Source organism: Lissotriton vulgaris, chromosome 1_1, assembly GCF_964263255.1.
Source record: "Lissotriton vulgaris chromosome 1_1, aLisVul1.2, whole genome shotgun sequence".
NCBI lineage: Eukaryota > Metazoa > Chordata > Amphibia > Caudata > Salamandridae > Lissotriton > Lissotriton vulgaris.
In genome coordinates this window covers 234232129-234302274 of record NC_141685.1, presented here as the reverse complement: position 1 = coordinate 234302274, position 70146 = coordinate 234232129, and the positions used below count along the sequence as shown (strand labels likewise).

The 70146-nt window shown below is 40.8% G+C and overlaps 25 non-coding genes across 25 annotated transcripts; all 25 read left to right on the top strand.

Annotated features, from left to right (window-relative positions):
• The first annotated feature begins 48 nt into the window (after nt 1-48).
• On the top strand, nt 49-121 carry TRNAA-AGC (transfer RNA alanine (anticodon AGC)). Its single transcript has one exon. It is a non-coding gene; the product is annotated as a tRNA-Ala (tRNA).
• A 4077-nt stretch (nt 122-4198) lies between these two features.
• On the top strand, nt 4199-4271 carry TRNAA-AGC (transfer RNA alanine (anticodon AGC)). Its single transcript has one exon. It is a non-coding gene; the product is annotated as a tRNA-Ala (tRNA).
• Nucleotides 4272-5897: 1626 nt separating this feature from the next.
• Nucleotides 5898-5970, top strand: TRNAK-CUU (transfer RNA lysine (anticodon CUU)). The gene has a single exon. It is a non-coding gene; the product is annotated as a tRNA-Lys (tRNA).
• Nucleotides 5971-6300: 330 nt separating this feature from the next.
• Nucleotides 6301-6373, top strand: TRNAA-AGC (transfer RNA alanine (anticodon AGC)). Its single transcript has one exon. It is a non-coding gene; the product is annotated as a tRNA-Ala (tRNA).
• Nucleotides 6374-10450: 4077 nt separating this feature from the next.
• TRNAA-AGC (transfer RNA alanine (anticodon AGC)) lies at nt 10451-10523 on the top strand. Its single transcript has one exon. It is a non-coding gene; the product is annotated as a tRNA-Ala (tRNA).
• A 1626-nt stretch (nt 10524-12149) lies between these two features.
• On the top strand, nt 12150-12222 carry TRNAK-CUU (transfer RNA lysine (anticodon CUU)). Its single transcript has one exon. It is a non-coding gene; the product is annotated as a tRNA-Lys (tRNA).
• A 330-nt stretch (nt 12223-12552) lies between these two features.
• TRNAA-AGC (transfer RNA alanine (anticodon AGC)) lies at nt 12553-12625 on the top strand. Its single transcript has one exon. It is a non-coding gene; the product is annotated as a tRNA-Ala (tRNA).
• Nucleotides 12626-14654: 2029 nt separating this feature from the next.
• TRNAA-AGC (transfer RNA alanine (anticodon AGC)) lies at nt 14655-14727 on the top strand. Its single transcript has one exon. It is a non-coding gene; the product is annotated as a tRNA-Ala (tRNA).
• A 16880-nt stretch (nt 14728-31607) lies between these two features.
• On the top strand, nt 31608-31680 carry TRNAA-AGC (transfer RNA alanine (anticodon AGC)). Its single transcript has one exon. It is a non-coding gene; the product is annotated as a tRNA-Ala (tRNA).
• A 978-nt stretch (nt 31681-32658) lies between these two features.
• On the top strand, nt 32659-32731 carry TRNAA-AGC (transfer RNA alanine (anticodon AGC)). Its single transcript has one exon. It is a non-coding gene; the product is annotated as a tRNA-Ala (tRNA).
• A 3090-nt stretch (nt 32732-35821) lies between these two features.
• TRNAA-AGC (transfer RNA alanine (anticodon AGC)) lies at nt 35822-35894 on the top strand. Its single transcript has one exon. It is a non-coding gene; the product is annotated as a tRNA-Ala (tRNA).
• A 3090-nt stretch (nt 35895-38984) lies between these two features.
• TRNAA-AGC (transfer RNA alanine (anticodon AGC)) lies at nt 38985-39057 on the top strand. Its single transcript has one exon. It is a non-coding gene; the product is annotated as a tRNA-Ala (tRNA).
• Nucleotides 39058-41097: 2040 nt separating this feature from the next.
• TRNAA-AGC (transfer RNA alanine (anticodon AGC)) lies at nt 41098-41170 on the top strand. Its single transcript has one exon. It is a non-coding gene; the product is annotated as a tRNA-Ala (tRNA).
• A 2040-nt stretch (nt 41171-43210) lies between these two features.
• TRNAA-AGC (transfer RNA alanine (anticodon AGC)) lies at nt 43211-43283 on the top strand. The gene has a single exon. It is a non-coding gene; the product is annotated as a tRNA-Ala (tRNA).
• A 977-nt stretch (nt 43284-44260) lies between these two features.
• TRNAA-AGC (transfer RNA alanine (anticodon AGC)) lies at nt 44261-44333 on the top strand. The gene has a single exon. It is a non-coding gene; the product is annotated as a tRNA-Ala (tRNA).
• Nucleotides 44334-47423: 3090 nt separating this feature from the next.
• TRNAA-AGC (transfer RNA alanine (anticodon AGC)) lies at nt 47424-47496 on the top strand. Its single transcript has one exon. It is a non-coding gene; the product is annotated as a tRNA-Ala (tRNA).
• Nucleotides 47497-48473: 977 nt separating this feature from the next.
• On the top strand, nt 48474-48546 carry TRNAA-AGC (transfer RNA alanine (anticodon AGC)). Its single transcript has one exon. It is a non-coding gene; the product is annotated as a tRNA-Ala (tRNA).
• Nucleotides 48547-49524: 978 nt separating this feature from the next.
• Nucleotides 49525-49597, top strand: TRNAA-AGC (transfer RNA alanine (anticodon AGC)). The gene has a single exon. It is a non-coding gene; the product is annotated as a tRNA-Ala (tRNA).
• A 3090-nt stretch (nt 49598-52687) lies between these two features.
• TRNAA-AGC (transfer RNA alanine (anticodon AGC)) lies at nt 52688-52760 on the top strand. The gene has a single exon. It is a non-coding gene; the product is annotated as a tRNA-Ala (tRNA).
• A 2041-nt stretch (nt 52761-54801) lies between these two features.
• On the top strand, nt 54802-54874 carry TRNAA-AGC (transfer RNA alanine (anticodon AGC)). Its single transcript has one exon. It is a non-coding gene; the product is annotated as a tRNA-Ala (tRNA).
• A 3079-nt stretch (nt 54875-57953) lies between these two features.
• TRNAA-AGC (transfer RNA alanine (anticodon AGC)) lies at nt 57954-58026 on the top strand. Its single transcript has one exon. It is a non-coding gene; the product is annotated as a tRNA-Ala (tRNA).
• Nucleotides 58027-58794: 768 nt separating this feature from the next.
• Nucleotides 58795-58867, top strand: TRNAA-AGC (transfer RNA alanine (anticodon AGC)). The gene has a single exon. It is a non-coding gene; the product is annotated as a tRNA-Ala (tRNA).
• Nucleotides 58868-60908: 2041 nt separating this feature from the next.
• On the top strand, nt 60909-60981 carry TRNAA-AGC (transfer RNA alanine (anticodon AGC)). The gene has a single exon. It is a non-coding gene; the product is annotated as a tRNA-Ala (tRNA).
• A 3079-nt stretch (nt 60982-64060) lies between these two features.
• Nucleotides 64061-64133, top strand: TRNAA-AGC (transfer RNA alanine (anticodon AGC)). The gene has a single exon. It is a non-coding gene; the product is annotated as a tRNA-Ala (tRNA).
• Nucleotides 64134-68992: 4859 nt separating this feature from the next.
• TRNAA-AGC (transfer RNA alanine (anticodon AGC)) lies at nt 68993-69065 on the top strand. Its single transcript has one exon. It is a non-coding gene; the product is annotated as a tRNA-Ala (tRNA).
• The last annotated feature ends 1081 nt before the right edge of the window (nt 69066-70146 follow it).

Sequence of the window (70146 nt, the reverse complement as noted above, 5' to 3'; positions counted from 1 at the left end):
GGAAGGCAGTGAGGTTACTTTTTTCATGTTATGCAGATTAAACACAAAGGGGAATTAGCTCAAATGGTAGAGCGCTCGCTTAGCATGCGAGAGGTAGCGGGATCGATGCCCGCATTCTCCATTATAAAATTTGCATACATTTTATTTTTAACTTGTCATTGCCCATGGTCATTGCAGAGTAAGAACAGAAAAATCACAGATGGCTTTCAAATATGGTCTCATTATAACAACTAAAGTGGTTTAATCAAAAGGGTTCAGGTATTCTTTAGCATGTGAGAGGAATTTGAATTCTTATGCAATCTCAAAATGAAGTTCTCACAACTTCCATTTTCATTTTCTCTTATTTTTTTTGACACTCTGTCCTCTGAAGGATGTATAAATCTGGCTTTCCTTGTAAAACAAGAGTAGAGGAATATCCAGGATTTGATTTTTTTCACAAAAAGGGATTGGTCTGCATACTGTCTTAAGGAGGGAGCCCGGCTAGCTCAGTCGGTAGAGCATGAGACTCTTAATCTCAGGGTCGTGGGTTCGAGCCCCACGTTGGGGGAAAACGAGTAATTTTTGCCTGAATATTGCATTGACTCTCATAAATTGGAGATTAATCTTGCATTAGACCTGCAATAACTCCCAAAAATTGTCCAGGAATGGATTTCCTTCATAAAAAATGATTAGTCTGCATACCATCTTGAAGTGGGAGCCCGGCTAGCTCAGTCGGTAGAGCATGAGACTCTTAATCTCAGGGTCGTGGGTTTGAGCCCCACGTTGGGCAAAAATGAGTAATTTTTGCTGGACTCTCATAATCTGGTGATTATTCTTGCATTAGACATGCAATAACTATCAAAAATGGTATCTCCCTTGCTTTCTCATTGGTGGGAAATTTAACTTCAAGATTAGGTAGGGTATGAGTCCAGATGAACACACCACAATATCACTCATATTCGAGTAGTAAACAGGCCAACCTGAACTGTAAAACATCCCATAAGTGGAGGTAAGGCATAAGTTAGGAGTGAACTGAACACTGTTATGGGCAATTGGACTGCAAATAAAGTGTGGAAGGCAGTGAGGTTACTTTTTTCATGTTATGCAGATTAAACACTCAGGGGAATTAGCTCAAATGGTAGAGCGCTCGCTTAGCATGCGAGAGGTAGCGGGGTTGATGCCCGCATTCTCCATTATAAAATTTGCATACATTTTATTTTTAACTTGTCATTGCCCATGGTCATTGCAGAGTAAGAACAGAAAAATCACAGATGGCTTTCAAATATGGTCTCATTATAACAACTAAAGTGGTTTAATCAAAAGGGTTCAGGTATTCTTTAGCATGTGAGAGGAATTTGAATTCTTATGCAATCTCAAAATGAAGTTCTCACAACTTCCGTTTTCATTTTCTCTTATTTTTTTTTGACACTCTGTCCTCTGAAGGATGTATAAATCAGGCTTTCCTTGCAAAACAAGAGTAGAGGAATATCCAGGATTTGATTTTCTTCACAAAAAGGGATTGGTCTGCATACTGTCTTAAGGAGGGAGCCCGGCTAGCTCAGTCGGTAGAGCATGAGACTCTTAATCTCAGGGTCGTGGGTTCGAGCCCCACGTTGGGCGAAAATGAGTAATTTTTGCCTGAATATTGCATTGACTCTCATAATATGGAGATTAATCTTGCATTAGACCTGCAATAACTCCCAAAAATTGTCCAGGAATGGATTTCCTTCATAAAAAATGATTAGTCTGCATACCATCTTGAAGTGGGAGCCCGGCTAGCTCAGTCGGTAGAGCATGAGACTCTTAATCTCAGGGTCGTGGGTTCGAGCCCCACGTTGGGTGAAAATGAGTAATTTTTGCTGGACTCTCATAATCTGGTGATTATTCTTGCATTAGACATGCAATAACTATCAAAAATGGTATCTCCCTTGGTTTCTCATTGGTGGGAAATTTAACTTCAAGATTAGGTAGGGTATGAGTCTAGATGAACACACCACAATATCACTCATATTCGAGTAGTAAACAGGCCAACCTGAACTGTAAAACATCCCATAAGTGGAGGTAAGGCATAAGTTAGGAGTGAACTGAACACTGTTATGGGCAATTGGACTGCAAATAAAGTGTGGAAGGCAGTGAGGTTACTTTTTTCATGTTATGCAGATTAAACACACAGGGGAATTAGCTCAAATGGTAGAGTGCTCGCTTAGCATGCGAGAGGTAGCGGGATCGATGCCCGCATTCTCCATTATAAAACAGAAAAATCACAGATGGCTTTCAAATATGGTCTCATTATAACAACTAAAGTGGTTTAATCAAAAGGGTTCAGGTATTCTTTAGCATGTGAGAGGAATTTGAATTCTTATGCAATCTCAAAATGAAGTTCTCACAACTTCCGTTTTCATTTTCTCTTATTTTTTTTTGACACTCTGTCCTCTGAAGGATGTATAAATCTGGCTTTCCTTGCAAAACAAGAGTAGAGGAATATCCAGGATTTGATTTTTTTCACAAAAAGGGATTGGTCTGCATACTGTCTTAAGGAGGGAGCCCGGCTAGCTCAGTCGGTAGAGCATGAGACTCTTAATCTCAGGGTCGTAGGTTCGAGCCCCACGTTGGGCGAAATCGAGTAATTTTTGCCTGAATATTGCATTGACTCTCATATTATGGAGATTAATCTTGCATTAGACCTGCAATAACTCCCAAAAATTGTCCAGGACTGGATTTCCTTCATAAAAAATGATTAGTCCGCATACCATCTTGAAGTGGGAGCCCGGCTAGCTCAGTCGGTAGAGCATGAGACTTTTAATCTCAGGGTCGTGGGTTCGAGCTCCACGTTGGGCGAAAATGAGTAATTTTTGCTGGATCCTCATAATCTGGTGATTATTCTTGCATTAGACATGCAATAACTATCAAAAATGGTATCTCCCTTGGTTTCTCATTGGTGGGAAATTTAACTTCAAGATTAGGTAGGGTATGAGTCTAGATGAACACACCACAATATCACTCATATTCGAGTAGTAAACAGGCCAACCTGAACTGTAAAACATCCCATAAGTGGAGGTAAGGCATAAGTTAGGAGTGAACTGAACACTTTTATGGGCAATTGGACTTCAAATAAAGTGTGGAAGGCAGTGAGGTTACTTTTTTCATGTTATGCAGATTAAACACATAGGGGAATTAGCTCAAATGGTAGAGCGCTCGCTTAGCATGCGAGAGGTAGCGGGATCGATGCCTGCATTCTCCATTATAAAATTTGCATACATTTTATTTTTAACTTGTCATTGCCCATGGTCATTGCAGAGTAAGAACAGAAAAATCACAGATGGCTTTCAAATATGGTCTCATTATAACAACTAAAGTGGTTTAATCAAAAGGGTTCAGGTATTCTTTAGCATGTGAGAGAAATTTGAATTCTTATGCAATCTCAAAAGGAAGTTCTCACAACTTCCATTTTCATTTTCTCTTATTTTTTTTGACACTCTGTCCTCTGAAGGATGTATAAATCTGGCTTTCCTTGCAAAACAAGAGTAGAGGAATATCCAGGATTTGATTTTTTTCACAAAAAGGGATAGGTCTGCATACTGTCTTAAGGAGGGAGCCCGGCTAGCTCAGTCGGTAGAGCATGAGACTCTTAATCTCAGGGTTGTGGGTTCGAGCCCCACGTTGGGCGAAAACGAGTAATTTTTGCCTGAATATTGCATTGACTCTCATAATATGGAGATTAATCTTGCATTAGACCTGCAATAACTCCCAAAAATTGTCCAGGAATGGATTTCCTTCATAAAAAATGATTAGTCTGCATACCATCTTGAAGTGGGAGCCCGGCTAGCTCAGTCGGTAGAGCATGAGACTCTTAATCTCAGGGTCGTGGGTTCGAGCCCCACGTTGGGCGAAAATGAGTAATTTTTGCTGGACTCTCATAATCTGGTGATTATTCTTGCATTAGACATGCAATAACTATCAAAAATGGTATCTCCCTTGGTTTCTCATTGGTGGGAAATTTAACTTCAAGATTAGGTAGAGTATGAGTCTAGATGAACACACCACAATATCACTCATATTCGAGTAGTAAACAGGCCAACCTGAACTGGAAAACATCCCATAAGTGGAGGTAAGGCATAAGTTAGGAGTGAACTGAACACTGTTATGGGCAATTGGACTTCAAATAAAGTGTGGAAGGCAGTGAGGTTACTTTTTTCATGTTATGCAGATTAAACACAAAGGGGAATTAGCTCAAATGGTAGAGCGCTCGCTTAGCATGCGAGAGGTAGCGGGATCGATGCCCGCATTCTCCATTATAAAATTTGCATACATTTTATTTTTAACTTGTCATTGCCCATGGTCATTGCAGAGTAAGAACAGAAAAATCACAGATGGCTTTCAAATATGGTCTCATTATAACAACTAAAGTGGTTTAATCAAAAGGGTTCAGGTATTCTTTAGCATGTGAGAGGAATTTGAATTCTTATGCAATCTCAAAATGAAGTTCTCACAACTTCCATTTTCATTTTCTCTTATTTTTTTTGACACTCTGTCCTCTGAAGGATGTATAAATCTGGCTTTCCTTGTAAAACAAGAGTAGAGGAATATCCAGGATTTGATTTTTTTCACAAAAAGGGATTGGTCTGCATACTGTCTTAAGGAGGGAGCCCGGCTAGCTCAGTCGGTAGAGCATGAGACTCTTAATCTCAGGGTCGTGGGTTCGAGCTCCACGTTGGGCGAAAACGAGTAATTTTTGCCTGAATATTGCATTGACTCTCATAATATGGAGATTAATCTTGCATTAGACCTGCAATAACTCCCAAAAATTGTCCAGGAATGGATTTCCTTCATAAAAAATGATTAGTCTGCATACCATCTTGAAGTGGGAGCCCGGCTAGCTCAGTCGGTAGAGCATGAGACTCTTAATCTCAGGGTCGTGGGTTTGAGCCCCACGTTGGGCGGAAATGAGTAATTTTTGCTGGACTCTCATAATCTGGTGATTATTCTTGCATTAGACATGCAATAACTATCAAAAATGGTATCTCCCTTGGTTTCTCATTGGTGGGAAATTTAACTTCAAGATTAGGTAGGGTATGAGTCTAGATGAACACACCACAATATCACTCATATTCGAGTAGTAAACAGGCCAACCTGAACTGTAAAACATCCCATAAGTGGAGGTAACGCATAAGTTAGGAGTGAACTGAACACTGTTATGGGCAATTGCACTGCAAATAAAGTGTGGAAGGCAGTGAGGTTACTTTTTTCATGTTATGCAGATTAAACACACAGGGGAATTAGCTCAAATGGTAGAGTGCTCGCTTAGCATGCGAGAGGTAGCGGGATCGATGCCCGCATTCTCCATTATAAAATTTGCATACATTTTATTTTTAACTTGTCATTGCCCATGGTCATTGCAGAGTAAGAACAGAAAAATCACAGATGGCTTTCAAATATGGTCTCATTATAACAACTAAAGTGGTTTAATCAAAAGGGTTCAGGTATTCTTTAGCATGTGAGAGAAATTTGAATTCTTATGCAATCTCAAAAGGAAGTTCTCACAACTTCCATTTTCATTTTCTCTTATTTTTTTTGACACTCTGTCCTCTGAAGGATGTATAAATCTGGCTTTCCTTGCAAAACAAGAGTAGAGGAATATCCAGGATTTGATTTTTTTCACAAAAAGGGATAGGTCTGCATACTGTCTTAAGGAGGGAGCCCGGCTAGCTCAGTCGGTAGAGCATGAGACTCTTAATCTCAGGGTCGTGGGTTCGAGCCCCACGTTGGGCGAAAACGAGTAATTTTTGCCTGAATATTGCATTGACTCTCATAATATGGAGATTAATCTTGCATTAGACCTGCAATAACTCCCAAAAATTGTCCAGGAATGGATTTCCTTCATAAAAAATGATTAGTCTGCATACCATCTTGAAGTGGGAGCCCGGCTAGCTCAGTCGGTAGAGCATGAGACTCTTAATCTCAGGGTCGTGGGTTCGAGCCCCACGTTGGGCAAAAATGAGTAATTTTTGCTGGACTCTCATAATCTGGTGATTATTCTTGCATTAGACATGCAATAACTATCAAAAATGGTATCTCCCTTGGTTTCTCATTGGTGGGAAATTTAACTTCAAGATTAGGTAGAGTATGAGTCTAGATGAACACACCACAATATCACTCATATTCGAGTAGTAAACAGGCCAACCTGAACTGGAAAACATCCCATAAGTGGAGGTAAGGCATAAGTTAGGAGTGAACTGAACACTGTTATGGGCAATTGGACTTCAAATAAAGTGTGGAAGGCAGTGAGGTTACTTTTTTCATGTTATGCAGATTAAACACAAAGGGGAATTAGCTCAAATGGTAGAGCGCTCGCTTAGCATGCGAGAGGTAGCGGGATCGATGCCCGCATTCTCCATTATAAAATTTGCATACATTTTATTTTTAACTTGTCATTGCCCATGGTCATTGCAGAGTAAGAACAGAAAAATCACAGATGGCTTTCAAATATGGTCTCATTATAACAACTAAAGTGGTTTAATCAAAAGGGTTCAGGTATTCTTTAGCATGTGAGAGGAATTTGAATTCTTATGCAATCTCAAAATGAAGTTCTCACAACTTCCATTTTCATTTTCTCTTATTTTTTTTGACACTCTGTCCTCTGAAGGATGTATAAATCTGGCTTTCCTTGTAAAACAAGAGTAGAGGAATATCCAGGATTTGATTTTTTTCACAAAAAGGGATTGGTCTGCATACTGTCTTAAGGAGGGAGCCCGGCTAGCTCAGTCGGTAGAGCATGAGACTCTTAATCTCAGGGTCGTGGGTTCGAGCCCCACGTTGGGGGAAAACGAGTAATTTTTGCCTGAATATTGCATTGACTCTCATAAATTGGAGATTAATCTTGCATTAGACCTGCAATAACTCCCAAAAATTGTCCAGGAATGGATTTCCTTCATAAAAAATGATTAGTCTGCATACCATCTTGAAGTGGGAGCCCGGCTAGCTCAGTCGGTAGAGCATGAGACTCTTAATCTCAGGGTCGTGGGTTTGAGCCCCACGTTGGGCAAAAATGAGTAATTTTTGCTGGACTCTCATAATCTGGTGATTATTCTTGCATTAGACATGCAATAACTATCAAAAATGGTATCTCCCTTGCTTTCTCATTGGTGGGAAATTTAACTTCAAGATTAGGTAGGGTATGAGTCCAGATGAACACACCACAATATCACTCATATTCGAGTAGTAAACAGGCCAACCTGAACTGTAAAACATCCCATAAGTGGAGGTAAGGCATAAGTTAGGAGTGAACTGAACACTGTTATGGGCAATTGGACTGCAAATAAAGTGTGGAAGGCAGTGAGGTTACTTTTTTCATGTTATGCAGATTAAACACTCAGGGGAATTAGCTCAAATGGTAGAGCGCTCGCTTAGCATGCGAGAGGTAGCGGGGTTGATGCCCGCATTCTCCATTATAAAATTTGCATACATTTTATTTTTAACTTGTCATTGCCCATGGTCATTGCAGAGTAAGAACAGAAAAATCACAGATGGCTTTCAAATATGGTCTCATTATAACAACTAAAGTGGTTTAATCAAAAGGGTTCAGGTATTCTTTAGCATGTGAGAGGAATTTGAATTCTTATGCAATCTCAAAATGAAGTTCTCACAACTTCCGTTTTCATTTTCTCTTATTTTTTTTTGACACTCTGTCCTCTGAAGGATGTATAAATCAGGCTTTCCTTGCAAAACAAGAGTAGAGGAATATCCAGGATTTGATTTTCTTCACAAAAAGGGATTGGTCTGCATACTGTCTTAAGGAGGGAGCCCGGCTAGCTCAGTCGGTAGAGCATGAGACTCTTAATCTCAGGGTCGTGGGTTCGAGCCCCACGTTGGGCGAAAATGAGTAATTTTTGCCTGAATATTGCATTGACTCTCATAATATGGAGATTAATCTTGCATTAGACCTGCAATAACTCCCAAAAATTGTCCAGGAATGGATTTCCTTCATAAAAAATGATTAGTCTGCATACCATCTTGAAGTGGGAGCCCGGCTAGCTCAGTCGGTAGAGCATGAGACTCTTAATCTCAGGGTCGTGGGTTCGAGCCCCACGTTGGGTGAAAATGAGTAATTTTTGCTGGACTCTCATAATCTGGTGATTATTCTTGCATTAGACATGCAATAACTATCAAAAATGGTATCTCCCTTGGTTTCTCATTGGTGGGAAATTTAACTTCAAGATTAGGTAGGGTATGAGTCTAGATGAACACACCACAATATCACTCATATTCGAGTAGTAAACAGGCCAACCTGAACTGTAAAACATCCCATAAGTGGAGGTAAGGCATAAGTTAGGAGTGAACTGAACACTGTTATGGGCAATTGGACTGCAAATAAAGTGTGGAAGGCAGTGAGGTTACTTTTTTCATGTTATGCAGATTAAACACACAGGGGAATTAGCTCAAATGGTAGAGTGCTCGCTTAGCATGCGAGAGGTAGCGGGATCGATGCCCGCATTCTCCATTATAAAACAGAAAAATCACAGATGGCTTTCAAATATGGTCTCATTATAACAACTAAAGTGGTTTAATCAAAAGGGTTCAGGTATTCTTTAGCATGTGAGAGGAATTTGAATTCTTATGCAATCTCAAAATGAAGTTCTCACAACTTCCGTTTTCATTTTCTCTTATTTTTTTTTGACACTCTGTCCTCTGAAGGATGTATAAATCTGGCTTTCCTTGCAAAACAAGAGTAGAGGAATATCCAGGATTTGATTTTTTTCACAAAAAGGGATTGGTCTGCATACTGTCTTAAGGAGGGAGCCCGGCTAGCTCAGTCGGTAGAGCATGAGACTCTTAATCTCAGGGTCGTAGGTTCGAGCCCCACGTTGGGCGAAATCGAGTAATTTTTGCCTGAATATTGCATTGACTCTCATATTATGGAGATTAATCTTGCATTAGACCTGCAATAACTCCCAAAAATTGTCCAGGACTGGATTTCCTTCATAAAAAATGATTAGTCCGCATACCATCTTGAAGTGGGAGCCCGGCTAGCTCAGTCGGTAGAGCATGAGACTTTTAATCTCAGGGTCGTGGGTTCGAGCTCCACGTTGGGCGAAAATGAGTAATTTTTGCTGGATCCTCATAATCTGGTGATTATTCTTGCATTAGACATGCAATAACTATCAAAAATGGTATCTCCCTTGGTTTCTCATTGGTGGGAAATTTAACTTCAAGATTAGGTAGGGTATGAGTCTAGATGAACACACCACAATATCACTCATATTCGAGTAGTAAACAGGCCAACCTGAACTGTAAAACATCCCATAAGTGGAGGTAAGGCATAAGTTAGGAGTGAACTGAACACTTTTATGGGCAATTGGACTTCAAATAAAGTGTGGAAGGCAGTGAGGTTACTTTTTTCATGTTATGCAGATTAAACACATAGGGGAATTAGCTCAAATGGTAGAGCGCTCGCTTAGCATGCGAGAGGTAGCGGGATCGATGCCTGCATTCTCCATTATAAAATTTGCATACATTTTATTTTTAACTTGTCATTGCCCATGGTCATTGCAGAGTAAGAACAGAAAAATCACAGATGGCTTTCAAATATGGTCTCATTATAACAACTAAAGTGGTTTAATCAAAAGGGTTCAGGTATTCTTTAGCATGTGAGAGAAATTTGAATTCTTATGCAATCTCAAAAGGAAGTTCTCACAACTTCCATTTTCATTTTCTCTTATTTTTTTTGACACTCTGTCCTCTGAAGGATGTATAAATCTGGCTTTCCTTGCAAAACAAGAGTAGAGGAATATCCAGGATTTGATTTTTTTCACAAAAAGGGATAGGTCTGCATACTGTCTTAAGGAGGGAGCCCGGCTAGCTCAGTCGGTAGAGCATGAGACTCTTAATCTCAGGGTTGTGGGTTCGAGCCCCACGTTGGGCGAAAACGAGTAATTTTTGCCTGAATATTGCATTGACTCTCATAATATGGAGATTAATCTTGCATTAGACCTGCAATAACTCCCAAAAATTGTCCAGGAATGGATTTCCTTCATAAAAAATGATTAGTCTGCATACCATCTTGAAGTGGGAGCCCGGCTAGCTCAGTCGGTAGAGCATGAGACTCTTAATCTCAGGGTCGTGGGTTCGAGCCCCACGTTGGGCGAAAATGAGTAATTTTTGCTGGACTCTCATAATCTGGTGATTATTCTTGCATTAGACATGCAATAACTATCAAAAATGGTATCTCCCTTGGTTTCTCATTGGTGGGAAATTTAACTTCAAGATTAGGTAGAGTATGAGTCTAGATGAACACACCACAATATCACTCATATTCAAGTAGTAAACAGGCCAACCTGAACTGGAAAACATCCCATAAGTGGAGGTAAGGCATAAGTTAGGAGTGAACTGAACACTGTTATGGGCAATTGGACTTCAAATAAAGTGTGGAAGGCAGTGAGGTTACTTTTTTCATGTTATGCAGATTAAACACAAAGGGGAATTAGCTCAAATGGTAGAGCGCTCGCTTAGCATGCGAGAGGTAGCGGGATCGATGCCCGCATTCTCCATTATAAAATTTGCATACATTTTATTTTTAACTTGTCATTGCCCATGGTCATTGCAGAGTAAGAACAGAAAAATCACAGATGGCTTTCAAATATGGTCTCATTATAACAACTAAAGTGGTTTAATCAAAAGGGTTCAGGTATTCTTTAGCATGTGAGAGGAATTTGAATTCTTATGCAATCTCAAAATGAAGTTCTCACAACTTCCATTTTCATTTTCTCTTATTTTTTTTGACACTCTGTCCTCTGAAGGATGTATAAATCTGGCTTTCCTTGTAAAACAAGAGTAGAGGAATATCCAGGATTTGATTTTTTTCACAAAAAGGGATTGGTCTGCATACTGTCTTAAGGAGGGAGCCCGGCTAGCTCAGTCGGTAGAGCATGAGACTCTTAATCTCAGGGTCGTGGGTTCGAGCTCCACGTTGGGCGAAAACGAGTAATTTTTGCCTGAATATTGCATTGACTCTCATAATATGGAGATTAATCTTGCATTAGACCTGCAATAACTCCCAAAAATTGTCCAGGAATGGATTTCCTTCATAAAAAATGATTAGTCTGCATACCATCTTGAAGTGGGAGCCCGGCTAGCTCAGTCGGTAGAGCATGAGACTCTTAATCTCAGGGTCGTGGGTTTGAGCCCCACGTTGGGCGGAAATGAGTAATTTTTGCTGGACTCTCATAATCTGGTGATTATTCTTGCATTAGACATGCAATAACTATCAAAAATGGTATCTCCCTTGGTTTCTCATTGGTGGGAAATTTAACTTCAAGATTAGGTAGGGTATGAGTCTAGATGAACACACCACAATATCACTCATATTCGAGTAGTAAACAGGCCAACCTGAACTGTAAAACATCCCATAAGTGGAGGTAACGCATAAGTTAGGAGTGAACTGAACACTGTTATGGGCAATTGCACTGCAAATAAAGTGTGGAAGGCAGTGAGGTTACTTTTTTCATGTTATGCAGATTAAACACACAGGGGAATTAGCTCAAATGGTAGAGTGCTCGCTTAGCATGCGAGAGGTAGCGGGATCGATGCCCGCATTCTCCATTATAAAATTTGCATACATTTTATTTTTAACTTGTCATTGCCCATGGTCATTGCAGAGTAAGAACAGAAAAATCACAGATGGCTTTCAAATATGGTCTCATTATAACAACTAAAGTGGTTTAATCAAAAGGGTTCAGGTATTCTTTAGCATGTGAGAGAAATTTGAATTCTTATGCAATCTCAAAAGGAAGTTCTCACAACTTCCATTTTCATTTTCTCTTATTTTTTTTGACACTCTGTCCTCTGAAGGATGTATAAATCTGGCTTTCCTTGCAAAACAAGAGTAGAGGAATATCCAGGATTTGATTTTTTTCACAAAAAGGGATAGGTCTGCATACTGTCTTAAGGAGGGAGCCCGGCTAGCTCAGTCGGTAGAGCATGAGACTCTTAATCTCAGGGTCGTGGGTTCGAGCCCCACGTTGGGCGAAAACGAGTAATTTTTGCCTGAATATTGCATTGACTCTCATAATATGGAGATTAATCTTGCATTAGACCTGCAATAACTCCCAAAAATTGTCCAGGAATGGATTTCCTTCATAAAAAATGATTAGTCTGCATACCATCTTGAAGTGGGAGCCCGGCTAGCTCAGTCGGTAGAGCATGAGACTCTTAATCTCAGGGTCGTGGGTTCGAGCCCCACGTTGGGCAAAAATGAGTAATTTTTGCTGGACTCTCATAATCTGGTGATTATTCTTGCATTAGACATGCAATAACTATCAAAAATGGTATCTCCCTTGGTTTCTCATTGGTGGGAAATTTAACTTCAAGATTAGGTAGAGTATGAGTCTAGATGAACACACCACAATATCACTCATATTCGAGTAGTAAACAGGCCAACCTGAACTGGAAAACATCCCATAAGTGGAGGTAAGGCATAAGTTAGGAGTGAACTGAACACTGTTATGGGCAATTGGACTTCAAATAAAGTGTGGAAGGCAGTGAGGTTACTTTTTTCATGTTATGCAGATTAAACACAAAGGGGAATTAGCTCAAATGGTAGAGCGCTCGCTTAGCATGCGAGAGGTAGCGGGATCGATGCCCGCATTCTCCATTATAAAATTTGCATACATTTTATTTTTAACTTGTCATTGCCCATGGTCATTGCAGAGTAAGAATAGAAAAATCACAGATGGCTTTCAAATATGGTCTCATTATAACAACTAAAGTGGTTTAATCAAAAGGGTTCAGGTATTCTTTAGCATGTGAGAGGAATTTGAATTCTTATGCAATCTCAAAATGAAGTTCTCACAACTTCCATTTTCATTTTCTCTTATTTTTTTTGACACTCTGTCCTCTGAAGGATGTATAAATCTGGCTTTCCTTGTAAAACAAGAGTAGAGGAATATCCAGGATTTGATTTTTTTCACAAAAAGGGATTGGTCTGCATACTGTCTTAAGGAGGGAGCCCGGCTAGCTCAGTCGGTAGAGCATGAGACTCTTAATCTCAGGGTCGTGGGTTCGAGCTCCACGTTGGGCGAAAACGAGTAATTTTTGCCTGAATATTGCATTGACTCTCATAATATGGAGATTAATCTTGCATTAGACCTGCAATAACTCCCAAAAATTGTCCAGGAATGGATTTCCTTCATAAAAAATGATTAGTCTGCATACCATCTTGAAGTGGGAGCCCGGCTAGCTCAGTCGGTAGAGCATGAGACTCTTAATCTCAGGGTCGTGGGTTTGAGCCCCACGTTGGGCGAAAATGAGTAATTTTTGCTGGACTCTCATAATCTGGTGATTATTCTTGCATTAGACATGCAATAACTATCAAAAATGGTATCTCCCTTGGTTTCTCATTGGTGGGAAATTTAACTTCAAGATTAGGTAGGGTATGAGTCTAGATGAACACACCACAATATCACTCATATTCGAGTAGTAAACAGGCCAACCTGAACTGTAAAACATCCCATAAGTGGAGGTAACGCATAAGTTAGGAGTGAACTGAACACTGTTATGGGCAATTGGACTGCAAATAAAGTGTGGAAGGCAGTGAGGTTACTTTTTTCATGTTATGCAGATTAAACACACAGGGGAATTAGCTCAAATGGTAGAGTGCTCGCTTAGCATGCGAGAGGTAGCGGGATCGATGCCCGCATTCTCCATTATAAAATTTGCATACATTTTATTTTTAACTTGTCATTGCCCATGGTCATTGCAGAGTAAGAACAGAAAAATCACAGATGGCTTTCAAATATGGTCTCATTATAACAACTAAAGTGGTTTAATCAAAAGGGTTCAGGTATTCTTTAGCATGTGAGAGAAATTTGAATTCTTATGCAATCTCAAAAGGAAGTTCTCACAACTTCCATTTTCATTTTCTCTTATTTTTTTTGACACTCTGTCCTCTGAAGGATGTATAAATCTGGCTTTCCTTGCAAAACAAGAGTAGAGGAATATCCAGGATTTGATTTTTTTCACAAAAAGGGATAGGTCTGCATACTGTCTTAAGGAGGGAGCCCGGCTAGCTCAGTCGGTAGAGCATGAGACTCTTAATCTCAGGGTCGTGGGTTCGAGCCCCACGTTGGGCGAAAACGAGTAATTTTTGCCTGAATATTGCATTGACTCTCATAATATGGAGATTAATCTTGCATTAGACCTGCAATAACTCCCAAAAATTGTCCAGGAATGGATTTCCTTCATAAAAAATGATTAGTCTGCATACCATCTTGAAGTGGGAGCCCGGCTAGCTCAGTCGGTAGAGCATGAGACTCTTAATCTCAGGGTCGTGGGTTCGAGCCCCACGTTGGGCGAAAATGAGTAATTTTTGCTGGACTCTCATAATCTGGTGATAATTCTTGCATTAGACATGCAATAACTATCAAAAATGGTATCTCCCTTGGTTTCTCATTGGTGGGAAATTTAACTTCAAGATTAGGTAGAGTATGAGTCTAGATGAACACACCACAATATCACTCATATTCGAGTAGTAAACAGGCCAACCTGAACTGGAAAACATCCCATAAGTGGAGGTAAGGCATAAGTTAGGAGTGAACTGAACACTGTTATGGGCAATTGGACTTCAAATAAAGTGTGGAAGGCAGTGAGGTTACTTTTTTCATGTTATGCAGATTAAACACAAAGGGGAATTAGCTCAAATGGTAGAGCGCTCGCTTAGCATGCGAGAGGTAGCGGGATCGATGCCCGCATTCTCCATTATAAAATTTGCATACATTTTATTTTTAACTTGTCATTGCCCATGGTCATTGCAGAGTAAGAACAGAAAAATCACAGATGGCTTTCAAATATGGTCTCATTATAACAACTAAAGTGGTTTAATCAAAAGGGTTCAGGTATTCTTTAGCATGTGAGAGGAATTTGAATTCTTATGCAATCTCAAAATGAAGTTCTCACAACTTCCATTTTCATTTTCTCTTATTTTTTTTGACACTCTGTCCTCTGAAGGATGTATAAATCTGGCTTTCCTTGTAAAACAAGAGTAGAGGAATATCCAGGATTTGATTTTTTTCACAAAAAGGGATTGGTCTGCATACTGTCTTAAGGAGGGAGCCCGGCTAGCTCAGTCGGTAGAGCATGAGACTCTTAATCTCAGGGTCGTGGGTTCGAGCCCCACGTTGGGCGAAAACGAGTAATTTTTGCCTGAATATTGCATTGACTCTCATAATATGGAGATTAATCTTGCATTAGACCTGCAATAACTCCCAAAAATTGTCCAGGAATGGATTTCCTTCATAAAAAATGATTAGTCTGCATACCATCTTGAAGTGGGAGCCCGGCTAGCTCAGTCGGTAGAGCATGAGACTCTTAATCTCAGGGTCGTGGGTTTGAGCCCCACGTTGGGCGAAAATGAGTAATTTTTGCTGGACTCTCATAATCTGGTGATTATTCTTGCATTAGACATGCAATAACTATCAAAAATGGTATCTCCTTTGCTTTCTCATTGGTGGGAAATTTAACTTCAAGATTAGGTAGGGTATGAGTCTAGATGAACACACCACAATATCACTCATATTCGAGTAGTAAACAGGCGAACCTGAACTGTAAAACATCCCATAAGTGGAGGTAAGGCATAAGTTAGGAGTGAACTGAACACTGTTATGGGCAATTGGACTGCAAATAAAGTGTGGAAGGCAGTGAGGTTACTTTTTTCATGTTATGCAGATTAAACACTCAGGGGAATTAGCTCAAATGGTAGAGCGCTCGCTTAGCATGCGAGAGGTAGCGGGGTTGATGCCCGCATTCTCCATTATAAAATTTGCATACATTTTATTTTTAACTTGTCATTGCCCATGGTCATTGCAGAGTAAGAACAGAAAAATCACAGATGGCTTTCAAATATGGTCTCATTATAACAACTAAAGTGGTTTAATCAAAAGGGTTCAGGTATTCTTTAGCATGTGAGAGGAATTTGAATTCTTATGCAATCTCAAAATGAAGTTCTCACAACTTCCGTTTTCATTTTCTCTTATTTTTTTTTGACACTCTGTCCTCTGAAGGATGTATAAATCAGGCTTTCCTTGCAAAACAAGAGTAGAGGAATATCCAGGATTTGATTTTCTTCACAAAAAGGGATTGGTCTGCATACTGTCTTAAGGAGGGAGCCCGGCTAGCTCAGTCGGTAGAGCATGAGACTCTTAATCTCAGGGTCGTGGGTTCGAGCCCCACGTTGGGCGAAAATGAGTAATTTTTGCCTGAATATTGCATTGACTCTCATAATATGGAGATTAATCTTGCATTAGACCTGCAATAACTCCCAAAAATTGTCCAGGAATGGATTTCCTTCATAAAAAATGATTAGTCTGCATACCATCTTGAAGTGGGAGCCCGGCTAGCTCAGTCGGTAGAGCATGAGACTCTTAATCTCAGGGTCGTGGGTTCGAGCCCCACGTTGGGCGAAAATGAGTAATTTTTGCTGGACTCTCATAATCTGGTGATTATTCTTGCATTAGACATGCAATAACTATCAAAAATGGTATCTCCCTTGGTTTCTCATTGGTGGGAAATTTAACTTCAAGATTAGGTAGGGTATGAGTCTAGATGAACACACCACAATATCACTCATATTCGAGTAGTAAACAGGCCAACCTGAACTGTAAAACATCCCATAAGTGGAGGTAAGGCATAAGTTAGGAGTGAACTGAACACTGTTATGGGCAATTGGACTGCAAATAAAGTGTGGAAGGCAGTGAGGTTACTTTTTTCATGTTATGAAGATTAAACACACAGGGGAATTAGCTCAAATGGTAGAGTGCTCGCTTAGCATGCGTGAGGTAACGGGATCGATGCCTGCATTCTCCATTATAAAACAGAAAAATCACAGATGGCTTTCAAATATGGTCTCATTATAACAACTAAAGTGGTTTAATCAAAAGGGTTCAGGTATTCTTTAGCATGTGAGAGGAATTTGAATTCTTATGCAATCTCAAAATGAAGTTCTCACAACTTCCGTTTTCATTTTCTCTTATTTTTTTTTGACACTCTGTCCTCTGAAGGATGTATAAATCTGGCTTTCCTTGCAAAACAAGAGTAGAGGAATATCCAGGATTAGATTTTTTTCACAAAAAGGGATTGGTCTGCATACTGTCTTAAGGAGGGAGCCCGGCTAGCTCAGTCGGTAGAGCATGAGACTCTTAATCTCAGGGTCGTAGGTTCGAGCCCCACGTTGGGCGAAATCGAGTAATTTTTGCCTGAATATTGCATTGACTCTCATATTATGGAGATTAATCTTGCATTAGACCTGCAATAACTCCCAAAAATTGTCCAGGACTGGATTTCCTTCATAAAAAATGATTAGTCCGCATACCATCTTGAAGTGGGAGCCCGGCTAGCTCAGTCGGTAGAGCATGAGACTCTTAATCTCAGGGTCGTGGGTTTGAGCCCCACGTTGGGCGAAAATGAGTAATTTTTGCTGGACTCTCATAATCTGGTGATTATTCTTGCATTAGACATGCAATAACTATCAAAAATGGTATCTCCCTTGGTTTCTCATTGGTGGGAAATTTAACTTCAAGATTAGGTAGGGTATGAGTCTAGATGAACACACCACAATATCACTCATATTCGAGTAGTAAACAGGCCAACCTGAACTGTAAAACATCCCATAAGTGGAGGTAACGCATAAGTTAGGAGTGAACTGAACACTGTTATGGGCAATTGGACTGCAAATAAAGTGTGGAAGGCAGTGAGGTTACTTTTTTCATGTTATGCAGATTAAACACACAGGGGAATTAGCTCAAATGGTAGAGTGCTCGCTTAGCATGCGAGAGGTAGCGGGATCGATGCCCGCATTCTCCATTATAAAATTTGCATACATTTTATTTTTAACTTGTCATTGCCCATGGTCATTGCAGAGTAAGAACAGAAAAATCACAGATGGCTTTCAAATATGGTCTCATTATAACAACTAAAGTGGTTTAATCAAAAGGGTTCAGGTATTCTTTAGCATGTGAGAGGAATTTGAATTCTTATGCAATCTCAAAATGAAGTTCTCACAACTTCCATTTTCATTTTCTCTTATTTTTTTTGACACTCTTTCCTCTGAAGGATGTATAAATCTGGCTTTCCTTGCAAAACAAGAGTAGAGGAATATCCAGGATTTGATTTTTTTCACAAAAAGGGATTGGTCTGCATACTGTCTTAAGGAGGGAGCCCGGCTAGCTCAGTCGGTAGAGCATGCGACTCTTAATCTCAGGGTCGTGGGTTCGAGCCCCATGTTGGGCGAAAATGAGTAATTTTTGCTGGATTATTGCATTGACTCTCATAATCTGGTGAATATTCTTGCATTAGACATGCAATAACTATCAGAAATGGTATCTCCCTTGGTTTCTCATTGGTGGGAAATTTAACTTCAAGATTAGCTAGGGTATGAGTCTAGATGAACACAGCGCAATATCACTCATATTCGAGTAGTAAACAGGCCAACCTGAACTGTAAAACATCCCATAAGTGGAGGTAAGGCATAAGTTAGAAGTGAACTGAACACTGTTATGGGCAATTGGACTTCAAATAAAGTGTGGAACGCAGTAAGGTTACTTTTTTCATGTTATGCAGATTAAACACACAGGGGAATTAGCTCAAATAGTAAAGCGCTCGCTTAGCATGCGAGAGGTAGCGGGATCGATGCCCGCATTCTCCATTATAAAATTTGCATAAATTTTATTTTTAACTTGTCATTGCCCATGGTCATTGCAGAGTAAGAACAGAAAAATCACAGATGGCTTTCAAATATGGTCTCATTATAACAACTAAAGTGGTTTAATCAAAAGGGTTCAGGTATTCTTTAGCATGTGAGAGGAATTTGAATTCTTATGCAATCTCAAAATGAAGTTCTCACAACTTCCATTTTCATTTTCTCTTATTTTTTTTGACACTCTGTCCTCTGAAGGATGTATAAATCAGGCTTTCCTTGCAAAACAAGAGTAGAGGAATATCCAGGATTTGATTTTCTTCACAAAAAGGGATTGGTCTGCATACTGTCTTAAGGAGGGAGCCCGGCTAGCTCAGTCGGTAGAGCATGAGACTCTTAATCTCAGGGTCGTGGGTTCGAGCCCCACGTTGGGCGAAAACGAGTAATTTTTGCCTGAATATTGCATTGACTCTCATAATATGGAGATTAATCTTGCATTAGACCTGCAATAACTCCCAAAAATTGTCCAGGAATGGATTTCCTTCATAAAAAATGATTAGTCTGCATACCATCTTGAAGTGGGAGCCCGGCTAGCTCAGTCGGTAGAGCATGAGACTCTTAATCTCAGGGTCGTGGGTTCGAGCCCCACGTTGGGCGAAAATGAGTAATTTTTGCTGGATTATTGCATTGACTCTCATAATCTGGTGAATATTCTTGCATTAGACATGCAATAACTATCAGAAATGGTATCTCCCTTGGTTTCTCATTGGTGGGAAATTTAACTTCAAGATTAGCTAGGGTATGAGTCTAGATGAACACAGCGCAATATCACTCATATTCGAGTAGTAAACAGGCCAACCTGAACTGTAAAACATCCCATAAGTGGAGGTAAGGCATAAGTTAGGAGTGAACTGAACACTGTTATGGGCAATTGGACTTCAAATAAAGTGTGGAACGCAGTAAGGTTACTTTTTTCATGTTATGCAGATTAAACACACAGGGGAATTAGCTCAAATAGTAAAGCGGTCGCTTAGCATGCGAGAGGTAGCGGGATCGATGCCCGCATTCTCCATTATAAAATTTGCATACATTTTATTTTTAACTTGTCATTGCCCATGGTCATTGCAGAGTAAGAACAGAAAAATCACAGAAGGCTTTCAAATATGGTCTCATTATAACAACTAAAGTGGTTTAATCAAAAGGGTTCAGGTATTCTTTAGCATGTGAGAGGAATTTGAATTCTTATGCAATCTCAAAATGAAGTTCTCACAACTTCCATTTTCATTTTCTCTTATTTTTTTGACACTCTGTCCTCTGAAGGATGTATAAATCAGGCTTTCCTTGCAAAACAAGAGTAGAGGAATATCCAGGATTTGATTTTCTTCACAAAAAGGGATTGGTCTGCATACTGTCTTAAGGAGGGAGCCCGGCTAGCTCAGTCGGTAGAGCATGTCAAGTCAAGTCAAGTCATGAAATTTGTATAGCGCACTACATACCCAGAGGGTTTCAAGGCGCTTAGGAAAGGGGGGAGGATTATTTGTCAAATATCCACGTTTTAAGCTGCTTTCTGAACGCTAGGTGATTGTGGGTGAGGCGAAGGTAAGCGGGGAGTGAGTTCCATGTTTTGGCAGCCAGGTGTGAAAAGGATCTGCCTCCCATGGTGGTCTTGTTGATGCGAGGTACAGTGGCGAAGGCTTGGCTGGAAGAGCGAAGTTGGCGGGCGGGGGTGTAGAAGGACAGCCGAGAGTTGAGGCAATCTGGTCCGATGTCGTAGAGTGATTTGTGTGCGTGGGTAAGCAGTCGGAAAGTGATCCTCTTATTGACGGGTAGCCAGTGGAGGTCTCTCAGGTGACCAGAGATGTGTTCGTTGCGTGGGATGTCTAATATGAGCCTGGCTGATGCATTTTGGATTCGTTGGAGTTTCTTCTGGAGTTTAGCGGTGGTGCCTGCGTAGAGGGTGTTTCCGTAATCCAGTCGGCTCGTGACCAGAGCATGGGTGACTGTTTTCCTTGTTTCGGAGGGGATCCAGCGAAATGTTTTTCTGAGCATGCGAAGAATGTTAAAGCAGGAGGAGGATACGGCGCTGACTTGTTTGATCATTGAAAGTGAAGAATCTAGGATGACGCCTAGGTTCCGTGCGTGGTCTGTCGGGATGGGTGCTTTTCCGAGGCTTCCGGCCACCAGGAGTCATCCCAAGCCGAGGGGGGTGTGCCTAAGATGAGGACTTCTGTTTTGTCTGAGTTTAGTTTCAGGCGGCTTTGTTTCATCCATTCTGCGACTTCTTTCATTCCTTCGTGTAGGTTAGTTTTGGTGGTGCTGGGGTCCCTGGTGAGAGAGAGGATAAGTTGAGTATCATCCGCGTAGGAGATGATGTTGAGATTGTGTTGGCGAGCGATGGCCGCAAGGGGGCTCATGTAAACGTTGAAGAGGGTAGGGCTGAGCGAGGATCCTTGTGGTACGCCGCAGATGATTTCAGAGGCCTCGGACTTGAATGGTGGGAGGCGGACTCTCTGGGTTCTTCCATTGAGGAACGAGGTGATCCAATCAAGTGCTTTGCCTTGGATTCCGATGTTGTTGAGGCGTTGTAAAAGGGTGCTGTGGCAGACTGTGTCGAATGCTGCAGAGAGGTCAAGGAGGATGAGGGCAACTGTGTCTCCATTGTCCAGTAGAGTTCGAATGTCGTCTGTTGCTGCGATGAGGGCGGTCTCAGTGCTGTGTTTTGCTCGGAAGCCAGATTGTGAGGGGTCGAGGGATTTGTTGGCTTCGAGGAAGGCGGCGAGCTGGTTGTTGACTGCTTTCTCGATGACTTTGGCCGGGAATGGAAGAAGCGAGATGGGGCGGTAGTTTTTGAGTTCGGTGGGGTCTGCTGTTGGTTTTTTCAGAAGGGCGGTGAGTTCAGCGTGTTTCCAGTCATCCGGGAAGGTGGCGGTGTTGAAGGAGCAGTTGATGACGTCTCGGAGGTGCGGAGCTATGACGGAGTCTGCTTTGTTGAAGATGTGGTGAGGGCATGGGTCTGTGGGGGATCCAGAGTGGATGGAGTTCATCAGGCGGATGGTGTCCTCGGTGGAGATTGGGTTCCAGGCGTTAAGGGTGTTAGCGGGGGGAAGATGGTCTGCAGATGGTAGGGTGGGTTGGCTTCCGGGTTGGTTGTCGAAGCTGTTGTGGATGTCGACAATCTTGTTGTGGAAGAAAGAGGCTAGGGAGTCGCAGAGGGTTTGAGAGGGGGTGATGTCGTTGGAGTTGGCCGAGGGGTTGGAAAATTCCTTGACGATGTTGAATAGTTCCTTGCTGTTGTGGGCGTTGTTGTCAAGTCGATCCTTGAATGATGTTTTCTTGGCTTTTCGGATCAGTTGGTGGTGAGTACGAATGGCGCTTTTGAAGGCATCCTTGTTGCTGGTGGATGGGTCTTTCTTCCAGGTCTTTTCAAGGGAGCGGCTTAATCTCAGGGTCGTGGGTTCGAGCCCCACGTTGGGCGAAAACGAGTATTTTTTGCCTGAATATTGCATTGACTCTCATAATATGGAGATTAATCTTGCATTAGACGTGCAATAACTCCCAAAAATTGTCCAGGAATGGATTTCCATCATAAAAAATGATTAGTCCGCATACCATCTTGAAGTGGGAGCCCGGCTAGCTCAGTCGGTAGAGCATGAGACTTTTAATCTCAGGGTCGTGGGTTCGAGCTCCACGTTGGGCGAAAATGAGTAATTTTTGCTGGATCCTCATAATCTGGTGAATATTCTTGCATTAGACATGCAATAACTATCAAAAATGGTATCTCCCTTGGTTTCTCATTGGTGGGAAATTTAACTTCAAGATTAGGTAGGGTATGAGTCTAGATGAACACACCACAATATCACTCATATTCGAGTAGTAAACAGGCCAACCTGAACTGTAAAACATCCAATAAGTGGAGGTAAGGCATAAGTTAGGAGTGAACTGAACACTTTTATGGGCAATTGGACTTCAAATAAAGTGTGGAAGGCAGTTAGGTTACTTTTTTCATGTTATGCAGATTAAACACACAGGGGAATTAGCTCAAATGTTAGAGCGCTCGCTTAGCATGCGAGAGGTAGCGGGATCGATGCCCGCATTCTCCATTATAAAATTTGCATACATTTTATTTTTAACTTGTCATTGCCCATGGTCATTGCAGAGTAAGAACAGAAAAATCACAGATGGCTTTCAAATATGGTCTCATTATAACAACTAAAGTGGTTTAATCAAAAGGGTTCAGGTATTCTTTAGCATGTGAGAGAAATTTGAATTCTTATGCAATCTCAAAATGAAGTTCTCACAACTTCCATTTTCATTTTCTCTTATTTTTTTTGACACTCTGTCCTCTGAAGGATGTATAAATCTGGCTTTCCTTGCAAAACAAGAGTAGAGGAATATCCAGGATTTGATTTTTTTCACAAAAAGGGATAGGTCTGCATACTGTCTTAAGGAGGGAGCCCGGCTAGCTCAGTCGGTAGAGCATGAGACTCTTAATCTCAGGGTCGTGGGTTCGAGCCCCACGTTGGGCGAAAATGAGTAATTTTTGCTGGATTATTGCATTGACTCTCATAATCTGGTGAATATTCTTGCATTAGACATGCAATAACTATCAGAAATGGTATCTCCCTTGGTTTCTCATTGGTGGGAAATTTAACTTCAAGATTAGCTAGGGTATGAGTCTAGATGAACACAGCGCAATATCACTCATATTCGAGTAGTAAACAGGCCAACCTGAACTGTAAAACATCCCATAAGTGGAGGTAAGGCATAAGTTAGGAGTGAACTGAACACTGTTATGGGCAATTGGACTTCAAATAAAGTGTGGAACGCAGTAAGGTTACTTTTTTCATGTTATGCAGATTAAACACACAGGGGAATTAGCTCAAATAGTAAAGCGCTCGCTTATCATGCGAGAGGTAGCGGGCTCGATGCCCGCATTCTCCATTATAAAATTTGCATACATTTTATTTTTAACTTGTCATTGCCAAGGTCATTGCAGATTAAGAACAGAAAAATCACAGATGGCTTTCAAATATGGTCTCATTATAACAACTAAAGTGGTTTAATCAAAAGGGTTCAGGTATTCTTTAGCATGTGAGAGGAATTTGAATTCCTATGCAATCTCAAAATGAAGTTTTCACAACTTCCATTTTCATTTTCTCTTATTTTTTTTGACACTCTGTCCTCTGAAGGATGTATAAATCAGGCTTTCCTTGCAAAACAAGAGTAGAGGAATATCCAGGATTTGATTTTCTTCACAAAAAGGGATTGGTCTGCATACTGTCTTAAGGAGGGAGCCCGGCTAGCTCAGTCGGTAGAGCATGAGACTCTTAATCTCAGGGTCGTGGGTTTGAGCCCCACGTTGGGCAAAAATGAGTAATTTTTGCCTGAATATTGCATTGACTCTCATAATATGGAGATTAATCTTGCATTAGACCTGCAATAACTCCCAAAAATTGTCCAGGAATGGATTTCCTTCATAAAAAATGATTAGTCTGCATACCATCTTGAAGTGGGAGCCCGGCTAGCTCAGTCGGTAGAGCATGAGACTCTTAATCTCAGGGTCGTGGGTTCGAGCCCCACGTTGGGCGAAAATGAGTAATTTTTGCTGGACTCTCATAATCTGGTGATTATTCTTGCATTAGACATGCAATAACTATCAAAAATTGTATCTCCCTTGGTTTCTCATTGGTGGGAAATTTAACTTAAAGATTAGGTAGGGTATGAGTCTAGATGAACACACCACAATATCACTCATATTCGAGTAGTAAACAGGCCAACCTGAACTGTAAAACATCCCATAAGTGGAGGTAAGGCATAAGTTAGGAGTGAACTGAACACTGTTATGGGCAATTGGACTTCAAATAAAGTGTGGAAGGCAGTGAGGTTACTTTTTTCATGTTATGCAGATTAAACACACAGGGGAATTAGCTCAAATGGTAGAGCGCTCGCTTAGCATGCGAGAGGTAGAGGGATCGATGCCCGCATTCTCCATTATAAAATTTGCATACATTTTATTTTTAACTTGTCATTGCCAAGGTCATTGCAGAGTAAGAACAGAAAAATCACAGATGGCTTTCAAATATGGTCTCATTATAACAACTAAAGAGGTTTAATCAAAAGGGTTCAGGTATTCTTTAGCATGTGAGAGGAATTTGAATTCTTATGCAATCTCAAAATGAAGTTCTCACAACTTCCGTTTTCATTTTCTCTTATTTTTTTTGACACTCTGTCCTCTGAAGGATGTATAAATCAGGCTTTCCTTGCAAAACAAGAGTAGAGGAATATCCAGGATTTGATTTTCTTCACAAAAAGGGATTGGTCTGCATACTGTCTTAAGGAGGGAGCCCGGCTAGCTCAGTCGGTAGAGCATGAGACTCTTAATCTCAGGGTCGTGGGTTCGAGCCCCACGTTGGGCGAAAACGAGTAATTTTTGCCTGAATATTGCATTGACTCTCATAATATGGAGATTAATCTTGCATTAGACCTGCAATAACTCCCAAAAATTGTCCAGGAATGGATTTCCTTCATAAAAAATGATTAGTCTGCATACCATCTTGAAGTGGGAGCCCGGCTAGCTCAGTCGGTAGAGCATGAGACTCTTAATCTCAGGGTCGTGGGTTCGAGCCCCACGTTGGGCGAAAATGAGTAATTTTTGCTGGATTATTGCATTGACTCTCATAATCTGGTGAATATTCTTGCATTAGACATGCAATAACTATCAGAAATGGTATCTCCCTTGGTTTCTCATTGGTGGGAAATTTAACTTCAAGATTAGCTAGGGTATGAGTCTAGATGAACACAGCGCAATATCACTCATATTCGAGTAGTAAACAGGCCAACCTGAACTGTAAAACATCCCATAAGTGGAGGTAAGGCATAAGTTAGGAGTGAACTGAACACTGTTATGGGCAATTGGACTTCAAATAAAGTGTGGAACGCAGTAAGGTTACTTTTTTCATGTTATGCAGATTAAACACACAGGGGAATTAGCTCAAATAGTAAAGCGGTCGCTTAGCATGCGAGAGGTAGCGGGATCGATGCCCGCATTCTCCATTATAAAATTTGCATACATTTTATTTTTAACTTGTCATTGCCCATGGTCATTGCAGAGTAAGAACAGAAAAATCACAGAAGGCTTTCAAATATGGTCTCATTATAACAACTAAAGTGGTTTAATCAAAAGGGTTCAGGTATTCTTTAGCATGTGAGAGGAATTTGAATTCTTATGCAATCTCAAAATGAAGTTCTCACAACTTCCATTTTCATTTTCTCTTATTTTTTTGACACTCTGTCCTCTGAAGGATGTATAAATCAGGCTTTCCTTGCAAAACAAGAGTAGAGGAATATCCAGGATTTGATTTTCTTCACAAAAAGGGATTGGTCTGCATACTGTCTTAAGGAGGGAGCCCGGCTAGCTCAGTCGGTAGAGCATGTCAAGTCAAGTCAAGTCATGAAATTTGTATAGCGCACTACATACCCAGAGGGTTTCAAGGCGCTTAGGAAAGGGGGGAGGATTATTTGTCAAATATCCACGTTTTAAGCTGCTTTCTGAACGCTAGGTGATTGTGGGTGAGGCGAAGGTAAGCGGGGAGTGAGTTCCATGTTTTGGCAGCCAGGTGTGAAAAGGATCTGCCTCCCATGGTGGTCTTGTTGATGCGAGGTACAGTGGCGAAGGCTTGGCTGGAAGAGCGAAGTTGGCGGGCGGGGGTGTAGAAGGACAGCCGAGAGTTGAGGCAATCTGGTCCGATGTCGTAGAGTGATTTGTGTGCGTGGGTAAGCAGTCGGAAAGTGATCCTCTTATTGACGGGTAGCCAGTGGAGGTCTCTCAGGTGACCAGAGATGTGTTCGTTGCGTGGGATGTCTAATATGAGCCTGGCTGATGCATTTTGGATTCGTTGGAGTTTCTTCTGGAGTTTAGCGGTGGTGCCTGCGTAGAGGGTGTTTCCGTAATCCAGTCGGCTCGTGACCAGAGCATGGGTGACTGTTTTCCTTGTTTCGGAGGGGATCCAGCGAAATGTTTTTCTGAGCATGCGAAGAATGTTAAAGCAGGAGGAGGATACGGCGCTGACTTGTTTGATCATTGAAAGTGAAGAATCTAGGATGACGCCTAGGTTCCGTGCGTGGTCTGTCGGGATGGGTGCTTTTCCGAGGCTTCCGGCCACCAGGAGTCATCCCAAGCCGAGGGGGGTGTGCCTAAGATGAGGACTTCTGTTTTGTCTGAGTTTAGTTTCAGGCGGCTTTGTTTCATCCATTCTGCGACTTCTTTCATTCCTTCGTGTAGGTTAGTTTTGGTGGTGCTGGGGTCCCTGGTGAGAGAGAGGATAAGTTGAGTATCATCCGCGTAGGAGATGATGTTGAGATTGTGTTGGCGAGCGATGGCCGCAAGGGGGCTCATGTAAACGTTGAAGAGGGTAGGGCTGAGCGAGGATCCTTGTGGTACGCCGCAGATGATTTCAGAGGCCTCGGACTTGAATGGTGGGAGGCGGACTCTCTGGGTTCTTCCATTGAGGAACGAGGTGATCCAATCAAGTGCTTTGCCTTGGATTCCGATGTTGTTGAGGCGTTGTAAAAGGGTGCTGTGGCAGACTGTGTCGAATGCTGCAGAGAGGTCAAGGAGGATGAGGGCAACTGTGTCTCCATTGTCCAGTAGAGTTCGAATGTCGTCTGTTGCTGCGATGAGGGCGGTCTCAGTGCTGTGTTTTGCTCGGAAGCCAGATTGTGAGGGGTCGAGGGATTTGTTGGCTTCGAGGAAGGCGGCGAGCTGGTTGTTGACTGCTTTCTCGATGACTTTGGCCGGGAATGGAAGAAGCGAGATGGGGCGGTAGTTTTTGAGTTCGGTGGGGTCTGCTGTTGGTTTTTTCAGAAGGGCGGTGAGTTCAGCGTGTTTCCAGTCATCCGGGAAGGTGGCGGTGTTGAAGGAGCAGTTGATGACGTCTCGGAGGTGCGGAGCTATGACGGAGTCTGCTTTGTTGAAGATGTGGTGAGGGCATGGGTCTGTGGGGGATCCAGAGTGGATGGAGTTCATCAGGCGGATGGTGTCCTCGGTGGAGATTGGGTTCCAGGCGTTAAGGGTGTTAGCGGGGGGAAGATGGTCTGCAGATGGTAGGGTGGGTTGGCTTCCGGGTTGGTTGTCGAAGCTGTTGTGGATGTCGACAATCTTGTTGTGGAAGAAAGAGGCTAGGGAGTCGCAGAGGGTTTGAGAGGGGGTGATGTCGTTGGAGTTGGCCGAGGGGTTGGAAAATTCCTTGACGATGTTGAATAGTTCCTTGCTGTTGTGGGCGTTGTTGTCAAGTCGATCCTTGAATGATGTTTTCTTGGCTTTTCGGATCAGTTGGTGGTGAGTACGAATGGCGCTTTTGAAGGCATCCTTGTTGCTGGTGGATGGGTCTTTCTTCCAGGTCTTTTCAAGGGAGCGGCTTAATCTCAGGGTCGTGGGTTCGAGCCCCACGTTGGGCGAAAACGAGTATTTTTTGCCTGAATATTGCATTGACTCTCATAATATGGAGATTAATCTTGCATTAGACGTGCAATAACTCCCAAAAATTGTCCAGGAATGGATTTCCATCATAAAAAATGATTAGTCCGCATACCATCTTGAAGTGGGAGCCCGGCTAGCTCAGTCGGTAGAGCATGAGACTTTTAATCTCAGGGTCGTGGGTTCGAGCTCCACGTTGGGCGAAAATGAGTAATTTTTGCTGGATCCTCATAATCTGGTGAATATTCTTGCATTAGACATGCAATAACTATCAAAAATGGTATCTCCCTTGGTTTCTCATTGGTGGGAAATTTAACTTCAAGATTAGGTAGGGTATGAGTCTAGATGAACACACCACAATATCACTCATATTCGAGTAGTAAACAGGCCAACCTGAACTGTAAAACATCCAATAAGTGGAGGTAAGGCATAAGTTAGGAGTGAACTGAACACTTTTATGGGCAATTGGACTTCAAATAAAGTGTGGAAGGCAGTTAGGTTACTTTTTTCATGTTATGCAGATTAAACACACAGGGGAATTAGCTCAAATGTTAGAGCGCTCGCTTAGCATGCGAGAGGTAGCGGGATCGATGCCCGCATTCTCCATTATAAAATTTGCATACATTTTATTTTTAACTTGTCATTGCCCATGGTCATTGCAGAGTAAGAACAGAAAAATCACAGATGGCTTTCAAATATGGTCTCATTATAACAACTAAAGTGGTTTAATCAAAAGGGTTCAGGTATTCTTTAGCATGTGAGAGAAATTTGAATTCTTATGCAATCTCAAAATGAAGTTCTCACAACTTCCATTTTCATTTTCTCTTATTTTTTTTGACACTCTGTCCTCTGAAGGATGTATAAATCTGGCTTTCCTTGCAAAACAAGAGTAGAGGAATATCCAGGATTTGATTTTTTTCACAAAAAGGGATAGGTCTGCATACTGTCTTAAGGAGGGAGCCCGGCTAGCTCAGTCGGTAGAGCATGAGACTCTTAATCTCAGGGTCGTGGGTTCGAGCCCCACGTTGGGCGAAAATGAGTAATTTTTGCTGGATTATTGCATTGACTCTCATAATCTGGTGAATATTCTTGCATTAGACATGCAATAACTATCAGAAATGGTATCTCCCTTGGTTTCTCATTGGTGGGAAATTTAACTTCAAGATTAGCTAGGGTATGAGTCTAGATGAACACAGCGCAATATCACTCATATTCGAGTAGTAAACAGGCCAACCTGAACTGTAAAACATCCCATAAGTGGAGGTAAGGCATAAGTTAGGAGTGAACTGAACACTGTTATGGGCAATTGGACTTCAAATAAAGTGTGGAACGCAGTAAGGTTACTTTTTTCATGTTATGCAGATTAAACACACAGGGGAATTAGCTCAAATAGTAAAGCGCTCGCTTATCATGCGAGAGGTAGCGGGCTCGATGCCCGCATTCTCCATTATAAAATTTGCATACATTTTATTTTTAACTTGTCATTGCCAAGGTCATTGCAGATTAAGAACAGAAAAATCACAGATGGCTTTCAAATATGGTCTCATTATAACAACTAAAGTGGTTTAATCAAAAGGGTTCAGGTATTCTTTAGCATGTGAGAGGAATTTGAATTCCTATGCAATCTCAAAATGAAGTTTTCACAACTTCCATTTTCATTTTCTCTTATTTTTTTTGACACTCTGTCCTCTGAAGGATGTATAAATCAGGCTTTCCTTGCAAAACAAGAGTAGAGGAATATCCAGGATTTGATTTTCTTCACAAAAAGGGATTGGTCTGCATACTGTCTTAAGGAGGGAGCCCGGCTAGCTCAGTCGGTAGAGCATGAGACTCTTAATCTCAGGGTCGTGGGTTTGAGCCCCACGTTGGGCAAAAATGAGTAATTTTTGCCTGAATATTGCATTGACTCTCATAATATGGAGATTAATCTTGCATTAGACCTGCAATAACTCCCAAAAATTGTCCAGGAATGGATTTCCTTCATAAAAAATGATTAGTCTGCATACCATCTTGAAGTGGGAGCCCGGCTAGCTCAGTCGGTAGAGCATGAGACTCTTAATCTCAGGGTCGTGGGTTCGAGCCCCACGTTGGGCGAAAATGAGTAATTTTTGCTGGACTCTCATAATCTGGTGATTATTCTTGCATTAGACATGCAATAACTATCAAAAATTGTATCTCCCTTGGTTTCTCATTGGTGGGAAATTTAACTTAAAGATTAGGTAGGGTATGAGTCTAGATGAACACACCACAATATCACTCATATTCGAGTAGTAAACAGGCCAACCTGAACTGTAAAACATCCCATAAGTGGAGGTAAGGCATAAGTTAGGAGTGAACTGAACACTGTTATGGGCAATTGGACTTCAAATAAAGTGTGGAAGGCAGTGAGGTTACTTTTTTCATGTTATGCAGATTAAACACACAGGGGAATTAGCTCAAATGGTAGAGCGCTCGCTTAGCATGCGAGAGGTAGAGGGATCGATGCCCGCATTCTCCATTATAAAATTTGCATACATTTTATTTTTAACTTGTCATTGCCAAGGTCATTGCAGAGTAAGAACAGAAAAATCACAGATGGCTTTCAAATATGGTCTCATTATAACAACTAAAGAGGTTTAATCAAAAGGGTTCAGGTATTCTTTAGCATGTGAGAGGAATTTGAATTCTTATGCAATCTCAAAATGAAGTTCTCACAACTTCCGTTTTCATTTTCTCTTATTTTTTTTGACACTCTGTCCTCTGAAGGATGTATAAATCTGGCTTTCCTTGCAAAACAAGAGTAGAGGAATATCCAGGATTTGATTTTTTTCACAAAAAGGGATTGGTCTGCATACTGTCTTAAGGAGGGAGCCCGGCTAGCTCAGTCGGTAGAGCATGAGACTCTTAATCTCAGGGTCGTGGGTTCGAGCCCCACGTTGGGCGAAAACGAGTAATTTTTGCCTGAATATTGCATTGACTCTCATAATATGGAGATTATTCTTGCATTAGACCTGCAATAACTCCCAAAAATTGTCCAGGACTGGATTTCCTTCATAAAAAATGATTAGTCTGCATACCATCTTGGAGTGTGAGCCCGGCTAGCTCAGTCGGTAGAGCATGAGACTTTTAATCTCAGGGTCGTGGGTTCGAGCTCCACGTTGGGCGAAAATGAGTCATTTTTGCTGGACTCTCATAATCTGGTGATTATTCTTGCATTAGACATGCAATAACTATCAAAAATGGTATCTCCCTTGGTTTCTCATTGGTGGGAAATTTAACTTCAAGATTAGGTAGAGTATGAGTCTAGATGAACACACCACAATATCACTCATAATCGAGTAGTAAACAGGCCAACCTGAACTGTAAAACATCCCATAAGTGGAGGTAAGGCATAAGTTAGGAGTGAACTGAACACTGTTATGGGCAATTGGACTTCAAATAAAGTGTGGAAGGCAGTGAGGTTACTTTTTTCATGTTATGCAGATTAAACACACAGGGGAATTAGCTCAAATGGTAGAGCGCTCGCTTAGCATGCGAGAGGTAGCGGGATCGATGCCCGCATTCTCCATTATAAAATTTGCATACATTTTATTTTTAACTTGTCATTGCCCATGGTCATTGCAGAGTAAGAACAGAAAAATCACAGATGACTTTCAAATATGGTCTCATTATAACAACTAAAGTGGTTTAATCAAAAGGGTTCAGGTATTCTTTAGCATGTGAGAGGAATTTGAATTCTTATGCAATCTCAAAATGAAGTTCTCACAACTTCCATTTTCATTTTCTCTTATTTTTTTTGACACTCTGTCCTCTGAAGGATGTATAAATCTGGCTTTCCTTGCAAAACAAGAGTAGAGGAATATCCAGGATTTGATTTTTTTCACAAAAAGGGATTGGTCTGCATACTATCTTAAGGAGGGAGCCCGGCTAGCTCAGTCGGTAGAGCATGAGACTCTTAATCTCAGGGTTGTGGGTTCGAGCCCCACGTTGGGCGAAAACGAGTAATTTTTGCCTGAATATTGCATTGACTCTCATAATATGGAGATTATTCTTGCATTAGACCTGCAATAACTCCCAAAAATTGTCCAGGACTGGATTTCCTTCATAAAAAATGATTAGTCTGCATACCATCTTGAAGTGTGAGCCCGGCTAGCTCAGTCGGTAGAGCATGAGACTTTTAATCTCAGGGTCGTGGGTTCGAGCTCCACGTTGGGCGAAAATGAGTTATTTTTGCTGGACTCTCATAATCTGGTGATTATTCTTGCATTAGACATGCAATAACTATCAAAAATGGTATCTCCCTTGGTTTCTCATTGGTGGGAAATTTAACTTCAAGATTAGGTAGAGTATGAGTCTAGATGAACACACCACAATATCATTCATAATCGAGTAGTAAACAGGCCAACCTGAACTGTAAAACATCCCATAAGTGGAGGTAAGGCATAAGTTAGGAGTGAACTGAACACTGTTATGGGCAATTGGACTTCAAATAAAGTGTGGAAGGCAGTGAGGTTACTTTTTTCATGTTATGCAGATTAAACACACAGGGGAATTAGCTCAAATGGTAGAGCGCTCGCTTAGCATGCGAGAGGTAGCGGGATCGATGCCCGCATTCTCCATTATAAAATTTGCATACATTTTATTTTTAACTTGTCATTGCCCATGGTCATTGCAGAGTAAGAACAGAAAAATCACAGATGGCTTTCAAATATGGTCTCATTATAACAACTAAAGTGGTTTAATCAAAAGGGTTCAGGTATTCTTTAGCATGTGAGAGGAATTTGAATTCTTATGCAATCTCAAAATGAAGTTCTCACAACTTCCATTTTCATTTTCTCTTATTTTTTTTGACACTCTGTCCTCTGAAGGATGTATAAATCTGGCTTTCCTTGCAAAACAAGAGTAGAGGAATATCCAGGATTTGATTTTTTTCACAAAAAGGGATTGGTCTGCATACTGTCTTAAGGAGGGAGCCCGGCTAGCTCAGTCGGTAGAGCATGAGACTCTTAATCTCAGGGTCGTGGGTTCGAGCCCCACGTTGGGCGAAAACGAGTAATTTTTTCCTGAATATTGCATTGACTCTCATAATATGGAGATTAATCTTACATTAGACCTGCAATAACTCCCAAAAATTGTCCAGGAATGGATTTCCTTCATAAAAAATGATTAGTCTGCATACCATCTTGAAGTGGGAACCCGGCTAACTCAGTCGGTAGAGCATGAGACTCTTAATCTCAGGGTCGTGGGTTCGAGCCCCACGTTGGGCGAAAATGAGTAATTTTTGCTGGATTATTGCATTGACTCTCATAATCTGGTGAATATTCTTGCATTAGACATGCAATAACTATCAGAAATGGTATCTCCCTTGGTTTCTCATTGGTGGGAAATTTAACTTCAAGATTAGCTAGGGTATGAGTCTAGATAAACACAGCGCAATATCACTCATATTCGAGTAGTAAACAGGCCAACCTGAACTGTAAAACATCCCATAAGTGGAGGTAAGGCATAAGTTAGGAGTGAACTGAACACTGTTATGGGCAATTGGACTTCAAATAAAGTGTGGAACGCAGTAAGGTTACTTTTTTCATGTTATGCAGATTAAACACACAGGGGAATTAGCTCAAATAGTAAAGCGCTCGCTTAGCATGCGAGAGGTAGCGGGCTCGATGCCCGCATTCTCCATTATAAAATTTGCATACATTTTATTTTTAACTTGTCATTGCCAAGGTCATTGCAGAGTAAGAACAGAAAAATCACAGATGGCTTTCAAATATGGTCTCATTATAACAACTAAAGTGGTTTATTCAAAAGGGTTCAGGTATTCTTTAGCATGTGAGAGGAATTTGAATTCTTATGCAATCTCAAAATGAAGTTCTCACAACTTCCATTTTCATTTTCTCTTATTTTTTTTGACACTCTGTCCTCTGAAGGATGTATAAATCTGGCTTTCCTTGCAAAACAAGAGTAGAGGAATATCCAGGATTTGATTTTCTTCACAAAAAGGGATTGGTCTGCATACTGTCTTAAGGAGGGAGCCCGGCTAGCTCAGTCGGTAGAGCATGAGACTCTTAATCTCAGGGTCGTGGGTTCGAGCTCCACGTTGGGCGAAATCGAGTTATTTTTGCCTGAATACTGCATTGACTCTCATAATATGGAGATTAATCTTGCATTAGACCTGCAATAACTCCCAAAAATTGTCCAGGAATGGATTTCCTTCATAAAAAATGATTAGTGTGCATACCATCTTGAAGTGGGAGCCCGGCTAGCTCAGTCGGTAGAGCATGAGACTCTTAATCTCAGGGTCGTGGGTTCGAGCCTCACGTTGGGCGAAAATGAGTAATTTTTGCTGGACTCTCATAATCTGGTGATTATTCTTGCATTAGACATGCAATAACTATCAAAAATGGTATCTCCCTTGGTTTCTCATTGGTGGGAAATTTAACTTCAAGATTAGGTAGGGTATGAGTCTAGATGAACACACCACAATATCACTCATATTCGAGTAGTAAACAGGCCAACCTGAACTGTAAAACATATCATAAGTGGAGGTAAGGCATAAGTTAGGAGTGAACTGAACACTGTTATGGGCAATTGGACTTCAAATAAAGTGTGGAAGGCAGTGAGGTTACTTTTTTCATGTTATGCAGATTAAACACACAGGGGAATTAGCTCAAATGGTAGAGCGCTCGCTTAGCATGCGAGAGGTAGCGGGATTGATGCCCGCATTCTCCATTATAAAATTTGCATACATTTTATTTTTAACTTGTCATTGCCAAGGTCATTGCAGAGTAAGAACAGAAAAATCACAGATGGCTTTCAAATATGGTCTCATTATAACAACTAAAGTGGTTTAATCAAAAGGGTTCAGGTATTCTTTAGCATGTGAGAGGAATTTGAATTCTTATGCAATCTCAAAATGAAGTTCTCACAACTTCCGTTTTCATTTTCTCTTATTTTTTTTGACACTCTGTCCTCTGAAGGATGTATAAATCTGGCTTTCCTTGCAAAACAAGAGTAGAGGAATATCCAGGATTTGATTTTTTTCACAAAAAGGGATTGGTCTGCATACTATCTTAAGGAGGGAGCCCGGCTAGCTCAGTCGGTAGAGCATGAGACTCTTAATCTCAGGGTTGTGGGTTCGAGCTCCACGTTGGGCGAAAACGAGTAATTTTTGCCTGAATATTGCATTGACTCTCATAATATGGAGATTATTCTTGCATTAGACCTGCAATAACTCCCAAAAATTGTCCAGGACTGGATTTCCTTCATAAAAAATGATTAGTCTGCATACCATCTTGAAGTGTGAGCCCGGCTAGCTCAGTCGGTAGAGCATGAGACTTTTAATCTCAGGGTCGTGGGTTCGAGCTCCACGTTGGGCGAAAATGAGTAATTTTTGCTGGACTCTCATAATCTGGTGATTATTCTTGCATTAGACATGCAATAACTATCAAAAATGGTATCTCCCTTGGTTTCTCATTGGTGGGAAATTTAACTTCAAGATTAGGTAGAGTATGAGTCTAGATGAACACACCACAATATCACTCATAATCGAGTAGTAAACAGGCCAACCTGAACTGTAAAACATCCCATAACTGGAGGTAAGGCATAAGTTAGGAGTGAACTGAACACTGTTATGGGCAATTGGACTTCAAATAAAGTGTGGAAGGCAGTGAGGTTACTTTTTTCATGTTATGCAGATTAAACACACAGGGGAATTAGCTCAAATGGTAGAGCGCTCGCTTAGCATGCGAGAGGTAGCGGGATCGATGCCCGCATTCTCCATTATAAAATTTGCATACATTTTATTTTTAACTTGTCATTGCCCATGGTCATTGCAGAGTAAGAACAGAAAAATCACAGATGGCTTTCAAATATGGTCTCATTATAACAACTAAAGTGGTTTAATCAAAAGGGTTCAGGTATTCTTTAGCATGTGAGAGGAATTTGAATTCTTATGCAATCTCAAAATGAAGTTCTCACAACTTCCATTTTCATTTTCTCTTATTTTTTTTGACACTCTGTCCTCTGAAGGATGTATAAATCTGGCTTTCCTTGCAAAACAAGAGTAGAGGAATATCCAGGATTTGATTTTTTTCACAAAAAGGGATTGGTCTGCATACTGTCTTAAGGAGGGAGCCCGGCTAGCTCAGTCGGTAGAGCATGAGACTCTTAATCTCAGGGTCGTGGGTTCGAGCCCCACGTTGGGCGAAAACGAGTAATTTTTTCCTGAATATTGCATTGACTCTCATAATATGGAGATTAATCTTACATTAGACCTGCAATAACTCCCAAAAATTTTCCAGGAATGGATTTCCTTCATAAAAAATGATTAGTCTGCATACCATCTTGAAGTGGGAGCCCGGCTAACTCAGTCGGTAGAGCATGAGACTCTTAATCTCAGGGTCGTGGGTTCGAGCCCCACGTTGGGCGAAAATGAGTAATTTTTGCTGGATTATTGCATTGACTCTCATAATCTGGTGAATATTCTTGCATTAGACATGCAATAACTATCAGAAATGGTATCTCCCTTGGTTTCTCATTGGTGGGAAATTTAACTTCAAGATTAGCTAGGGTATGAGTCTAGATAAACACAGCGCAATATCACTCATATTCGAGTAGTAAACAGGCCAACCTGAACTGTAAAACATCCCATAAGTGGAGGTAAGGCATAAGTTAGGAGTGAACTGAACACTGTTATGGGCAATTGGACTTCAAATAAAGTGTGGAACGCAGTAAGGTTACTTTTTTCATGTTATGCAGATTAAACACACAGGGGAATTAGCTCAAATAGTAAAGCGCTCGCTTAGCATGCGAGAGGTAGCGGGCTCGATGCCCGCATTCTCCATTATAAAATTTGCATACATTTTATTTTTAACTTGTCATTGCCAAGGTCATTGCAGAGTAAGAACAGAAAAATCACAGATGGCTTTCAAATATGGTCTCATTATAACAACTAAAGTGGTTTAATCAAAAGGGTTCAGGTATTCTTTAGCATGTGAGAGGAATTTGAATTCTTATGCAATCTCAAAATGAAGTTCTCACAACTTCCATTTTCATTTTCTCTTATTTTTTTTGACACTCTGTCCTCTGAAGGATGTATAAATCTGGCTTTCCTTGCAAAACAAGAGTAGAGGAATATCCAGGATTTGATTTTCTTCACAAAAAGGGATTGGTCTGCATACTGTCTTAAGGAGGGAGCCCGGCTAGCTCAGTCGGTAGAGCATGAGACTCTTAATCTCAGGGTCGTGGGTTCGAGCTCCACGTTGGGGGAAAACGAGTAATTTTTGCCTGAATACTGCATTGACTCTCATAATATGGAGATTAATCTTGCATTAGACCTGCAATAACTCCCAAAAATTGTCCAGGAATGGATTTCCTTCATAAAAAATGATTAGTCTGCATACCATCTTGAAGTGGGAGCCCGGCTAGCTCAGTCGGTAGAGCATGAGACTCTTAATCTCAGGGTCGTGGGTTCGAGCCTCACGTTGGGCGAAAATGAGTAATTTTTGCTGGACTCTCATAATCTGTTGATTATTCTTGCATTAGACATGCAATAACTATCAAAAATGGTATCTCCCTTGGTTTCTCATTGGTGGGAAATTTAACTTCAAGATTAGGTAGGGTATGAGTCTAGATGAACACACCACAATATCACTCATATTCGAGTAGTAAACAGGCCAACCTGAACTGTAAAACATATCATAAGTGGAGGTAAGGCATAAGTTAGGAGTGAACTGAACACTGTTATGGGCAATTGGACTTCAAATAAAGTGTGGAAGGCAGTGAGGTTACTTTTTTCATGTTATGCAGATTAAACACACAGGGGAATTAGCTCAAATGGTAGAGCGCTCGCTTAGCATGCGAGAGGTAGCGGGATTGATGCCCGCATTCTCCATTATAAAATTTGCATACATTTTATTTTTAACTTGTCATTGCCAAGGTCATTGCAGAGTAAGAACAGAAAAATCACAGATGGCTTTCAAATATGGTCTCATTATAACAACTAAAGTGGTTTAATCAAAAGGGTTCAGGTATTCTTTAGCATGTGAGAGGAATTTGAATTCTTATGCAATCTCAAAATGAAGTTCTCACAACTTCCGTTTTCATTTTCTCTTATTTTTTTTGACACTCTGTCCTCTGAAGGATGTATAAATCTGGCTTTCCTTGCAAAACAAGAGTAGAGGAATATCCAGGATTTGATTTTTTTCACAAAAAGGGATTGGTCTGCATACTGTCTTAAGGAGGGAGCCCGGCTAGCTCAGTCGGTAGAGCATGAGACTCTTAATCTCCGGGTCGTGGGTTCGAGCCCCACGTTGGGCGAAAACGAGCAATTTTTGCCTGAATATTGCATTGACTCTCATAATATGGAGATTATTCTTGCATTAGACCTGCAATAACTCCCAAAAATTGTCCAGGACTGGATTTCCTTCATAAAAAATGATTAGTCTGCATACCATCTTGAAGTGGGAGCCCGGCTAGCTCAGTCGGTAGAGCATGAGACTTTTAATCTCAGGGTCGTGGGTTCGAGCTCCACGTTGGGCGAAAATGAGTAATTTTTGCTGGACTCTCATAATCTGGTGATTATTCTTGCATTAGACATGCAATAACTATCAAAAATGGTATCTCCCTTGGTTTCTCATTGGTGGGAAATTTAACTTCAAGATTAGGTAGAGTATGAGTCTAGATGAACACACCACAATATCACTCATAATCGAGTAGTAAACAGGCCAACCTGAACTGTAAAACATCCCATAAGTGGAGGTAAGGCATAAGTTAGGAGTGAACTGAACACTGTTATGGGCAATTGGACTTCAAATAAAGTGTGGAAGGCAGTGAGGTTACTTTTTTCATGTTATGCGGATTAAACACACAGGGGAATTAGCTCAAATGGTAGAGCGCTCGCTTAGCATGCGAGAGGTAGCGGGATCGATGCCCGCATTCTCCATTATAAAATTTGCATACATTTTATTTTTAACTTGTCATTGCCCATGGTCATTGCAGAGTAAGAACAGAAAAATCACAGATGGCTTTCAAATATGGTCTCATTATAACAACTAAAGTGGTTTAATCAAAAGGGTTCAGGTATTCTTTAGCATGTGAGAGGAATTTGAATTCTTATGCAATCTCAAAATGAAGTTCTCACAACTTCCATTTTCATTTTCTCTTATTTTTTTTGACACTCTGTCCTCTGAAGGATGTATAAATCTGGCTTTCCTTGCAAAACAAGAGTAGAGGAATATCCAGGATTTGATTTTTTTCACAAAAAGGGATTGGTCTGCATACTGTCTTAAGGAGGGAGCCCGGCTAGCTCAGTCGGTAGAGCATGAGACTCTTAATCTCAGGGTCGTGGGTTCGAGCCCCACGTTGGGGGAAAACGAGTAATTTTTTCCTGAATATTGCATTGACTCTCATAATATGGAGATTAATCTTACATTAGACCTGCAATAACTCCCAAAAATTGTCCAGGAATGGATTTCCTTCATAAAAAATGATTAGTCTGCATACCATCTTGAAGTGGGAGCCCGGCTAACTCAGTCGGTAGAGCATGAGACTCTTAATCTCAGGGTCGTGGGTTCGAGCCCCACGTTGGGCGAAAATGAGTAAATTTTGCTGGATTATTGCATTGACTCTCATAATCTGGTGAATATTCTTGCATTAGACATGCAATAACTATCAGAAATGGTATCTCCCTTGGTTTCTCATTGGTGGGAAATTTAACTTCAAGATTAGCTAGGGTATGAGTCTAGATAAACACAGCGCAATATCACTCATATTCGAGTAGTAAACAGGCCAACCTGAACTGTAAAACATCCCATAAGTGGAGGTAAGGCATAAGTTAGGAGTGAACTGAACACTGTTATGGGCAATTGGACTTCAAATAAAGTGTGGAACGCAGTAAGGTTACTTTTTTCATGTTATGCAGATTAAACACACAGGGGAATTAGCTCAAATAGTAAAGCGCTCGCTTAGCATGCGAGAGGTAGCGGGCTCGATGCCCGCATTCTCCATTATAAAATTTGCATACATTTTATTTTTAACTTGTCATTGCCAAGGTCATTGCAGAGTAAGAACAGAAAAATCACAGATGGCTTTCAAATATGGTCTCATTGTAACAACTAAAGTGGTTTAATCAAAAGGGTTCAGGTATTCTTTAGCATGTGAGAGGAATTTGAATTCTTATGCAATCTCAAAATGAAGTTCTCACAACTTCCATTTTCATTTTCTCTTATTTTTTTTGACACTCTGTCCTCTGAAGGATGTATAAATCTGGCTTTCCTTGCAAAACAAGAGTAGAGGAATATCCAGGATTTGATTTTCTTCACAAAAAGGGATTGGTCTGCATACTGTCTTAAGGAGGGAGCCCGGCTAGCTCAGTCGGTAGAGCATGAGACTCTTAATCTCAGGGTCGTGGGTTCGAGCTCCACGTTGGGGGAAAACGAGTAATTTTTGCCTGAATACTGCATTGACTCTCATAATATGGAGATTAATCTTGCATTAGACCTGCAATAACTCCCAAACATTGTCCAGGAATGGATTTCCTTCATAAAAAATGATTAGTCTGCATACCATCTTGAAGTGGGAGCCCGGCTAGCTCAGTCGGTAGAGCATGAGACTCTTAATCTCAGGGTCGTGGGTTCGAGCCTCACGTTGGGCGAAAATGAGTAATTTTTGCTGGACTCTCATAATCTGGTGATTATTCTTGCATTAGACATGCAATAACTATCAAAAATGGTATCTCCCTTGGTTTCTCATTGGTGGGAAATTTAACTTCAAGATTAGGTAGAGTATGAGTCTAGATGAACACACCACAATATCACTCATAATCGAGTAGTAAACAGGCCAACCTGAACTGTAAAACATCCCATAAGTGGAGGTAAGGCATAAGTTAGGAGTGAACTGAACACTGTTATGGGCAATTGGACTTCAAATAAAGTGTGGAAGGCAGTGAGGTTACTTTTTTCATGTTATGCGGATTAAACACACAGGGGAATTAGCTCAAATGGTAGAGCGCTCGCTTAGCATGCGAGAGGTAGCGGGATCGATGCCCGCATTCTCCATTATAAAATTTGCATACATTTTATTTTTAACTTGTCATTGCCCATGGTCATTGCAGAGTAAGAACAGAAAAATCACAGATGGCTTTCAAATATGGTCTCATTATAACAACTAAAGTGGTTTAATCAAAAGGGTTCAGGTATTCTTTAGCATGTGAGAGGAATTTGAATTCTTATGCAATCTCAAAATGAAGTTCTCACAACTTCCATTTTCATTTTCTCTTATTTTTTTTGACACTCTGTCCTCTGAAGGATGTATAAATCTGGCTTTCCTTGCAAAACAAGAGTAGAGGAATATCCAGGATTTGATTTTTTTCACAAAAAGGGATTGGTCTGCATACTGTCTTAAGGAGGGAGCCCGGCTAGCTCAGTCGGTAGAGCATGAGACTCTTAATCTCAGGGTCGTGGGTTCGAGCCCCACGTTGGGGGAAAACGAGTAATTTTTTCCTGAATATTGCATTGACTCTCATAATATGGAGATTAATCTTACATTAGACCTGCAATAACTCCCAAAAATTGTCCAGGAATGGATTTCCTTCATAAAAAATGATTAGTCTGCATTCCATCTTGAAGTGGGAGCCCGGCTAGCTCAGTCGGTAGAGCATGAGACTCTTAATCTCAGGGTCATGGGTTCGAGCCCCACGTTGGGCGAAAATGAGTAATTTTTGCTGGATTATTGCATTGACTCTCATAATCTGGTGAATATTCTTGCATTAGACATGCAATAACTATCAGAAATGGTATCTCCCTTGGTTTCTCATTGGTGGGAAATTTAACTTCAAGATTAGCTAGGGTATGAGTCTAGATGAACACAGCGCAATATCACTCATATTCGAGTAGTAAACAGGCCAACCTGAACTGTAAAACATCCCATAAGTGGAGGTAAGGCATAAGTTAGGAGTGAACTGAACACTGTTATGGGCAATTGGACTTCAAATAAAGTGTGGAATGCAGTAAGGTTACTTTTTTCATGTTATGCAGATTAAACACACAGGGGAATTAGCTCAAATAGTAAAGCGCTTGCTTAGCATGCGAGAGGTAGCGGGCTCGATGCCCGCATTCTCCATTATAAAATTTGCATACATTTTATTTTTAACTTGTCATTGCCAAGGTCATTGCAGAGTAAGAACAGAAAAATCACAGATGGCTTTCAAATATGGTCTCATTATAACAACTAAAGTGGTTTAATCAAAAGGGTTCAGGTATTCTTTAGCATGTGAAAGGAATTTGAATTCTTATGCAATCTCAAAATGAAGTTCTCACAACTTCCATTTTCATTTTCTCTTATTTTTTTTGACACTCTGTCCTCTGAAGGATGTATAAATCTGGCTTTCCTAGCAAAACAAGAGTAGAGGAATATCCAGGATTTGATTTTCTTCACAAAAAGGGATTGGTCTGCATACTGTCTTAAGGAGGGAGCCCGGCTAGCTCAGTCGGTAGAGCATGAGACTCTTAATCTCAGGGTCGTGGGTTCGAGCTCCACGTTGGGCGAAAACGAGTAATTTTTGCCTGAATACTGCATTGACTCTCATAATATGGAGATTAATCTTGCATTAGACCTGCAATAACTCCCAAAAATTGTCCAGGAATGGATTTCCTTCATAAAAAATGATTAGTCTGCATACCATCTTGAAGTGGGAGCCCGGCTAGCTCAGTCGGTAGAGCATGAGACTCTTAATCTCAGGGTTGTGGGTTCGAGCCTCACGTTGGACGAAAATGAGTAATTTTTGCTGGACTCTCATAATCTGGTGATTATTCTTGCATTAGACATGCAATAACTATCAAAAATGGTATCTCCCTTGGTTTCTCATTGGTGGGAAATTTAACTTCAAGATTAGGTAGGGTATGAGTCTAGATGAACACACCACAAAATCACTCATATTCGAGTAGTAAACAGGCCAACCTGAACTGTAAAACATCCCATAAGTGGAGGTAAGGCATAAGTTAGGAGTGAACTGAACACTGTTATGGGCAATTGGACTTCAAATAAAGTGTGGAAGGCAGTAAGGTTACTTTTTTCATGTTATGCTGATTAAACACACAGGGGAATTAGCTCAAATGGTAGAGCGCTCGCTTAGCATGCGAGAGGTAGCGGGATCGATGCCCGCATTCTCCATTATAAAATTTGCATACATTTTATTTTTAACTTGTCATTGCCAAGGTCATTGCAGAGTAAGAACAGAAAAATCACAGATGGCTTTCAAATATGGTCTCATTATAACAACTAAAGTGGTTTAATCAAAAGGGTTCAGGTATTCTTTAGCATGTGAGAGGAATTTGAATTCCTATGCAATCTCAAAATGAAGTTCTCACAACTTCCGTTTTCATTTTCTCTTATTTGTTTTGACACTCTGTCCTCTGAAGGATGTATAAATCTGGCTTTCCTTGCAAAACAAGAGTAGAGGAATATCCAGGATTTGATTTTTTTCACAAAAAGGGATTGGTCTGCATACTGTCTTAAGGAGGGAGCCCGGCTAGCTCAGTCGGTAGAGCATGAGACTCTTAATCTCAGGGTCGTGGGTTCGAGCCCCACGTTGGGCGAAAACGAGTAATTTTTGCCTGAATATTGCATTGACTCTCATAATATGGAGATTATTCTTGCATTAGACCTGCAATAACTCCCAAAAATTGTCCAGGACTGGATTTCCTTCATAAAAAATGATTAGTCTGCATACCATCTTGAAGTGGGAGCCCGGCTAGCTCAGTCGGTAGAGCATGAGACTTTTAATCTCAGGGTCGTGGGATCGAGCTCCAGGTTGGGCAAAAATGAGTAATTTTTGCTGGACTCTCATAATCTGGTGATTATTCTTGCATTAGACATGCAATAACTATCAAAAATGGTATCTCCCTTGGTTTCTCATTGGTGGGAAATTTAACTTCAAGATTAGGTAGAGTATGAGTCTAGATGAACACACCACAATATCACTCATATTCGAGTAGTAAACAGGCCAACCTGAACTGTAAAACATCCCATAAGTGGAGGTAAGGCATAAGTTAGGAGTGAACTGAACACTGTTATGGGCAATTGGACTTCAAATAAAGTGTGGAAGGCAGTGAGGTTACTTTTTTCATGTTATGCAGATTAAACACACAGGGGAATTAGCTCAAATGGTAGAGCGCTCGCTTAGCATGCGAGAGGTAGCGGGATCGATGCCCGCATTCTCCATTATAAAATTTGCATACATTTTATTTTTAACTTGTCATTGCCCATGGTCATTGCAGAGTAAGAACAGAAAAATCACAGATGGCTTTCAAATATGGTCTCATTATAACAACTAAAGTGGTTTAATCAAAAGGGTTCAGGTATTCTTTAGCATGTGAGAGGAATTTGAATTCTTATGCAATCTCAAAATGAAGTTCTCACAACTTCCATTTTCATTTTCTCTTATTTTTTTTGACACTCTGTCCTCTGAAGGATGTATAAATCTGGCTTTCCTTGCAAAACAAGAGTAGAGGAATATCCAGGATTTGATTTTTTTCACAAAAAGGGATTGGTCTGCATACTGTCTTAAGGAGGGAGCCCGGCTAGCTCAGTCGGTAGAGCATGAGACTCTTAATCTCAGGGTCGTGGGTTCGAGCCCCACGTTGGGCGAAAACGAGTAATTTTTTCCTGAATATTGCATTGACTCTCATAATATGGAGATTAATCTTGCATTAGACCTGCAATAACTCCCAAAAAGTGTCCAGGAATGGATTTCCTTCATAAAAAATGATTAGTCTGCATACCATCTTGAAGTGGGAGCCCAGCTAGCTCAGTCGGTAGAGCATGAGACTCTTAATCTCAGGGTCGTGGGTTCGAGCCCAACGTTGGACGAAAATGAGTAATTTTTGCTGGATTATTGCATTGACTCTCATAATCTGGTGAATATTCTTGCATTAGACATGCAATAACTATCAGAAATGGTATCTCCCTTGGTTTCTCATTGGTGGGAAATTTAACTTCAAGATTAGCTAGGGTATGAGTCTAGATGAACACCGCGCAATATCACTCATATTCGAGTAGTAAACAGGCCAACCTGAACTGTAAAACATCCCATAAGTGGAGGTAAGGCATAATTTAGGAGTGAACTGAACACTGTTATGGGCAATTGGACTCCAAATAAAGTGTGGAACGCAGTAAGGTTACTTTTTTCATGTTATGCAGATTAAACACACAGGGGAATTAGCTCAAATAGTAAAGCGCTCGCTTAGCATGCGAGATGTAGCGGGCTCGATGCCCGCATTCTCCATTATAAAATTTGCATACATTTTATTTTTAACTCGTCATTGCCAAGGTCATTGCAGAGTAAGAACAAAAAAATCACAGATGGCTTTCAAATATGGTCTCATTATAACAACTAAAGTGGTTTAATCAAAAGGGTTCAGGTATTCTTTAGCATGTGAGAGGAATTTGAATTCTTATGCAATCTCAAAATGAAGTTCTCACAACTTCCATTTTCATTTTCTCTTATTTTTTTTGACACTCTGTCCTCTGAAGGATGTATAAATCTGGCTTTCCTTGCAAAACAAGAGTAGAGGAATATCCAGGATTTGATTTTCTTCACAAAAAGGGATTGGTCTGCATACTGTCTTAAGGAGGGAGCCCGGCTAGCTCAGTCGGTAGAGCATGAGACTCTTAATCTCAGGGTCGTGGGTTCGAGCTCCACGTTGGGCGAAAACGAGTAATTTTTGCCTGAATACTGCATTGACTCTCATAATATGGAGATTAATCTTGCATTAGACCTGCAATAACTCCCAAAATTTGTCCAGGAATGGATTTCCTTCATAAAAAATGATTAGTCTGCATACCATCTTGAAGTTGGAGCCCGGCTAGCTCAGTCGGTAGAGCATGAGACTCTTAATCTCAGGGTCGTGGGTTCGAGCCTCACGTTGGGCGAAAATGAGTAATTTTTGCTGGACTCTCATAATCTGGTGATTATTCTTGCATTAGACATGCAATAACTATCAAAAATGGTATCTCCCTTGGTTTCTCATTGGTGGGAAATTTAACTTCAAGATTAGATAGGGTATGAGTCTAGATGAACACACCACAATATCACTCATATTCGAGTAGTAAACAGGCCAACCTGAACAGTAAAACATCCCATGAGTGGAGGTAAGGCATAAGTTAGGAGTGAACTGAACACTGTTATGGGCAATTGGACTTCAAATAAAGTGTGGAAGGCAGTGAGGTTACTTTTTTCATGTTATGCAGATTAAACACGCAGGGGAATTAGCTCAAATGGTGGAGCGCTCGCTTAGCATGCGAGAGGTAGCGGGATCGATGCCCGCATTCTCCATTATAAAATTTGCATACATTTTATTTTTAACTTGTCATTGCCAAGGTCATTGCAGAGTAAGAACAGAAAAATCACAGATGGCTTTCAAATATGGTCTCATTATAACAACTAAAGTGGTTTAATCAAAAGGGTTCAGGTATTCTTTAGCATGTGAGAGGAATTTGAATTCTTATGCAATCTCAAAATGAAGTTCTCACAACTTCCGTTTTCATTTTCTCTTATTTTTTTTGACACTCTGTCCTCTGAAAGATGTATAAATCTGGCTTTCCTTGCAAAACAAGAGTAGAGGAATATCCAGGATTTGATTTTTTTCACAAAAAGGGATTGGTCTGCATACTGTCTTAAGGAGGGAGCCCGGCTAGCTCAGTCGGTAGAGCATGAGACTCTTAATCTCAGGGTCGTGGGTTCGAGCCCCACGTTGGGCGAAAACGAGTAATTTTTGCCTGAATATTGCATTGACTCTCATAATATGGAGATTATTCTTGCATTAGACCTGCAATAACTCCCAAAAATTGTCCAGGACTGGATTTCCTTCATAAAAAATGATTAGTCTGCATACCATCTTGAAGTGGGAGCCCGGCTAGCTCAGTCGGTAGAGCATGAGACTTTTAATCTCAGGGTCGTGGGTTCGAGCTCCACGTTGGGCGAAAATGAGTAATTTTTGCTGGACTCTCATAATCTGGTGATTATTCTTGCATTAGACATGCAATAACTATCAAAAATGGTATCTCCCTTGGTTTCTCATTGGTGGGAAATTTAACTTCAAGATTAGGTAGGGTATGAGTCTAGATGAACACACCACAATATCACTCATATTCGAGTAGTAAACAGGCCAACCTGAACTGTAAAACATCCCATAAGTGGAGGTAAGGCATAAGTTAGGAGTGAACTGAACACTGTTATGGGCAATTGGACTTCAAATAAAGTGTGGAAGGCAGTGAGGTTACTTTTTTCATGTTATGCTGATTAAACACACAGGGGAATTAGCTCAAATGGTAGAGCGCTCGCTTAGCATGCGAGAGGTAGCGGGATCGATGCCCGCATTCTCCATTATAAAATTTGCATACATTTTATTTTTAACTTGTCATTGCCAAGGTCATTGCAGAGTAAGAACAGAAAAATCACAGATGGCTTTCAAATATGGTCTCATTATAACAACTAAAGTGGTTTAATCAAAAGGGTTCAGGTATTCTTTAGCATGTGAGAGGAATTTGAATTCCTATGCAATCTCAAAATGAAGTTCTCACAACTTCCGTTTTCATTTTCTCTTATTTGTTTTGACACTCTGTCCTCTGAAGGATGTATAAATCTGGCTTTCCTTGCAAAACAAGAGTAGAGGAATATCCAGGATTTGATTTTTTTCACAAAAAGGGATTGGTCTGCATACTGTCTTAAGGAGGGAGCCCGGCTAGCTCAGTCGGTAGAGCATGAGACTCTTAATCTCAGGGTCGTAGGTTCGAGCCCCACGTTGGGCGAAAACGAGTAATTTTTGCCTGAATATTGCATTGACTCTCATAATATGGAGATTATTCTTGCATTAGACCTGCAATAACTCCCAAAAATTGTCCCGGACTGGATTTCCTTCATAAAAAATGATTAGTCTGCATACCATCTTGAAGTGGGAGCCCGGCTAGCTCAGTCGGTAGAGCATGAGACTTTTAATCTCAGGGTCGTGGGTTCGAGCTCCAGGTTGGGCGAAAATGAGTAATTTTTGCTGGACTCTCATAATCTGGTGATTATTCTTGCATTAGACATGCAATAACTATCAAAAATGGTATCTCCCTTGGTTTCTCATTGGTGGGAAATTTAACTTCAAGATTAGGTAGAGTATGAGTCTAGATGAACACACCACAATATCACTCATATTCGAGTAGTAAACAGGCCAACCTGAACTGTAAAACATCCCATAAGTGGAGGTAAGGCATAAGTTAGGAGTGAACTGAACACTGTTATGGGCAATTGGACTTCAAATAAAGTGGGGAAGGCAGTGAGGTTACTTTTTTCATGTTATGCAGATTAAACACACAGGGGAATTAGCTCAAATGGTAGAGCGCTCGCTTAGCATGCGAGAGGTAGCGGGATCGATGCCCGCATTCTCCATTATAAAATTTGCATACATTTTATTTTTAACTTGTCATTGCCCATGGTCATTGCAGAGTAAGAACAGAAAAATCACAGATGGCTTTCAAATATGGTCTCATTATAACAACTAAAGTGGTTTAATCAAAAGGGTTCAGGTATTCTTTAGCATGTGAGAGGAATTTGAATTCTTATGCAATCTCAAAATGAAGTTCTCACAACTTCCATTTTCATTTTCTCTTATTTTTTTTGACACTCTGTCCTCTGAAGGATGTATAAATCTGGCTTTCCTTGCAAAACAAGAGTAGAGGAATATCCAGGATTTGATTTTTTTCACAAAAAGGGATTGGTCTGCATACTGTCTTAAGGAGGGAGCCCGGCTAGCTCAGTCGGTAGAGCATGAGACTCTTAATCTCAGGGTCGTGGGTTCGAGCCCCACGTTGGGCGAAAACGAGTAATTTTTTCCTGAATATTGCATTGACTCTCATAATATGGAGATTAATCTTGCATTAGACCTGCAATAACTCCCAAAAATTGTCCCGGACTGGATTTCCTTCATAAAAAATGATTAGTCTGCATACCATCTTGAAGTGGGAGCCCGGCTAGCTCAGTCGGTAGAGCATGAGACTTTTAATCTCAGGGTCGTGGGTTCGAGCTCCAGGTTGGGCGAAAATGAGTAATTTTTGCTGGACTCTCATAATCTGGTGATTATTCTTGCATTAGACATGCAATAACTATCAAAAATGGTATCTCCCTTGGTTTCTCATTGGTGGGAAATTTAACTTCAAGATTAGGTAGAGTATGAGTCTAGATGAACACACCACAATATCACTCATATTCGAGTAGTAAACAGGCCAACCTGAACAGTAAAACAACCCATAAGTGGAGGTAAGGCATAAGTTAGGAGTGAACTGAACACTGTTATGGGCAATTGGACTTCAAATAAAGTGGGGAAGGCAGTGAGGTTACTTTTTTCATGTTATGCAGATTAAACACACAGGGGAATTAGCTCAAATGGTAGAGCGCTCGCTTAGCATGCGAGAGGTAGCGGGATCGATGCCCGCATTCTCCATTATAAAATTTGCATACATTTTATTTTTAACTTGTCATTGCCCATGGTCATTGCAGAGTAAGAACAGAAAAATCACAGATGGCTTTCAAATATGGTCTCATTATAACAACTAAAGTGGTTTAATCAAAAGGGTTCAGGTATTCTTTAGCATGTGAGAGGAATTTGAATTCTTATGCAATCTCAAAATGAAGTTCTCACAACTTCCATTTTCATTTTCTCTTATTTTTTTTGACACTCTGTCCTCTGAAGGATGTATAAATCTGGCTTTCCTTGCAAAACAAGAGTAGAGGAATATCCAGGATTTGATTTTTTTCACAAAAAGGGATTGGTCTGCATACTGTCTTAAGGAGGGAGCCCGGCTAGCTCAGTCGGTAGAGCATGAGACTCTTAATCTCAGGGTCGTGGGTTCGAGCCCCACGTTGGGCGAAAACGAGTAATTTTTTCCTGAATATTGCATTGACTCTCATAATATGGAGATTAATCTTGCATTAGACCTGCAATAACTCCCAAAAATTGTCCAGGAATGGATTTCCTTCATAAAAAATGATTAGTCTGCATACCATCTTGAAGTGGGAGCCCAGCTAGCTCAGTCGGTAGAGCATGAGACTCTTAATCTCAGGGTCGTGGGTTCGAGCCCCACGTTTGACGAAAATGAGTAATTTTTGCTGGATTATTGCATTGACTCTCATAATCTGGTGAATATTCTTGCATTAGACATGCAATAACTATCAGAAATGGTATCTCCCTTGGTTTCTCATTGGTGGGAAATTTAACTTCAAGATTAGCTAGGGTATGAGTCTAGATGAACACCGCGCAATATCACTCATATTCGAGTAGTAAACAGGCCAACCTCAACTGTAAAACATCCCATAAGTGGAGGTAAGGCATAATTTAGGAGTGAACTGAACACTGTTATGGGCAATTGGACTTCAAATAAAGTGTGGAACGCAGTAAGGTTACTTTTTTTATGTTATGCAGATTAAACACACAGGGGAATTAGCTCAAATAGTAAAGCGCTCGCTTAGCATGCGAGAGGTAGTGGGCTCGATGCCCGCATTCTCCATTATAAAATTTGCATACATTTTATTTTTAACTTGTCATTGCCAAGGTCATTGCAGAGTAAGAACAGAAAAATCACAGATGGCTTTCAAATATGGTCTCATTATAACAACTAAAGTGGTTTAATCAAAAGGGTTCAGGTATTCTTTAGCATGTGAGAGGAATTTGAATTCTTATGCAATCTCAAAATGAAGTTCTCACAACTTCCATTTTCATTTTCTCTTATTTTTTTTGACACTCTGTCCTCTGAAGGATGTATAAATCTGGCTTTCCTTGCAAAACAAGAGTAGAGGAATATCCAGGATTTGATTTTCTTCACAAAAAGGGATTGGTCTGCATACTGTCTTAAGGAGGGAGCCCGGCTAGCTCAGTCGGTAGAGCATGAGACTCTTAATCTCAGGGTCGTGGGTTCGAGCTCCACGTTGGGCAAAAACGAGTAATTTTTGCCTGAATACTGCATTGACTCTCATAATATGGAGATTAATCTTGCATTAGACCTGCAATAACTCCCAAAAATTGTCCAGGAATGGATTTCCTTCATAAAAAATGATTAGTCTGCATACCATCTTGAAGTGGGAGCCCAGCTAGCTCAGTCGGTAGAGCATGAGACTCTTAATCTCAGGGTCGTGGGTTCGAGCCTCACGTTGGGCGAAAATGAGTAATTTTTGCTGGACTCTCATAATCTGGTGATTATTCTTGCATTAGACATGCAATAACTATCAAAAATGGTATCTCCCTTGGTTTCTCATTGGTGGGAAATTTAACTTCAAGATTAGATAGGGTATGAGTCTAGATGAACACACCACAATATCACTCATATTCGAGTAGTAAACAGGCCAACCTGAACTGTAAAACATCCCATAAGTGGAGGTAAGGCATAAGTTAGGAGTGAACTGAACACTGTTATGGGCAATTGGACTTCAAATAAAGTGTGGAAGGCAGTGAGGTTACTTTTTTCATGTTATGCAGATTAAACACGCAGGGGAATTAGCTCAAATGGTAGAGCGCTCGCTTAGCATGCGAGAGGTAGCGGGATTAATGCCCGCATTCTCCATTATAAAATTTGCATACATTTTATTTTTAACTTGTCATTGCCAAGGTCATTGCAGAGTAAGAACAGAAAAATCACAGATGGCTTTCAAATATGGTCTCATTATAACAACTAAAGTGGTTTAATCAAAAGGGTTCAGGTATTCTTTAGCATGTGAGAGGAATTTGAATTCCTATGCAATCTCAAAATGAAGTTCTCACAACTTCCGTTTTCATTTTCTCTTATTTGTTTTGACACTCTGTCCTCTGAAGGATGTATAAATCTGGCTTTCCTTGCAAAACAAGAGTAGAGGAATATCCAGGATTTGATTTTTTTCACAAAAAGGGATTGGTCTGCATACTGTCTTAAGGAGGGAGCCCGGCTAGCTCAGTCGGTAGAGCATGAGACTCTTAATCTCAGGGTCGTGGGTTCGAGCCCCACGTTGGGCGAAAACGAGTAATTTTTGCCTGAATATTGCATTGACTCTCATAATATGGAGATTATTCTTGCATTAGACCTGCAATAACTCCCAAAAATTGTCCAGGACTGGATTTCCTTCATAAAAAATGATTAGTCTGCATACCATCTTGAAGTGGGAGCCCGGCTAGCTCAGTCGGTAGAGCATGAGACTTTTAATCTCAGGGTCGTGGGATCGAGCTCCAGGTTGGGCGAAAATGAGTAATTTTTGCTGGACTCTCATAATCTGGTGATTATTCTTGCATTAGACATGCAATAACTATCAAAAATGGTATCTCCCTTGGTTTCTCATTGGTGGGAAATTTAACTTCAAGATTAGGTAGAGTATGAGTCTAGATGAACACACCACAATATCACTCATATTCGAGTAGTAAACAGGCCAACCTGAACTGTAAAACATCCCATAAGTGGAGGTAAGGCATAAGTTAGGAGTGAACTGAACACTGTTATGGGCAATTGGACTTCAAATAAAGTGTGGAAGGCAGTGAGGTTACTTTTTTCATGTTATGCAGATTAAACACACAGGGGAATTAGCTCAAATGGTAGAGCGCTCGCTTAGCATGCGAGAGGTAGCGGGATCGATGCCCGCATTCTCCATTATAAAATTTGCATACATTTTATTTTTAACTTGTCATTGCCCATGGTCATTGCAGAGTAAGAACAGAAAAATCACAGATGGCTTTCAAATATGGTCTCATTATAACAACTAAAGTGGTTTAATCAAAAGGGTTCAGGTATTCTTTAGCATGTGAGAGGAATTTGAATTCTTATGCAATCTCAAAATGAAGTTCTCACAACTTCCATTTTCATTTTCTCTTATTTTTTTTGACACTCTGTCCTCTGAAGGATGTATAAATCTGGCTTTCCTTGCAAAACAAGAGTAGAGGAATGTCCAGGATTTGATTTTTTTCACAAAAAGGGATTGGTCTGCATACTGTCTTAAGGAGGGAGCCCGGCTAGCTCAGTCGGTAGAGCATGAGACTCTTAATCTCAGGGTCGTGGGTTCGAGCCCCACGTTGGGCGAAAACGAGTAATTTTTTCCTGAATATTGCATTGACTCTCATAATATGGAGATTAATCTTGCATTAGACCTGCAATAACTCCCAAAAATTGTCCAGGAATGGATTTCCTTCATAAAAAATGATTAGTCTGCATACCATCTTGAAGTGGGAGCCCAGCTAGCTCAGTCGGTAGAGCATGAGACTCTTAATATCAGGGTCGTGGGTTCGAGCCCCACGTTGGACGAAAATGAGTAATTTTTGCTGGATTATTGCATTGACTCTCATAATCTGGTGAATATTCTTGCATTAGACATGCAATAACTATCAGAAATGGTATCTCCCTTGGTTTCTCATTGGTGGGAAATTTAACTTCAAGATTAGCTAGGGTATGAGTCTAGATGAACACCGCGCAATATCACTCATATTCGAGTAGTAAACAGGCCAACCTGAACTGTAAAACATCCCATAAGTGGAGGTAAGGCATAAGTTAGGAGTGAACTGAACACTGTTATGGGCAATTGGACTTCAAATAAAGTGTGGAACGCAGTAAGGTTACTTTTTTCATGTTATGCAGATTAAACACACAGGGGAATTAGCTCAAATAGTAAAGCGCTCGCTTAGCATGCGAGATGTAGCGGGCTCGATGCCCGCATTCTCCATTATAAAATTTGCATACATTTTATTTTTAACTTGTCATTGCCAAGGTCATTGCAGAGTAAGAACAGAAAAATCACAGATGGCTTTCAAATATGGTCTCATTATAACAACTAAAGTGGTTTAATCAAAAGGGTTCAGGTATTCTTTAGCATGTGAGAGGAATTTGAATTCTTATGCAATCTCAAAATGAAGTTCTCACAACTTCCATTTTCATTTTCTCTTATTTTTTTTTGACACTCTGTCCTCTGAAGGATGTATAAATCTGGCTTTCCTTGCAAAACAAGAGTAGAGGAATATCCAGGATTTGATTTTCTTCACAAAAAGGGATTGGTCTGCATACTGTCTTAAGGAGGGAGCCCGGCTAGCTCAGTCGGTAGAGCATGAGACTCTTAATCTAAGGGTCGTGGGTTCGAGCTCCACGTTGGGCGAAAACGAGTAATTTTTGCCTGAATACTGCATTGACTCTCATAATATGGAGATTAATCTTGCATTAGACCTGCAATAACTCCCAAAAATTGTCCAGGAATGGATTTCCTTCATAAAAAATGATTAGTCTGCATACCATCTTGAAGTGGGAGCCCGGCTAGCTCAGTCGGTAGAGCATGAGACTCTTAATCTCAGGGTCGTGGGTTCGAGCCTCACGTTGGGCGAAAATGAGTAATTTTTGCTGGACTCTCATAATCTGGTGATTATTCTTGCATTAGACATGCAATAACTATCAAAAATGGTATCTCCCTTGGTTTCTCATTGGTGGGAAATTTAACTTCAAGATTAGATAGGGTATGAGTCTAGATGAACACACCACAATATCACTCATATTCGAGTAGTAAACAGGCCAACCTGAACTGTAAAACATCCCATAAGTGGAGGTAAGGCATAAGTTAGGAGTGAACTGAACACTGTTATGGGCAATTGGACTTCAAATAAAGTGTGGAAGGCAGTGAGGTTACTTTTTTCATGTTATGCAGATTAAACACGCAGGGGAATTAGCTCAAATGGTAGAGCGCTCGCTTAGCATGCGAGAGGTAGCGGGATCGATGCCCGCATTCTCCATTATAAAATTTGCATACATTTTATTTTTAACTTGTCATTGCCAAGGTCATTGCAGAGTAAGAACAGAAAAATCACAGATGGCTTTCAAATATGGTCTCATTCTAACAACTAAAGTGGTTTAATCAAAAGGGTTCAGGTATTCTTTAGCATGTGAGAGGAATTTGAATTCTTATGCAATCTCAAAATGAAGTTCTCACAACTTCCATTTTCATTTTCTCTTATTTTTTTTGACACTCTGTCCTCTGAAGGATGTATAAATCTGGCTTTCCTTGTAAAACAAGAGTAGAGGAATATCCAGGATTTGATTTTTTTCACAAAAAGGGATTGGTCTGCATACTGTCTTAAGGAGGGAGCCCGGCTAGCTCAGTCGGTAGAGCATGAGACTCTTAATCTCAGGGTCGTGGGTTCGAGCTCCACGTTGGGCGAAAACGAGTAATTTTTGCCTGAATATTGCATTGACTCTCATAATATGGAGATTAATCTTGCATTAGACCTGCAATCACTCCCAAAAATTGTCCAGGAATGGATTTCCTTCATAAAAAATGATTAGTCTGCATACCATCTTGAAGTGGGAGCCCGGCTAGCTCAGTCGGTAGAGCATGAGACTCTTAATCTCAGGGTCGTGGGTTTGAGCCCCACGTTGGGCGAAATTGAGTAATTTTTGCTGGACTCTCATAATCTGGTGATTATTCTTGCATTAGACATGCAATAACTATCAAAAATGGTATCTCCCTTGGTTTCTCATTGGTGGGAAATTTAACTTCAAGATTAGGTAGGGTATGAGTCTAGATGAACACACCACAATATCACTCATATTCGAGTAGTAAACAGGCCAACCTGAACTGTAAAACATCCCATAAGTGGAGGTAAGGCATAAGTTAGGAGTGAACTGAACACTGTTATGGGCAATTGGACTGCAAATAAAGTGTGGAAGGCAGTGAGGTTACTTTTTTCATGTTATGCAGATTAAACACACAGGGGAATTAGCTCAAATGGTAGAGTGCTTGCTTAGCATGCGAGAGGTAGCGGGATCGATGCCCGCATTCTCCATTATAAAATTTGCATACATTTTATTTTTAACTTGTCATTGCCCATGGTCATTGCAGAGTAAGAACAGAAAAATCACAGATGGCTTTCAAATATGGTCTCATTATAACAACTAAAGTGGTTTAATCAAAAGGGTTCAGGTATTCTTTAGCATGTGAGAGGAATTTGAATTCTTATGCAATCTCAAAATGAAGTTCTCACAACTTCCATTTTCATTTTCTCTTATTTTTTTTGACACTCTGTCCTCTGAAGGATGTATAAATCTGGCTTTCCTTGTAAAACAAGAGTAGAGGAATATCCAGGATTTGATTTTTTTCACAAAAAGGGATTGGTCTGCATACTGTCTTAAGGAGGGAGCCCGGCTAGCTCAGTCGGTAGAGCATGAGACTCTTAATCTCAGGGTCGTGGGTTCGAGCTCCACGTTGGGCGAAAACGAGTAATTTTTGCCTGAATATTGCATTGACTCTCATAATATGGAGATTAATCTTGCATTAGACCTGCAATAACTCCCAAAAATTGTCCAGGAATGGATTTCCTTCATAAAAAATGATTAGTCTGCATACCATCTTGAAGTGGGAGCCCGGCTAGCTCAGTCGGTAGAGCATGAGACTCTTAATCTCAGGGTCGTGGGTTTGAGCCCCACGTTGGGCGAAAATGAGTAATTTTTGCTGGACTCTCATAATCTGGTGATTATTCTTGCATTAGACATGCAATAACTATCAAAAATGGTATCTCCCTTGGTTTCTCATTGGTGGGAAATTTAACTTCAAGATTAGGTAGGGTATGAGTCTAGATGAACACACCACAATATCACTCATATTCGAGTAGTAAACAGGCCAACCTGAACTGTAAAACATCCCATAAGTGGAGGTAAGGCATAAGTTAGGAGTGAACTGAACACTGTTATGGGCAATTGGACTGCAAATAAAGTGTGGAAGGCAGTGAGGTTACTTTTTTCATGTTATGCAGATTAAACACACAGGGGAATTAGCTCAAATGGTAGAGTGCTCGCTTAGCATGCGAGAGGTAGCGGGATTGATGCCCGCATTCTCCATTATAAAATTTGCATACATTTTATTTTTAACTTGTCATTGCCCATGGTCATTGCAGAGTAAGAACAGAAAAATCACAGATGGCTTTCAAATATGGTCTCAATATAACAACTAAAGTGGTTTAATCAAAAGGGTTCAGGTATTCTTTAGCATGTGAGAGGAATTTGAATTCTTATGCAATCTCAAAATGAAGTTCTCACAACTTCCATTTTCATTTTCTCTTATTTTTTTTGACACTCTGTCCTCTGAAGGATGTATAAATCTGGCTTTCCTTGCAAAACAAGAGTAGAGGAATATCCAGGATTTGATTTTTTTCACAAAAAGGGATTGGTCTGCATACTGGCTTAAGGAGGGAGCCCGGCTAGCTCAGTCGGTAGAGCATGAGACTCTTAATCTCAGGGTCGTGGGTTCGAGCCCCACGTTGGGCGAAAACGAGTAATTTTTGCCTGAATATTGCATTGACTCTCATAATATGGAGATTAATCTTGCATTAGACCTGCAATAACTCCCAAAAATTGTCCAGGAATGGATTTCCTTCATAAAAAATGATTAGTCTGCATACCATCTTGAAGTGGGAGCCCGGCTAGCTCAGTCGGTAGAGCATGAGACTCTTAATCTCAGGGTCGTGGGTTCGAGCCCCACGTTGGGCGAAAATGAGTAATTTTTGCTGGACTCTCATAATCTGGTGATTATTCTTGCATTAGACATGCAATAACTATCAAAAATGGTATCTCCCTTGGTTTCTCATTGGTGGGAAATTTAACTTCAATATTAGGTAGAGTATGAGTCTAGATGAACACACCACAATATCACTCATAATCGAGTAGTAAACAGGCCAACCTGAACTGTAAAACATCCCATAAGTGGAGGTAAGGCATAAGTTAGGAGTGAACTGAACACTGTTATGGGCAATTGGACTTCAAATAAAGTGTGGAAGGCAGTGAGGTTACTTTTTTCATGTTATGCAGATTAAACACACAGGGGAATTAGCTCAAATGGTAGAGCGCTCGCTTAGCATGCGAGAGGTAGCGGGATCGATGCCCGCATTCTCCATTATAAAATTTGCATACATTTTATTTTTAACTTGTCATTGCCCATGGTCATTGCAGAGTAAGAACAGAAAAATCACAGATGGCTTTCAAATATGGTCTCATTATAACAACTAAAGTGGTTTAATCAAAAGGGTTCAGGTATTCTTTAGCATGTGAGAGGAATTTGAATTCTTATGCAATCTCAAAATGAAGTTCTCACAACTTCCATTTTCATTTTCTCTTATTTTTTTTGACACTCTTTCCTCTGAAGGATGTATAAATCTGGCTTTCCTTGCAAAACAAGAGTAGAGGAATATCCAGGATTTGATTTTTTTCACAAAAAGGGATTGGTCTGCATACTGTCTTAAGGAGGGAGCCCGGCTAGCTCAGTCGGTAGAGCATGAGACTCTTAATCTCAGGGTCGTGGGTTCGAGCCCCACGTTGGGCGAAAATGAGTAATTTTTGCTGGATTATTGCATTGACTCTCATAATCTGGTGAATATTCTTGCATTAGACATGCAATAACTATCAGAAATGGTATCTCCCTTGGTTTCTCATTGGTGGGAAATTTAACTTCAAGATTAGCTAGGGTATGAGTCTAGATGAACACAGCGCAATATCACTCATATTCGAGTAGTAAACAGGCCAACCTGAACTGTAAAACATCCCATAAGTGGAGGTAAGGCATAAGTTAGGAGTGAACTGAACACTGTTATGGGCAATTGGACTTCAAATAAAGTGTGGAAGGCAGTGAGGTTACTTTTTTCATGTTATGCAGATTAAACACACAGGGGAATTAGCTCAAATGGTAGAGCGCTCGCTTAGCATGCGAGAGGTAGCGGGATCGATGCCCGCATTCTCCATTATAAAATTTGCATACATTTTATTTTTAACTTGTCATTGCCCATGGTCATTGCAGAGTAAGAACAGAAAAATCACAGATGGCTTTCAAATATGGTCTCATTATAACAACTAAAGTGGTTTAATCAAAAGGGTTCAGGTATTCTTTAGCATGTGAGAGGAATTTGAATTCTTATGCAATCTCAAAATGAAGTTCTCACAACTTCCATTTTCATTTTCTCTTATTTTTTTTGACACTCTGTCCTCTGAAGGATGTATAAATCTGGCTTTCCTTGCAAAACAAGAGTAGAGGAATGTCCAGGATTTGATTTTTTTCACAAAAAGGGATTGGTCTGCATACTGTCTTAAGGAGGGAGCCCGGCTAGCTCAGTCGGTAGAGCATGAGACTCTTAATCTCAGGGTCGTGGGTTCGAGCCCCACGTTGGGCGAAAACGAGTAATTTTTTCCTGAATATTGCATTGACTCTCATAATATGGAGATTAATCTTGCATTAGACCTGCAATAACTCCCAAAAATTGTCCAGGAATGGATTTCCTTCATAAAAAATGATTAGTCTGCATACCATCTTGAAGTGGGAGCCCAGCTAGCTCAGTCGGTAGAGCATGAGACTCTTAATATCAGGGTCGTGGGTTCGAGCCCCACGTTGGACGAAAATGAGTAATTTTTGCTGGATTATTGCATTGACTCTCATAATCTGGTGAATATTCTTGCATTAGACATGCAATAACTATCAGAAATGGTATCTCCCTTGGTTTCTCATTGGTGGGAAATTTAACTTCAAGATTAGCTAGGGTATGAGTCTAGATGAACACCGCGCAATATCACTCATATTCGAGTAGTAAACAGGCCAACCTGAACTGTAAAACATCCCATAAGTGGAGGTAAGGCATAAGTTAGGAGTGAACTGAACACTGTTATGGGCAATTGGACTTCAAATAAAGTGTGGAACGCAGTAAGGTTACTTTTTTCATGTTATGCAGATTAAACACACAGGGGAATTAGCTCAAATAGTAAAGCGCTCGCTTAGCATGCGAGATGTAGCGGGCTCGATGCCCGCATTCTCCATTATAAAATTTGCATACATTTTATTTTTAACTTGTCATTGCCAAGGTCATTGCAGAGTAAGAACAGAAAAATCACAGATGGCTTTCAAATATGGTCTCATTATAACAACTAAAGTGGTTTAATCAAAAGGGTTCAGGTATTCTTTAGCATGTGAGAGGAATTTGAATTCTTATGCAATCTCAAAATGAAGTTCTCACAACTTCCATTTTCATTTTCTCTTATTTTTTTTTGACACTCTGTCCTCTGAAGGATGTATAAATCTGGCTTTCCTTGCAAAACAAGAGTAGAGGAATATCCAGGATTTGATTTTCTTCACAAAAAGGGATTGGTCTGCATACTGTCTTAAGGAGGGAGCCCGGCTAGCTCAGTCGGTAGAGCATGAGACTCTTAATCTAAGGGTCGTGGGTTCGAGCTCCACGTTGGGCGAAAACGAGTAATTTTTGCCTGAATACTGCATTGACTCTCATAATATGGAGATTAATCTTGCATTAGACCTGCAATAACTCCCAAAAATTGTCCAGGAATGGATTTCCTTCATAAAAAATGATTAGTCTGCATACCATCTTGAAGTGGGAGCCCGGCTAGCTCAGTCGGTAGAGCATGAGACTCTTAATCTCAGGGTCGTGGGTTCGAGCCTCACGTTGGGCGAAAATGAGTAATTTTTGCTGGACTCTCATAATCTGGTGATTATTCTTGCATTAGACATGCAATAACTATCAAAAATGGTATCTCCCTTGGTTTCTCATTGGTGGGAAATTTAACTTCAAGATTAGATAGGGTATGAGTCTAGATGAACACACCACAATATCACTCATATTCGAGTAGTAAACAGGCCAACCTGAACTGTAAAACATCCCATAAGTGGAGGTAAGGCATAAGTTAGGAGTGAACTGAACACTGTTATGGGCAATTGGACTTCAAATAAAGTGTGGAAGGCAGTGAGGTTACTTTTTTCATGTTATGCAGATTAAACACGCAGGGGAATTAGCTCAAATGGTAGAGCGCTCGCTTAGCATGCGAGAGGTAGCGGGATCGATGCCCGCATTCTCCATTATAAAATTTGCATACATTTTATTTTTAACTTGTCATTGCCAAGGTCATTGCAGAGTAAGAACAGAAAAATCACAGATGGCTTTCAAATATGGTCTCATTCTAACAACTAAAGTGGTTTAATCAAAAGGGTTCAGGTATTCTTTAGCATGTGAGAGGAATTTGAATTCTTATGCAATCTCAAAATGAAGTTCTCACAACTTCCATTTTCATTTTCTCTTATTTTTTTTGACACTCTGTCCTCTGAAGGATGTATAAATCTGGCTTTCCTTGTAAAACAAGAGTAGAGGAATATCCAGGATTTGATTGTTTTCACAAAAAGGGATTGGTCTGCATACTGTCTTAAGGAGGGAGCCCGGCTAGCTCAGTCGGTAGAGCATGAGACTCTTAATCTCAGGGTCGTGGGTTCGAGCTCCACGTTGGGCGAAAACGAGTAATTTTTGCCTGAATATTGCATTGACTCTCATAATATGGAGATTAATCTTGCATTAGACCTGCAATCACTCCCAAAAATTGTCCAGGAATGGATTTCCTTCATAAAAAATGATTAGTCTGCATACCATCTTGAAGTGGGAGCCCGGCTAGCTCAGTCGGTAGAGCATGAGACTCTTAATCTCAGGGTCGTGGGTTTGAGCCCCACGTTGGGCGAAATTGAGTAATTTTTGCTGGACTCTCATAATCTGGTGATTATTCTTGCATTAGACATGCAATAACTATCAAAAATGGTATCTCCCTTGGTTTCTCATTGGTGGGAAATTTAACTTCAAGATTAGGTAGGGTATGAGTCTAGATGAACACACCACAATATCACTCATATTCGAGTAGTAAACAGGCCAACCTGAACTGTAAAACATCCCATAAGTGGAGGTAAGGCATAAGTTAGGAGTGAACTGAACACTGTTATGGGCAATTGGACTGCAAATAAAGTGTGGAAGGCAGTGAGGTTACTTTTTTCATGTTATGCAGATTAAACACACAGGGGAATTAGCTCAAATGGTAGAGTGCTTGCTTAGCATGCGAGAGGTAGCGGGATCGATGCCCGCATTCTCCATTATAAAATTTGCATACATTTTATTTTTAACTTGTCATTGCCCATGGTCATTGCAGAGTAAGAACAGAAAAATCACAGATGGCTTTCAAATATGGTCTCATTATAACAACTAAAGTGGTTTAATCAAAAGGGTTCAGGTATTCTTTAGCATGTGAGAGGAATTTGAATTCTTATGCAATCTCAAAATGAAGTTCTCACAACTTCCATTTTCATTTTCTCTTATTTTTTTTGACACTCTGTCCTCTGAAGGATGTATAAATCTGGCTTTCCTTGTAAAACAAGAGTAGAGGAATATCCAGGATTTGATTTTTTTCACAAAAAGGGATTGGTCTGCATACTGTCTTAAGGAGGGAGCCCGGCTAGCTCAGTCGGTAGAGCATGAGACTCTTAATCTCAGGGTCGTGGGTTCGAGCTCCACGTTGGGCGAAAACGAGTAATTTTTGCCTGAATATTGCATTGACTCTCATAATATGGAGATTAATCTTGCATTAGACCTGCAATAACTCCCAAAAATTGTCCAGGAATGGATTTCCTTCATAAAAAATGATTAGTCTGCATACCATCTTGAAGTGGGAGCCCGGCTAGCTCAGTCGGTAGAGCATGAGACTCTTAATCTCAGGGTCGTGGGTTTGAGCCCCACGTTGGGCGAAAATGAGTAATTTTTGCTGGACTCTCATAATCTGGTGATTATTCTTGCATTAGACATGCAATAACTATCAAAAATGGTATCTCCCTTGGTTTCTCATTGGTGGGAAATTTAACTTCAAGATTAGGTAGGGTATGAGTCTAGATGAACACACCACAATATCACTCATATTCGAGTAGTAAACAGGCCAACCTGAACTGTAAAACATCCCATAAGTGGAGGTAAGGCATAAGTTAGGAGTGAACTGAACACTGTTATGGGCAATTGGACTGCAAATAAAGTGTGGAAGGCAGTGAGGTTACTTTTTTCATGTTATGCAGATTAAACACACAGGGGAATTAGCTCAAATGGTAGAGAGCTCGCTTAGCATGCGAGAGGTAGCGGGATTGATGCCCGCATTCTCCATTATAAAATTTGCATACATTTTATTTTTAACTTGTCATTGCCCATGGTCATTGCAGAGTAAGAACAGAAAAATCACAGATGGCTTTCAAATATGGTCTCAATATAACAACTAAAGTGGTTTAATCAAAAGGGTTCAGGTATTCTTTAGCATGTGAGAGGAATTTGAATTCTTATGCAATCTCAAAATGAAGTTCTCACAACTTCCATTTTCATTTTCTCTTATTTTTTTTGACACTCTGTCCTCTGAAGGATGTATAAATCTGGCTTTCCTTGCAAAACAAGAGTAGAGGAATATCCAGGATTTGATTTTTTTCACAAAAAGGGATTGGTCTGCATACTGGCTTAAGGAGGGAGCCCGGCTAGCTCAGTCGGTAGAGCATGAGACTCTTAATCTCAGGGTCGTGGGTTCGAGCCCCACGTTGGGCGAAAACGAGTAATTTTTGCCTGAATATTGCATTGACTCTCATAATATGGAGATTAATCTTGCATTAGACCTGCAATAACTCCCAAAAATTGTCCAGGAATGGATTTCCTTCATAAAAAATGATTAGTCTGCATACCATCTTGAAGTGGGAGCCCGGCTAGCTCAGTCGGTAGAGCATGAGACTCTTAATCTCAGGGTCGTGGGTTCGAGCCCCACGTTGGGCGAAAATGAGTAATTTTTGCTGGACTCTCATAATCTGGTGATTATTCTTGCATTAGACATGCAATAACTATCAAAAATGGTATCTCCCTTGGTTTCTCATTGGTGGGAAATTTAACTTCAATATTAGGTAGAGTATGAGTCTAGATGAACACACCACAATATCACTCATAATCGAGTAGTAAACAGGCCAACCTGAACTGTAAAACATCCCATAAGTGGAGGTAAGGCATAAGTTAGGAGTGAACTGAACACTGTTATGGGCAATTGGACTTCAAATAAAGTGTGGAAGGCAGTGAGGTTACTTTTTTCATGTTATGCAGATTAAACACACAGGGGAATTAGCTCAAATGGTAGAGCGCTCGCTTAGCATGCGAGAGGTAGCGGGATCGATGCCCGCATTCTCCATTATAAAATTTGCATACATTTTATTTTTAACTTGTCATTGCCCATGGTCATTGCAGAGTAAGAACAGAAAAATCACAGATGGCTTTCAAATATGGTCTCATTATAACAACTAAAGTGGTTTAATCAAAAGGGTTCAGGTATTCTTTAGCATGTGAGAGGAATTTGAATTCTTATGCAATCTCAAAATGAAGTTCTCACAACTTCCATTTTCATTTTCTCTTATTTTTTTTGACACTCTTTCCTCTGAAGGATGTATAAATCTGGCTTTCCTTGCAAAACAAGAGTAGAGGAATATCCAGGATTTGATTTTTTTCACAAAAAGGGATTGGTCTGCATACTGTCTTAAGGAGGGAGCCCGGCTAGCTCAGTCGGTAGAGCATGAGACTCTTAATCTCAGGGTCGTGGGTTCGAGCCCCACGTTGGGCGAAAATGAGTAATTTTTGCTGGATTATTGCATTGACTCTCATAATCTGGTGAATATTCTTGCATTAGACATGCAATAACTATCAGAAATGGTATCTCCCTTGGTTTCTCATTGGTGGGAAATTTAACTTCAAGATTAGCTAGGGTATGAGTCTAGATGAACACAGCGCAATATCACTCATATTCGAGTAGTAAACAGGCCAACCTGAACTGTAAAACATCCCATAAGTGGAGGTAAGGCATAAGTTAGAAGTGAACTGAACACTGTTATGGGCAATTGGACTTCAAATAAAGTGTGGAACGCAGTAAGGTTACTTTTTTCATGTTATGCAGATTAAACACACAGGGGAATTAGCTCAAATAGTAAAGCGCTCGCTTAGCATGCGAGAGGTAGCGGGATCGATGCCCGCCTTCTCCATTATAAAATTTGCATAAATTTTATTTTTAACTTGTCATTGCCCATGGTCATTGCAGAGTAAGAACAGAAAAATCACAGATGGCTTTCAAATATGGTCTCATTATAACAACTAAAGTGGTTTAATCAAAAGGGTTCAGGTATTCTTTAGCATGTGAGAGGAATTTGAATTCTTATGCAATCTCAAAATGAAGTTCTCACAACTTCCATTTTCATTTTCTCTTATTTTTTTTGACACTCTGTCCTCTGAAGGATGTATAAATCAGGCTTTCCTTGCAAAACAAGAGTAGAAGAATATCCAGGATTTGATTTTCTTCACAAAAAGGGATTGGTCTGCATACTGTCTTAAGGAGGGAGCCCGGCTAGCTCAGTCGGTAGAGCATGAGACTCTTAATCTCAGGGTCGTGGGTTCGAGCCCCACGTTGGGCGAAAACGAGTAATTTTTGCCTGAATATTGCATTGACTCTCATAATATGGAGATTAATCTTGCATTAGACCTGCAATAACTCCCAAAAATTGTCCAGGAATGGATTTCCTTCATAAAAAATGATTAGTCTGCATACCATCTTGAAGTGGGAGCCCGGCTAGCTCAGTCGGTAGAGCATGAGACTCTTAATCTCAGGGTCGTGGGTTCGAGCCCCACGTTGGGCGAAAATGAATAATTTTTGCTGGATTATTGCATTGACTCTCATAATCTGGTGAATATTCTTGCATTAGACATGCAATAACTATCAGAAATGGTATCTCCCTTGGTTTCTCATTGGTGGGAAATTTAACTTCAAGATTAGCTAGGGTATGAGTCTAGATGAACACAGCGCAATATCACTCATATTCGAGTAGTAAACAGGCCAACCTGAACTGTAAAACATCCCATAAGTGGAGGTAAGGCATAAGTTAGGAGTGAACTGAACACTGTTATGGGCAATTGGACTTCAAATAAAGTGTGGAACGCAGTAAGGTTACTTTTTTCATGTTATGCAGATTAAACACACAGGGGAATTAGCTCAAATAGTAAAGCGCTCGCTTAGCATGCGAGAGGTAGCGGGATCGATGCCCGCATTCTCCATTATAAAATTTGCATACATTTTATTTTTAACTTGTCATTGCCCATGGTCATTGCAGAGTAAGAACAGAAAAATCACAGAAGGCTTTCAAATATGGTCTCATTATAACAACTAAAGTGGTTTAATCAAAAGGGTTCAGGTATTCTTTAGCATGTGAGAGGAATTTGAATTCTTATGCAATCTCAAAATGAAGTTCTCACAACTTCCATTTTCATTTTCTCTTATTTTTTTGACACTCTGTCCTCTGAAGGATGTATAAATCAGGCTTTCCTTGCAAAACAAGAGTAGAGGAATATCCAGGATTTGATTTTCTTCACAAAAAGGGATTGGTCTGCATACTGTCTTAAGGAGGGAGCCCGGCTAGCTCAGTCGGTAGAGCATGTCAAGTCAAGTCAAGTCATGAAATTTGTATAGCGCACTACATACCCAGAGGGTTTCAAGGCGCTTAGGAAAGGGGGGAGGATTATTTGTCAAATATCCACGTTTTAAGCTGCTTTCTGAACGCTAGGTGATTGTGGGTGAGGCGAAGGTAAGCGGGGAGTGAGTTCCATGTTTTGGCAGCCAGGTGTGAAAAGGATCTGCCTCCCATGGTGGTCTTGTTGATGCGAGGTACAGTGGCGAAGGCTTGGCTGGAAGAGCGAAGTTGGCGGGCGGGGGTGTAGAAGGACAGCCGAGAGTTGAGGCAATCTGGTCCGATGTCGTAGAGTGATTTGTGTGCGTGGGTAAGCAGTCGGAAAGTGATCCTCTTATTGACGGGTAGCCAGTGGAGGTCTCTCAGGTGACCAGAGATGTGTTCGTTGCGTGGGATGTCTAATATGAGCCTGGCTGATGCGTTTTGGATTCGTTGGAGTTTCTTCTGGAGTTTAGCGGTGGTGCCTGCGTAGAGGGTGTTTCCGTAATCCAGTCGGCTCGTGACCAGAGCATGGGTGACTGTTTTCCTTGTTTCGGAGGGGATCCAGCGAAATGTTTTTCTGAGCATGCGAAGAATGTTAAAGCAGGAGGAGGATACGGCGCTGACTTGTTTGTTCATTGAAAGTGAAGAATCTAGGATGACGCCTAGGTTCCGTGCGTGGTCTGTCGGGATGGGTGCTTTTCCGAGGGCTTCCGGCCACCAGGAGTCATCCCAAGCCGAGGGGGATGTGCCTAAGATGAGGACTTCTGTTTTGTCTGAGTTTAGTTTCAGGCGGCTTTGTTTCATCCATTCTGCGACTTCTTTCATTCCTTCGTGTAGGTTAGTTTTGGTGGTGCTGGGGTCCCTGGTGAGAGAGAGGATAAGTTGAGTATCATCCGCGTAGGAGATGATGTTGAGATTGTGTTGGCGAGCGATGGCCGCAAGGGGGCTCATGTAAACGTTGAAGAGGGTAGGGCTGAGCGAGGATCCTTGTGGTACGCCGCAGATGATTTCAGAGGCCTCGGACTTGAATGGTGGGAGGCGGACTCTCTGGGTTCTTCCATTGAGGAACGAGGTGATCCAATCAAGTGCTTTGCCTTGGATTCCGATGTTGTTGAGGCGTTGTAAAAGGGTGCTGTGGCAGACTGTGTCGAATGCTGCAGAGAGGTCAAGGAGGATGAGGGCGACTGTGTCTCCATTGTCCAGTAGAGTTCGAATGTCGTCTGTTGCTGCGATGAGGGCGGTCTCAGTGCTGTGTTTTGCTCGGAAGCCAGATTGTGAGGGGTCGAGGGATTTGTTGGCTTCGAGGAAGGCGGCGAGCTGGTTGTTGACTGCTTTCTCGATGACTTTGGCCGGGAATGGAAGAAGCGAGATGGGGCGGTAGTTTTTGAGTTCGGTGGGGTCTGCTGTTGGTTTTTTCAGAAGGGCGGTGAGTTCAGCGTGTTTCCAGTCATCCGGGAAGGTGGCGGTGTTGAAGGAGCAGTTGATGACGTCTCGGAGGTGCGGAGCTATGACGGAGTCTGCTTTGTTGAAGATGTGGTGAGGGCATGGGTCTGTGGGGGATCCAGAGTGGATGGAGTTCATCAGGCGGATGGTGTCCTCGGTGGAGATTGGGTTCCAGGCGTTAAGGGTGTTAGCGGGGGGAAGATGGTCTGCAGATGGTAGGGTGGGTTGGCTTCCGGGTTGGTTGTCGAAGCTGTTGTGGATGTCGACAATCTTGTTGTGGAAGAAAGAGGCTAGGGAGTCGCAGAGGGTTTGAGAGGGGGTGATGTCGTTGGAGTTGGCCGAGGGGTTGGAAAATTCCTTGACGATGTTGAATAGTTCCTTGCTGTTGTGGGCGTTGTTGTCAAGTCGATCCTTGAATGATGTTTTCTTGGCTTTTCGGATCAGTTGGTGGTGAGTACGAATGGCGCTTTTGAAGGCATCCTTGTTGCTGGTGGATGGGTCTTTCTTCCAGGTCTTTTCAAGGGAGCGGCTTAATCTCAGGGTCGTGGGTTCGAGCCCCACGTTGGGCGAAAACGAGTATTTTTTGCCTGAATATTGCATTGACTCTCATAATATGGAGATTAATCTTGCATTAGACGTGCAATAACTCCCAAAAATTGTCCAGGAATGGATTTCCATCATAAAAATGATTAGTCCGCATACCATCTTGAAGTGGGAGCCCGGCTAGCTCAGTCGGTAGAGCATGAGACTTTTAATCTCAGGGTCGTGGGTTCGAGCTCCACGTTGGGCGAAAATGAGTAATTTTTGCTGGATCCTCATAATCTGGTGAATATTCTTGCATTAGACATGCAATAACTATCAAAAATGGTATCTCCCTTGGTTTCTCATTGGTGGGAAATTTAACTTCAAGATTAGGTAGGGTATGAGTCTAGATGAACACACCACAATATCACTCATATTCGAGTAGTAAACAGGCCAACCTGAACTGTAAAACATCCCATAAGTGGAGGTAAGGCATAAGTTAGGAGTGAACTGAACACTTTTATGGGCAATTGGACTTCAAATAAAGTGTGGAAGGCAGTGAGGTTACTTTTTTCATGTTATGCAGATTAAACACACAGGGGAATTAGCTCAAATGGTAGAGCGCTCGCTTAGCATGCGAGAGGTAGCGGGATCGATGCCCGCATTCTCCATTATAAAATTTGCATACATTTTATTTTTAACTTGTCATTGCCCATGGTCATTGCAGAGTAAGAACAGAAAAATCACAGATGGCTTTCAAATATGGTCTCATTATAACAACTAAAGTGGTTTAATCAAAAGGGTTCAGGTATTCTTTAGCATGTGAGAGAAATTTGAATTCTTATGCAATCTCAAAATGAAGTTCTCACAACTTCCATTTTCATTTTCTCTTATTTTTTTTGACACTCTGTCCTCTGAAGGATGTATAAATCTGGCTTTCCTTGCAAAACAAGAGTAGAGGAATATCCAGGATTTGATTTTTTTCACAAAAAGGGATAGGTCTGCATACTGTCTTAAGGAGGGAGCCCGGCTAGCTCAGTCGGTAGAGCATGAGACTCTTAATCTCAGGGTCGTGCCCCACGTTGGGCGAAAACGAGTAATTTTTTCCTGAATATTGCATTGACTCTCATAATATGGAGATTAATCTTACATTAGACCTGCAATAACTCCCAAAAATTGTCCAGGAATGGATTTCCTTCATAAAAAATGATTAGTCTGCATACCATCTTGAAGTGGGAGCCCGGCTAGCTCAGTCGGTAGAGCATGAGACTCTTAATCTCAGGGTCGTGGGTTCGAGCCCCACGTTGGGCGAAAATGAGTAATTTTTGCTGGATTATTGCATTGACTCTCATAATCTGGTGAATATTCTGTTATGGGCAATTGGACTTCAAACAAAGTGTGGAACGCAGTAAGGTTACTTTTTTCATGTTATGCAGATTAAACACACAGGGGAATTAGCTCAAATAGTAAAGCGCTCGCTTAGCATGCGAGAGGTAGCGGGCTCGATGCCCGCATTCTCCATTATAAAATTTGCATACATTTTATTTTTAACTTGTCATTGCCAAGGTCATTGCAGAGTAAGAACAGAAAAATCACAGATGGCTTTCAAATATGGTCTCATTATAACAACTAAAGTGGTTTAATCAAAAGGGTTCAGGTATTCTTTAGCATGTGAGAGGAATTTGAATTCTTATGCAATCTCAAAATGAAGTTCTCACAACTTCCGTTTTCATTTTCTCTTATTTTTTTTTG